This window comes from Aotus nancymaae, unplaced genomic scaffold (genome assembly GCF_030222135.1).
Source record: "Aotus nancymaae isolate 86718 unplaced genomic scaffold, 86718_ANA_hifiasm-v0.15.2.pri h1tg000051l, whole genome shotgun sequence".
Lineage (NCBI taxonomy): Eukaryota > Metazoa > Chordata > Mammalia > Primates > Aotidae > Aotus > Aotus nancymaae.
Genome location: NW_026988465.1, coordinates 13,967,026 through 14,039,114, shown reverse-complemented (window position 1 = coordinate 14,039,114; position 72,089 = coordinate 13,967,026). Strand labels below are relative to the sequence as shown.

Here is a 72,089-nt window from a genome sequence, read left to right as displayed (position 1 = left end):
TTGGCTTACTGCAACCTCTGCCTCCTAGGTTCAAGCAATTCTCCTGCCTCAGCCTCCTGAGTAGCTGGGATTACAGGTACATGCCACCATACCCAGCTAATTTTTGTATTTTTAGTAGTGACAGGGTTTCACCATATTGGTCAGGCTGGTCTCGAACCCCTAATCTCATGATCTGCCTGCCTCGGCCTCCCAAAGTGCTGAAATTACATGTGTGAGCCACCGCCCCTGGCCCACAATCCTTATCTTAACCTAAACATTCCCTTTCTAAGAATCCCAGGTCTTTAGACAAACTCAACCGTCAACCAGAAAAAAATGTTTAAATTCACCTAGAGCCTGGAAGCGCCCCCCCCTGCTGCCCCCCCCTGTTTTGGGTGGGTCCACCTTTCTAGACCAAACCAATGTATTTCTTTCTTTCTTTTTTTTTTTTTTGAGACGGAGTGAGTCACTGCACTGGCCAACCGATGTAATTCTTAAATGTATTTGATTGATGTCTCATGCCTCTCTAAAATATATTAAACCAAGCTGCGCCCCAACCACCTTGGGCACATGTCCTCAGGACCTCCTGGGCTGTGTCACAGGCCATGGTCACTCATATTTGGCTCAGAATAAATCTCTTCAAATATTTTACAGAGTTAGACTCTTTTCATCTGCAATTCTATTTTTTTATTTTTATTTTTAATTTAATTTTGTTTTATTTCGAGACAGAGTCTTGCTCTGTAACCCAGGCTGGAGTGCAGCAGTGTGATCTCAGCTCACTGCAACTTCCCCTCCCAGGCTCAAGCAATCCTCCTGCCTCAGCCTCCCAAGTAGCTGAGACTACAAGCATCTGCCACCACACCCAGCTAATTTCTTGTACTTTTTGGTAGAGATGGGGTTTCACCATGTTCCCCAGGCTGGTCTAGAACTTCTGAGCTCAAGAGATCCACCTACCTACATCTCCCAAAGTGCTAGGATTGCGGGCAGGAGCCATCGCCTCTGGCCTGAATCTAGTTAAAGTTTAAAAACTATCTTTCAGTCCATGAATTATTAAAATCTTTGTGACATAAATGTTTTTTTCCTTCTTTGGGTAATTTACTTATAAATGCTCAGAAACGAAATTACTGCATCAAAGGTGTAGAAACGTTTTTAATAAATCTGAAAGGCAGCATTGGCATAGGCAAGCATGGGGTGAGATGATAGGGAAATGAGGAATTAGAGGGTATAAATGAAGGAAGCAGCAGGACGAAATTAAGTTGGATGTGAATGCATCTGATTCTCCTGGAAAGAACAGGGTCCTTCTCTAGACAGGTCCTTTACCTCTGTTTTGGCTTGGCCTTCCTCAGACTTCTCAGATTTACATTCTGTACATTCTGAAGATGTGAAGAATAGTTAACATGACAACTATTCTAAGAGACTTTAAACACAATAATTTGATTATACATTTTAGTGGGCTATATCTTAAGGACAAATATAATGGGAAGAAATTTAAACTGGTTATATAGTATTCATATCATCGGTGAGTGCTGGCATTCCTTCTCTAAGATGGCTATGGGTGTGTTGTAGGATAAAGATGCTACTGTAATGTAATTGTCCAGTGAGTTCCTCCTGCCTGCTGCACAGACAAAAATCAATTCACTGAGACCATGGCATTGCAGCAAAGAGTTTAACTGACTTGAGGCCAGCCACGAGGGAGACAGAGTTATTACTCAAATCAATCTCCTTGAAGGCTGGGAGGTTAGAATTTGTCAAGGATAGTTTGGTGGGACTAGGGGACAAGTGCTGCTGATTGGTTGGGGACGCCATCACAGGGGTGTGGAAAATAGTCCTCTTGTGCTGAGTCTGCCTCTAGATGGGGGCCACAGGACCAGTTGAGTCATGAATCACGAGTCCAGGTGGGGTTGTTTGCCAGAATGCAAACGTCTTAAATACATCTCAAAAGACCAATCTTAGGCTCTCCAATAATGATGTTATCTATAGGGGGCAAGTAGGGAAGTCACAAATCTTGTGACCTCTGACCACATGACTCCTGAGTCCAAAGCACTAAGGGATTATAGAAACCATGCCTATATTTTAGCAGAATTCAGGCCCCTCCCATGATCCTAATCTTGTGACCTTTCATTAGTCTTACAAAAGTGGTTTTCAGTCCCTGAGCAAGATGGGGGTTAGTTTTAGGAAGGGACTACTATCTTCCTTGCTTTCTCATTTATTTATTTATTTATTTATTTATTTTTGAGATGGAGTCTCACTCTGTCACCTAGGCTGGGTACAGTGGCGCTATCTCGGCTCACTGCAACCTCTACCTCCTGGGTTCAGGTGATTCTCCTGCCTCAGCCTCCTGAGTAGCTGGGATTTACAGGTGCCCGTCACCATGCCCAGCTAATTTTTGTATTTTTAGTAGAGACAGGATTTCACTGCGTTGGCCAGGATGGTCTTGATCTCTTGACCTCATGATCCACCTGCTTTGGCCTCCCAAAGTGCTGGGAATACAGGTATGCCTAGCCTCTTCCTTGCTTTCAAACTTAAACTATAAACTAAATTTTTCCCAAAATTAACTTGGCCTATGCCCAGGAATGACCAAGGACAGCTTGGAGAGTAGAAGCAAGATGATGTCAACCATGTCAGATTTCTCTTACTGTCATAATTTTGCAAAGGTGTTTTCACTAATTGTATTATTCCGTGTCATTCACAGTCAGTTTTACTGGTATGGGAGAAAGAACATATTTAAGATAGAAAAGGTTAAATAAACCCTTCATTCCTGAATTTAAATTGGAAGTATCAATATGTTCTCATGACATTTTATTTTTTAAAAAACCAGTTTTCTAGTTCTGTCTGTGGAAATGCTGAGAAAATAATGATGAAGCTCATAGCAATGAATATCCCCAGCAGCTAGACTGTGAAAGTGCAATTTCATTTCTCACTGAAAACAAAGTTACTTGAAGAAATGACTGATTCCAGGTCTGGGTCAGGAACTGTAGCAGAAGAGCCTGAGTATCTTTCTGGATCAGAGAGAAAAGATGAAAAAAAGAGGTCAAAGATTACTAAGTCATGTCAAAAGGACCCCAGGAGCCAACCTGAAGAAGTTTCCGTTGGCTGAAGCTTGGACAATTTTAACATTATTAAGAGGTTGGGTGTGGTGGCTCACACATGTAATCCCAGCACTTTGGGAGGCCCAGGTGGGAAGATCACCTGAGATCAGGAGTTCAAGACCAGCCTGGCCAACATGGCAAAACCCCATCTCTACTAAAAATACAAAAATTAGTCAGGTATGGTGGTGTGCACCTGTGATCCCAGCTACTCAGGAGGCTGAGGTAGGAAAATCACTTGAACTCGGGAGGCCGAAGGTGCAGTGAGCCAAGATCATGCCACTGCATTCTACCCTGGGCAACAGAGCAAGACTCCATCACAAAAAAAAAAAAGAAATAAATTAACATTATTAAGGATAATAACTGCAATGGATTGAAACACATAAAATATGTCAAAATCTACAAGTTCATAATAATACAGAAAAAAGGCAACTTGAATTACTGTCAATTGGTCTCCCTTGGAGAAGGCTAGTGAACCAGCTCATTAATGTAAAAATCAATAAACAAAGGAAAATAATCAAGCATTTATCTGATGGTCCTATATGAGCTATATTAGCCAGGCATGGTGGCACATGCCTGTAATCCAGCTACTTGGGAGGCTGAGGCAGGAGAATTACTTGAACCCAAGAGAAGGAGGTTGCAGTGAGCAGAGATCACGTCACTGCACTCCAGCCTGGGCAACAAGAGTGAAACTCCATCTCAAAAAAAACAACAACAACAAAAAACCACCATGGGGATATAATGAGAACATCCAGACTATCCAACTGGGAAAGTCTATATGGTATATCACCCTGTTTCTTCTTTCTTCATCAACAACAAAAATTGAATGAAATAAAATGATGAAAGAGGATCCTGTAGATTATAAGAGACTCAGAGACATCACAACCAATTGCCATTGGTGAGCTTCATTTGGAACCCAATTCAAATAAACAATGTGTAAAAATGAAAATGCACACATTAATGCATTATGAAATAATTAGAAATATGAACACATACTAGACAGTTGATGATATTGTGAAATTACTTCAATTTTGAGAAATGTGATAATGGTTATTTTTAAGAGTATTGTTTAAAGATACATACTAAAAATTTTATGAATAGAATTTAAAAAGAATCATCCTAGAAATAAATCACCACAAATATGAAAGAGATATCATTCATTTCAGCAAAATTTTGTTCCTTCCTGAAACTGCCTTTGCAAAAATTATAACAGTGAGAAAAATCTAACCTAACTGACTCCATCTTGCATCTAGCCTCACAAGCTGGCTGCCTTCCCTCATTCCTGGGCGAGGCCAAGTTAACCATGAGTGGAATTTAGTTTATAGTTTAACTTTGAAAAAGCAAGAATGATAATAGTCCCTCCCTAAAACTGACTCCCTCCTTGTTTGGGGACTGAAATTGCTTTTGTAAGACTAATGAAAGGCCATGAGATTAGGATTATGATAGAAGCCTAATTTCTGCTAAAATCTGTACATAGTTGAGTGATAACTAGTCATTGTTTACTGTTCAGGAGTCATGTAGGGGTGGTCACAAGATTCATAACTTCCCTAATTGACCCTATAGATAACATTGCTCTTGTAGAACCTAAGATTGGTCTTTTCAGATGTTTTTCAGACTTTTGCTTTCTGGTGACTGACCGACTCTACCTGGACTCATGACTCATGATTCAAGGTCCTGTGGCCTCCACCAAGATGCTGACTCTGCATAAGGACTATTTTCCACACCCTATGATTGCATCTCCAACCAATCAGCACCCACCATGCCCTAGCCACCTGCTTACCAAGCTATCCTTGAAAAAGTCTAGCCTCTGAAATTTCAGGGAGGGTGATTTGACTAATTACTCCCATCTTCTGCTTGATTAGCCTTGTGATAATTAAACTCTTTCTCTACAGCAATGTCCATGTCTCAGTGAATTGGTTTTGTCTGTGCAGTGGGCAAGATTAACCTATGAGGTGACTATATGCTCCATCCCCACCACCACCCCTCCCAGAAACCAGAGTTTGTCTATTGATTCACAGATGAAAAAGCTGAGCCTATTTAGGTGGGTGAAACTTCAGCTACAAAAGCTGGGAGGAGGTTGGGTAGGGAATTACTCCATGTTGTTTTAGTCACTATATGCTCACATCATGCCCCCTGTATGAGCCTCCTTGGTCAGCCATAACAAAATACCATAAGCTGCATGGCTTAGTCAATAGAAATGAATTTCCTCTCTACGACAGAGGCTGAGAAGCCCAAGATCAAGGTGCCAGCAGATTCAGTTTCTTTTGAGGGCTCTTTTTCTGGCTTGCAGACGGCTACCTTCTTGTGTTGCTCTCACATCCAGAGAGAGAGCAAGAGAGAGACAGATATTTTTCTTCCTCTTTTTGTAAGGCCGCAGTACTACCAGATTACAGCCCCACCCTGATGACATAATTTAACCTTAATTATCTCCTAAAAACCCTATCTCCAAATATAGTCACATTGAGGATTAGGGCTTCAACGTATGGGTTTTGGAAGAATGCAATTCAGTCCACAGCAGCCCCCATGCAGGACACTCTGGCTCAGTGCTGGGTCCAAGCCAGATCTCTGTGTCGATAGCCAAGTACCTGAGAGGTTCCAGCTACATGAATATTTGCTGGGCTTCGTGACAGCCCATATGGCTTTGTGCTGTCTGCCAGAGCTTGGCTGAATTAATTAGATCAAATCAAAGAAGAGAGTCTGATAGGATATTGCTTTTTGCTAGTCCTTTCCATCACAAGACCAAATACTGAATGCAGTTCATCAGTCACATGACAGAAATGCAGAAAGTTGTTTTTGTGTGTGTGTGTCATTTAGTTTAATTTTCTAAAAGCTTTTTCTATGAGGGCAGTGCAGAAACATTTAATGCACCTGCTTTTAAAAGTAACAAAAATAAACATAGAAACAAATATAATGAAACAGCAGATTCTAGCAGGCATACTTCAATATTAGAAGTGGTTGAGAAGTGGGGTGGGGGAGGGGGAGGAGGAAGGGGCAAGAAAGACAAAAGAAATAAACAGAAAAGGAACAATAACAAAAGAGAAGGCACAGAGCCAGCCTGGAAGAAGAGGGAGGGAACTGCATGAGGAAGGAGATCCAGAGAGCTCCATGGAGAAAGAGCAGACACAAGATTCAAGAATAGAACCAACAATCCAGGGAGGCAAGCTGAGAGAGTATGGCTCCAGAGCCACTGAGATGGGTGTTTCTTAAAATAAGCAACTCTTATTTCTCTCTGAGAGCATAAAAGATAAAGTCATTTTTCTTATTGTTAGATGGGTTAAATATTGTTCCCACTTAGTTCTTCTATAGCCCCAAATAATCAGGTCGTCTATTTTAAGTAGAAAAGCTACACGTCCTAAGTGAAGGATTTAGTTTTGGACTTTTGGAACCATGTCAACCCAAAAGGAGAACAAAATCGAATCAAGGACCCAAATGCCTTTATCCCTGCAGAATGAGCTTTTTGATTTGTGGGGCAGACGTGCTAGTTGCCCACCCCCATGCCCTCACCCCAGCCATTCTTTCTGCTTGTTTGCTAATGGAACGGTGGTTTTGATTGAATGACAATGTGCCTCACTACAGAGGGAATAAATTACTATGGGGAACAAATCACCAGTTTGGGCAACCCTGCTCTCGATTGGCAGTGACTGGACTAGGGGTGGGCAGTGAGTTGTAGGGGGAAACCTGCTCAGAGGCTGATGGGAAAGCTTTTCTTACTAATAACAGAGTTCCTTTCTGCTCCGGATGCTGTTGTGTGGGAGTGTGCTGCTGCATCCAGACTGTGAACAGGAGTGGCAGTTCCGGAGAACCCCAGAGATGCTGTCCTTGTGTTCTGCTGCTGCTGAGCCATAGAATACATTCTGAAACTCCCTACCTCAAGACATCTTATAATGGGGAACAATGAAACATCTTACGGCTGAAATCTCCACTAGTGTGGTATTCTGTTAATTGCAGTTAAACACATTTAACTGAGTACATTAAGTACAAACAGAGCTAAAGGGTGTTAGTAGGATTAGGTTCAATCATGATGTACAGAAATCCCAAAACAGCAGTGTGTCAAAGGAGATAGAAGTTTGTTTCTCTCTCGTATGAGAGTCTGGAAGCAAATCCAGTTGGTATAGTCATCAGATGCTCATTCTAGCTTGTTAATCAGCAGCCTGTGGCCTCTTTTTCAGAGGTTGCCTATAGTCTGTGCTGGTTGCTCCTGTTCCAGCCTCCATCTCCTTTTTTCATTCAGCAAGAAGGAACAAAGGGAAGAAGGGGCAGAGGCATGTGACTTATGTCCACGTGTCCAAGAAGTAAAGGTCTTCAGGGATCAGACCCAGACATCAGGTATATCTACAGGTTTCTGCGTAAGGTATTGAAGGAGGTTCTCCCCACTTCAGAGGCAGCCATGGTGTGTCCTTTTGGGGGTACTGACCAGAGGCAGTGTCTGCCTGGCAGGGCCAGTGCCAGGTTGGCAGGTGGTGGCATCCACAGTAGGAAGCTCAGTCCCCTTATTTTTCATACAAGCAGGGTCAGTAGAGTGGGCATGTGAATAAGTGCTGGTGAAATACTCTGGGTGGAGGCTTGAGGTGGGAAAGGGGAGCAGGAGGCCCCAGAGGGAAGCAACTGGAGTCACTATTGTCAATCTGGTTCTTTCTGCCTCCAGGCCAGCATGAACTGGGAAATGGAGGCCACGCAACTACGTGGTCTGAGTTACAATTGATAAAGACCAGGCCAGGCATGGTTGCTCACGCCTGTCATCCCAGCACTTTGGGAGGCTGAGGTGGGTGGATCACTTAAGTCAGGAGTTCAAGACCAGCGTGACCAACATGGCAAAACCTCATCTCTACTAAAAATACAAAAATTAGCCCTGCATGGTGGTGGTTGCCCGTAGTCCCAGCTACTCAGGAGGCTGAGGAAGAGAATTGCTTGAACCCAGGAGGTAGAGGTTGCAGTGAGCCAAGATCATGCCACTGCAGTCCAGCCTGGGCAACAAAGTGAGGCTCTGTCTCAAAAAAAAAAAAAAAAAAAAAGAATTGGTTCAATCAAACAGATTTTCCTTAGCGCTTCAACTGACACTACTCCCATTTAGAAAATGGGTGCTTTGATATTGGGATGGGAAAGTGGAGGGCAACGATGAGAGGTGGTGGGGTGAGGGAAGCAGGTGTGTGTGGGGGGTTTGGAGGGCAGTGGGGTAAGTCGGTGTGCCAGGGGTACTTGGGTACTGGGTGAAGAGATGCCCACGGGGCCTCCAGCCTGTGTTAGTGCCTCGTGGCTATACAGTAGATGCATATCGTTTTATGTGGCCTTCGCATCCATTTAAAATGCAGGCTTAGCTTTCTCATGCCAGAGGCAGGGCTCAGTCACCCTTGACACCGTTTCTGGTTCTACACCACACCCAAATGGCTCAAGCCAGCGGCCAAAGATAAGAACTTAGAGACTTTCCTCTCGCTTAGCAGACAGGGCTCCCTGCTTGCCTTCTGTTTCTTTAAAGGACCATTTGGGCATTTGCTGGATAACTTAAAAGTGACCCACGTCATATTCCCCAATATGTAGTCAATTGCCACTCCTCTTCTCTCTCCCTGCCTGTGCCCCCTGACTTCTGGGTGTGTTTGTAACCTCCAGGTATGCTGTATACCCCCCAGGGTCTGTCAGTACTAAACACTCTTAAACTTTCAGGTTGTGATTGTATCACTGAAGTGGTACCTGAGAATAGTAGCTGCCGGCTAAGTTGATAGAGAAGCTGAAAATGTTTCATTCAAAACAAGCTACTGAAAAAAAATGATAAAGTACCACAAACTTGATGGCTTAAATCAACAGACATTCATCAGGCGCCGTGGCTCATCCCTGTAATCCTAGCACTTCGGGAAGCCAAGGTGGGCCGATCACCTGAGGTCAGGAGTTTGAGACCAGCCTGGCCAACATGGAGAAACTCCGTCTCTGCTAAAACTACCAAAAATTAGTGGGGTATAGTGGCAGGAGCCTGTGATCACAGCTACTCGGGAGGCTGACACAGAGAATTGCTTGAACCCAGGAGGTGGAGGTTGCAGTGAACCCAGATCGCACCACCACACTCTAGCCTGGGCAACAGAGTGAGACTCCGTCTCAAAAAAACAAAAACAAAACAGAAGTTTGTTCTCTCACAGTTCTGGAGGCTAGAACTCCAAAATTAAGGTGTCAGCAGACCTATGCTCCCCATGAAGGCTTTAGAGAAGAATGCTTCCTCGCCTCTTCCTAGCTTCTGGTGGCCCCTAGCACTCCATCGCCTCCCTCCGATCTCTGCCTTTCTCTTCACTGGACCTCCTTCCCTGTCCACGTCTCTCTGCCTCCTCTTCTCTTGTAATAAGCACATCAGTCATTAGATTTACGGCCTACCCTAAATCCAGGATAATTTAATCTCAAGTTTCTTGCAAATGCATCTGCAAAGACCCCATTTCCAAACAAGGGCACTTGTGAGGCTCTGGTTGGACATGAATGGGGGGTGGGACACCGTTCAACCCACGATCAGGAGGACCCGGGAGGTGGTGCTGAATAGCGGATGGAACATGCAGTCAAGTGACAGGTTTTCTCTAGAATTGGTCTTTCTCCTCTTCTTTTGCCAGGTGGGGTGTGGCTCCTCCTTTCTGAATATCAGGCTTCAGGGGGCAGGACTGGCACCTGCAGATGTTGACCTAGGGAGCCAAACCTCCTTCCGTTGTGTGGAGCTGGAACCAGCAAGCAGGCTCCCCTCCTGGCCCCTCCCTTACCCCTTCTCCTTCTCCCCTGCCTCTTCCTCTTCTCCACTGCCTCTTCCCCTTCTCCCCTGCCTCTTCCCCTTCTCCCCTGCCGGCTTGCTCCCCCTGCAGAGGCAGCTGATTCTAAGGAGTTCGTGAAGGCTTCACAGGAATTGGGCCATAGAATGTTTTGAATGCGACAGCCTGGTGTTTGAAGCTTCTGACTAGGAAAAGAAATTGCTAGTGGCATTCACTCATGTACCTGGCATCCTTGAATTGTCTAAGAGTTACTGTGAATCACTGACATGACTTGTATGTGAGTGGCTCATATAAAACCTCTCTACTGAGTACTATCTTGAAGATTCCATCTCAACATTCAAAGGCTGAGCGGGCACATTAGTGCGTCTCCTTTATGGGTAGCTCAGCAAGCCCAGGGGCAGGGTCTGAAATTCTTATTAGCATCTCCCCCCAGCCAGGCAGCGAGCTCCTATGCAGATGTGCTGGGTGCTTTCCTTTTATGTAAATGTCTGATCCACAACAGGGCTATCCTCCGACTGCTTTCATCTCCCTCAGACCTTGCAGAGCCCTTTTAAGGTAGGGATAATTTGGCAGCTCTATCAAAGAACCTCCTTATATCACGAACGAAAAATCTTGACACAGCCCTGAAATTCCTTGAGACAAATAGTTCATGCATTTTCAGTTCGATGGTGCATTAATCATAAGTTGCTTTTTTTTTTTTTTTTTGAATGTGATAAAAGATCAACTCAAATTAGCTTAAGCACATGAAGGGATTTAATAGGATACTGGATTTTCTTATATAATCAAAGGAGGGGTTGAACAAATAACCAAACAGCAAGAAGGGTGAGGATGAGGCTCTATCAAGGAAAGACTTTAATGAGAGAAGAACTCATAAGGAAAAGCTTTGTTTCACTCTTCTCCACCTGAGGACCCCATTATCATTAGAGACGGGCCCAATTTTTCCATCTTGCTGTTCCCACAACCGAAACAGGACTGACTCACTCTCTCTCTGTTCCCAAGGCAAAATAAAATGCCAGGAAGGGCTGTGATCGGTTCAACCCAGTCAAGGAATTACACTTCTTGATCCAAACACCCTCACATATCTGGAGAAGTTGTTTCTTTTGAACATTTATTAAATTATGCTGGGATCTTTGAGTCTAAGTCATCACCTCTTTTGTCCAATGCAAATCTTGATGATTTTGCTATGTATATGTCTTTTTTTTTGGAGATGGAATCTCACTCTTGATCCAGGCTGGAGTGGAGTGATGTGATCTGGGATCACTGCAACCTCCGCCTCTCATGTTGAAGGTATTCTCCCATCTCAGCCTCCCGAGTAACTGGGACTACAGGTGCTTACCACCATGCCCAGCTAATTTTTGTATTTTTTGGTACATATAGGATTTCACCATACTGGTGAAACTCCTGACCTCAAGTGATCCACTGGCCTCAGCCTCCCAAAGTGCTGAGATTACAGGAGTGAACCATGGTGCACAGCCTATGTCTCTTTTTGAGAAAATCGATGCTTTGAATGTGGTGTGGGCTTCCTTTGACAGAACCATCTCAGCAAAAAAAAAAAAAAAAAAAAAAAAAAAAACCTCTTCTATTCCAAGTTTGTTAAAATGGGTTGCATACTCTGCTTAGAATCCTGTGATAAGGGTTACTATGTAAAGGATATTTGGTGTTAGAGATAATCTACAGATTTAGTAAACACTATATTGTGATACTGTGTCTAGCATGAAGAACTATTCTATTGTAAATATGCCTTTCATTTGTTGAGGAGCTACAGCTAAGGTTTTAGGGAGGAAAGTTGATAAAAGTAGCTCTGGGCTATCTCCTCATATTGTAAAAAGTGAGAGTGAGCTGATAGAGTTTGGCTGTTGTCCTTGCATTGAATTGTCATCTCCAGTGTTGGAGGAGGGGCCTGGTAGGAGGTGTTTAGGTCATGGGGAAGCTTCCCTCATGGTCCGTGCTGCTGTCCTTGTGATAGTGAGCAGTTCATGTCTGCTCCCTCTTCTTCACCTTCTACCATGAGTAAAAGCTCCCTGAGGTCTCCCCAGAAGCTGAGCAGAGGCCATTGCCATGTTTGTATGGCCCACAAAACCATGACCCAATTAAACCTCTTTTCTTCTCCTTCTCCTTCTCCTTCTTTTTTTGAGACAGTCTTACTCTGTTACCCAGGATGGAGTGCAGTGGCATGATCTTGGCTCACCACAACCTCTGCCTCCTGGGTTCAAGTGATTCTCCTGCCTCAGCCTCCCAACTAGCTGGGATTACAGGCGCCCGCCACCATGTCCAGCTAATTTTTGTACTTTTAGTAGAGATGGCTTTTTGGCCAGGCTGGTCTCAAATTACTGACCTCAGGTGATCCACCTGCCTTGGTCTCCCAAAGTGCTGGGATTAGAGGCGTGAGCCACGGCGCCCAGCTGAAACATCTTTTCCTTATAAATTACCCAGTCTCGTGTGTTTCTTTACAGAATGAAAGAACGGCATAACACATGAGCATCACAGCCTGTGTCCTCTTCCTTTAAGAACACAAATGTTGGCTGCAACAGAAAATCGGATCAGATTCTACCATCAAGTTTAACTTTGTTGCACTTAAACATTACTTAATAGAACAAAATTACTTCCTTATCCTTCTCATTTTTCATTCCTGGTTCCCCAGGGGAGCTAACACTTCATTCAGGAATACTTACTTGGCTCATATGAAGGACAAAGACAAAAGTAGGTAAATGAAGCAGGAAACCTACATCTCTTGCTGGGCTACAGGGCAGTCAGTGTGTGAGGTTTGGGGGCAGACAGGCCTGGATTCAAATGAGACTTGGCTACTTAATGTGAGATGCTGAATACAACACTCAACAATGTAAAGTTTTAATTTTTTCATTTGCAAAATTGGGATGATAATATCACATAGAGTTGGCTGAGTATTAAAAGAGATCAGCCACGTAACGTGTTTGGCAGGGCATGACTTACCGAGGATCCTCTTGGGGTCCAACTATAGTCTGACCTCATTCCCTTTTCTCGGTCATGCAAGTTTCTCTTCTTGGTCCCCTTCCCTCCCTCAGCACAAGAACACTCCACACCCATGTTAGCCACTAGAAGTAAGGCTAATGCCACTCAGCCTGCAGCTTCCCTTCTCTATTGTTCTTACTCTTTGGAATGAGGGGCTGGCTAACCCCATCCATGGCTGGCTTGGCCCCTCGAGGGTGGCAGGAAAGAGAATCAGCTGGAATCATGTAAGCACTCAGGCGCCAATCGCCTCATCCAAGAAACTGCTATGAATGTCAAGTGCATCATATTTGCTGAGGCAGGATCAGAGACTAGCCAAAGTCTAGACCATGCCAGCGGAAGGATGAAATATGACTGCTGTTTCCCCTGCTCATTAACATCCGGTTTTTCAGAGGTGACATTTCTCCTAGTGATCGGGGGAAATAAATGTGTCTTTGGCCTTCTCTGGCTCTTCATTTCAAGCTTGGTTTTACAACGGAAGAGCCCAGAGTTATTCTAATAGACTCTCTATATCAACATAGATGCCAGAAACAAAAATTCATGAGGCAGGGCCTGCAGTTAGGTGAGCATGAACACTGGGTTCTGTTCGGCCTCTGGGCCTCCAGCATGGTCAAGAATCCTACCCGTTCCGGGATAGCTGAAGGAATGGCCAGGACCAGCTGCTTCTGAAAATTCTGATCTAGCTTCCTGAGAATTTGCACAACCGCTGTGGGCAGCAATTTTACCCTGGGACATGCTTCTGAGCTCAACTATCTTTTGCTGAACACAGTATATGATTCTAGCTGAGGACTCAACCACCAGGCCCAGGGCCAGCGATGATGCTATTTCTGTTAGGAGGAGTCAGGAACACTTTCCATTTAATCCTGTCTCAATAACATTCAGATGCTTTAACCCATAAAAATAAATTCAATTCTTTGAGGTCTAATGTGTGTCTGTGTGTTTATATATAGACAATTGGAGCTGTATTTCATTCGGCTTTAATAGGAAAAGCAAAGACTAAATGTTTGTAAGATGAAGCCTATAAAGCCATTTTATTCATTTATTTATTTTCACTTTTTTTTTTTTTTTTAGAGCAGGATCTTGCTCTGTGGCCCAGACTCGAGTACAGTGGCGTGATCATAGCTCACTGCAGCCTCGAACTCCTGGGCTCAAGCCAGCTTCCCATTTTAGCTTCCCTAGTAGCTAAGACTACAGGGGTGCACCACCATGCCTGGCTAATTTTCATTTTTATTTTCAGTAGAGACAGGGTCCACTTGTGTTGCCCAGGCTGGTCTCAAACTCCTGGCCTCAAGCAATCCTCCGGCCTCCACCTCCCAAAGCGCTGGGATTTACAGGCCTGAACCACTATGCGAAGCTTCATTTTAAAACCCATAATTATCTTGATAATTCATGGGGAAAATGTGTTAGGATTCAACAAAATAATGTGATTGATGTGTAGAATTCTAAAGACAATATTTGGATTTATAGTTATACATACCATTCAAGCAGGCCTAACTTTATTTCTCAATTAACAAAACGCAAGAAAACATTTTCTGATGCTTTTGATCCAGATCTTGAATGAAGAGACTTGTCTGCCACAGAACAGGGCTTGCGTGTGTCAGAAGAGACGTTGTAGGGACATTTGCTGTGGCAAAGCCCATGATTTATGAATTTGTCCAATGCACCACCTGGTGATCAGGTAAATACTGCTGCAGTACCCCAGGGAGAAATGGTGCAATGATTTAAATTTCTTAAGAGAAGTCAAGTGAAAACCCTTTTTATCTCTAGTTTTTAAATGGTTTTTCTAATCTGCATGCACATATATATTTTTTGCCTTAGTAAATATAGCATAGTGAACATAAGCAACCATTTCTTAGGCAAGCCAGAATCTTAAAGTGTTTTAAGGTCACCCTTTAAAAAACTTCAGTGCCTGTATGCGGAAAATCAATCTCGTAGGTTAGTAGTGGCTGAAAGTCTAGAGATCTTCACAAACTCAGCCTTTGTTACCTGTGTTTTTTTTTTTTTCTTTTGAGATGGAGTCTCGCTCTGTTGCCCAGACTGGAGTACAATGGCGCCATCTCGGCTCCCTGCAACCTCTGCCTCCCAGGTTCAAGTGATTCTTCTGCCTCAGTCTTCCGAGTAGCTGGGACTACAGGCACGCAGCACCATGCCCAGCTAACTTTCATATTTTTTTAGTAGAGATGGGGTTTCACCATGTTGGCCAGGATGGTCTTGATCTCCTGACCTCATGATTCACCGGCCTCAGCCTCCCAAAGTGCTGAGATTACAGGCGCCCGGCCACCTGTCTGTTTTTAACAAGTCTCTGTTTTTATACAGCTTGCCCCTTAATGATAAAAACTGAGTGCAGAAAAATTTCCTTAAGTTGACGGTACTGGTTGATCAAGTTATAGTTAATAAAAGTAAATGCATACATATATTTATTTAAATAACTATATTTTACTTTCTATAAATATATATATACTATTTAACTATAAATATATATATTTATTTACTTATAATTACTCCCTTTTATAACATTCAGAGTGTGCTTTGCTTGTCAAACTTTTTTCTGTCCCTGCTATGGGGCTATGAGTTGCCCGAGGGCAGGGGGTGACATTGCACAGGGCATTGTGTCCTGAGTGCCTAGGCGGGTGCTCCTTATGACTGTGGATTTAGTGGTTCTCAACCTTGGCTGTACATTGGAATCTTCAATTGAGTTTTCACAAACATTGATGCCCAGGTCCTACCTAGAGACTCTGGTTTAATTGGTGTATAGAATGTTCTGGGTATTGGGAATTTTAAAAGTTCTCCAGACGAGTCTAATGTGCAGTCAATGTTGGGAACCACGGATTTCATGAATCAAGTCTCCAAGTGCAGAAGTGGCAGCATCACCTCTCTGAGACACCAGAGGGCAGGCAGCCAGAAGAAGGCAGTGGGTAACGCAAAGGCACTTACGGATTGGCCTGAAACCACATGGGACGTGCTCACTCCCAGGAGAGTGGCCTCGTGTGATAGTGTTATGGGAATTTTTCTGGACTGCTAGTCACAGGTAGTTGAGATGTGTGAAAGGAAGTGTTTGAAGGCATTAGAAAGTTCCAGAACTTAACTTCATCTCTGCCATTGGTTTCCAAACTATCACATAAATAATTCACAAAAAGAGAAATAAATGAGTAAGGAATATATGGAAAATGTTAGGCTTTGGTAGTAATCATATCAGTGCAAATTAGCATTAAAATTATCTTAATGGTATTGAAGGTTCACAGGGATAGAGTGAAACTGGTCTTCAATTGATGGAATCCATTGGGCAGCGTGGATCAAGAACTACAAAAATATTCGTATCCTTTGACTCCATAATTTCTTTCTGAGAGTCTATTATGAGGAAACAATTCACAGTATAGGAAAATCTACTTAGAAAAAGATGTTCATCATGGTTATCTCTAACAGTGCAATATCAGAAGCAGTCAAAGTATTAAACAACATGAGAAAGTTAAAAATATAACTTCTTTTTTGAGACAGAGTCTTGCTCTATCACACTGACTGGAGTGCAGTGGTGCAATCTTGGCTCATTGCAACCTCTGCTTCCCAGACTCGAGCAATCCTCCTGCTTCAGCCTCCCAAGTAGCTGGGACTACAGGTGTGTGCCATCATACCTGGCTAATTTTTGTGTTTTTTTTGTAGAGATGGGGTTTCACCATGCTGCTCAGGCTGATCTTGAATTCCTGGGCTCAAGTGATTCACCTGCCTCAGCCTCCCAAAGTGTTGGGATTACAGGCATGAGTCATCATGCCCAGCCTAAAAGTATAAATTATATCCATTGGGTAGAATATTATGCAGCAATTATGAAAATAGATAGAAATGAAAATTGCATTATCCATAGAAATGTTAGTGCTCTATTATGATACAATGCTGTTTGTAAACTATTACATCAGTTGGGTTTTTAAAAGGCCACCTGGGATATCTTTAATCCCAAAACACTCCTCTCCTGGAAGGAATGCTGCTTTGGTGCACCACACATTTGCTTTATATGTTGGCTGGCCTACCATAGCTTCAGGTCTTTCATCTAAATCATCTATCCTTGGGAATAGCTACTGGTCCTTTTCATCAGAGGTTGCTATGGGTACAAGGATTTTTTTCTTTTTTAACTAACTATCTTGCATTCCATTAAAGAGCCAGATACCAATGAAAGGGAAAGGCAATTAAATACAGTGAAAATTTTTTCTGTATATTGCACATGGGAGAAATGAGAAATTCATTCCATTCATCTTTTAGGTGATCTATTCCTGAGGTCTCCTCCCCTCAATTTGAGACTTCTGGATGTTCTTAAAGAGCCTTGCCGACCACCTGAAAGAGCAATTTGAGGGTCTGGCTTGTTACCGACAGACTAGAATCTCCAGCTTGAGTAATGCTAAAAATAATCAAAGAGGAAATGGGTGTACAGAGAGGGCATTGCTACAAAATGAATAAGGATTATATTGAAAATTCACCTGTAAGAATTCCAGGACTTGTATGGATACTGGAGCTTTGGGGTTTAATTGAAACAGTTGTGCATGAGAAAGCAAAGCTGTTGCTCAACACAGAGGCTGCAGTTCATTTTCCTGATAATGAACACAGGCAACACTTTTAGATTCTACAGCGAGCTGTGCCACAACCAGGTAATTAACACTCAGTGAGATACATACAGATTAAGTTGTAGTATAGTACTTTCCATCCACTATTAACTTATGATGAAAAGTTATTAAACTATTATTATTATTTTTTGAGATGGAGTTTCACTCTTCTTGTCCAGGCTGGAGTGCAATGGCACAATCTCAGTCCACTGCAACCTCAGCCTCCCAGGTTCAAGGGATTTTTCTGCCTTAGCCTCCTGAGTAGCTGGGATCACAGGTGCCCACTACCACACCTGGCTAATTTTTGTAGTTTTAGTAGAGACAGGGTTTCTCTATGTCTGCCGGGCTGGTCTCAAACTCCCGACCCCAGGCGATCTGCCCTCCTCAGCCTCCCAAAGTGCCGGGATTACAGGCCACAGTGCCCAGCCTAAACTGTTATTTTTAAATGATGTAGTCCAGGTTATTTTCTACAGGGTGGCTTGAGCATATGGTCAAAATCAGGCTGGATCCAATAGGATTCCTTGCCATCAGAGAGGACAGACCCTGAACAGATGAGTCATCGCCATGCGTGTGAGGTGACAAAAAGTTGCTATTTGAACCTTCAGAATCTCTATTGTATTTATATATTTATTTTTAATTATGGTAAAAAGCACATAACATAAAATTTACCATCTTAGCCATTTTAATTGTACAGTCGTGTTCAGTATGTTCACATTGCTGTGCAAAGGATCTCCAGAACCCTTTTTATCTTGTAAAAATGAAACTTTGTGCCATTAACCAAATCCCCATTTCCTCCTCCCCAGCCCCTGGCAATCCTCGTTCTACTTTCTGTCTCTATTAATTTCACTACTCAGGGAACTTTAGATCAGTGGAATCAAACAACGTTTGTCTTTTTGTGACTGGCTTGTTTCACTTAGCACGATGTCTTCAAGGTTCATCCAGGGAGTAGTATGTGTCAGAATTTCCTACTTTTTTTTTTTTTTTTTTTAAGAATAGAGATAAGACTGTTTCTGACACTTATTTTCTCTCTCTTACAAATATGCTCAATGATTTCATCTCATGATTTAAAAAACAAAAATGATAATAATCTCCTCTTTTCTGAGATAAGCAGCTCTCAAACTTCTGTTTTCCCTTTTTACTCATCCTGAATAAGCCCTATCTTTACTCTTTGGGATCTGTTTTCTTTCTTTCTCTTTCTCTCTTTCTTTCTTCCTTCTGTAAGGCCCGTCGCCTCGCAGGGAGCTCGGACATGCCCACCCCCCTCCCCGCCTACATCACCACTCCATGCCCACTTCTGCACTCAGCACGCAAATCTGCACTCAGCACTGGCCTCTGCACTCAGCACCTAGCTGACCACTGAAGAACCCTGCCAAAATTTAAAACAAGCCCCACCAGAACCTGCCCAATGGCATTTTGCCCCGTCCAGGTCCCACGCCCCCTGGGCGGCCCCTCACTGGAAATCCCACCTACCTGCCAATGGCAGCTTGCTCCTGCCCACGTCTTGCTTCCCCACAACCAATCAAAACGCCTCTACTCCCTATGAAACCCCATGTCCAAGAGGAGTCAAGCTGACTTCTCCAGTCCCTCCTGTCAGACCGCAGAACCTCGCCCAGGAGCTGATTAAATTTCTTCATTTCAATAACTGGCCTCCGTTGCCTCTCATTTAAACCTTACACCTTCCTACCTTCCTACCTTCCTTCCTTCCTTCCTTCCTCCCTCCCTCCCTTCTTTCTTTCCTTCTCTCTCTCTTTCTCTCTCTGTGTTTCAATTGAGGCACAGTCTTGCTCTGTTACCCAGGCTGGAGTACAGTGGCATCATCTTGGCTCACTGCAGTCTCCACTTTCTGGGCTTAAGAGATTCTCTCACTTCAGCCTCCCAAGTAGCTGGGACCACAGATGTGCATCACCACACCCAGCTAATTTTTTGTATTTCTGGTGGAGATTGGGTTTCACCATGGCCAGGCTGGTCTTGAACTCCTGGCCTCATGTGATCTGCCCACCTTGGCCTCTCAAAGTGCTGGGATTACCGATGTGAGTTACCGTACCCAGCCTGGGATCTGGTTTCTGTTTCACCACTCTAAATCTCTTTCCTCCAAGAGTGTTAGACTCTTCTGGAATAAAACAATTATTTTTTTAAATAAAGTGCCCTTATTGCATGATGCACACGTAGGAAATCTATTTCTTGATTATGCTTTCTTCCAGACGTGGTTCTTTGTCCACCTTTTGTATGCTCTCTTCTTTTAACCTTCAATTTTCTTTTAGCTTAGTTTTGGTTTTGGCCTTAGAATCCCTATAGAGCAGACAGAAATTACTCATAAATAGACAGCTCTGCTCAGATGTCTAATTGCTGTCATGTAGCATAATGCAGTCTTCTTGACATATTCCCTACTGTATTTTGAGACTGGTTAGTTTATTGCATGTTTCCAGTTTTAAGACTAGGTGTTGCTTTTAGTTTATTTTTATGTAGAGCCAAGCCGGGGCTAAAGTCTGAGCCTGGAGGATGTCAGTTCTGGAAGATCTTTGAGGCCAAGCACAGTGGCTCATGCCTATAACCCCAGTACTTTGGGAGGACAAGGCAGAGGAGGAACACTTGAGGCCAGGAGTTTGAGATTAGCCTGGGCAAACAGTGAGACTCCCATCTCTACAAAAAAATACATATATAAATAAGGAAAAGAAAGTTCTTGGATATTTGTGTCATATCCAAAGGGCCCACTTGATTCAGCAACTCGCTTGAGGCTAGGCCCATTACCCCAGCCTAGCATGGTGTTTTGGAGGGTAGAAAATCTTTCCAGCATTTTTCAAAGTTCCCTAGGAAGAGAAAACTTCTAATCTGGAAGTCTTATCTGTATTTTTTTCCCAGGGATGCTATGTTAGTCCATTTGTGTTGCTATAAAGGAACCCGAGACTGGGTAATTTATTTATTTATTTTTTAAAAAAGAGGTTTATTTGGCTCATGGTTCTGAAGACTATACAAACATGGCACTCGAGTCTCCCAGATTCTGGTGAGGCCTCAGCAAGCTTTTACTCATGGCAGAAGGAAAGGAGAGCCAGTGTGTCACATGGCGAGAGAGGGGGCAAGAGAGACACCAGGCTTATTTATTTATTTATTTTCTTTTGTTGAGAGAGTCTCGCTGTGTGACCCAGGCTGGAATGTAGTGGCTGTTCTTGGCTCACTGCAATCTCTGCCCCTGGGTTCAAGCAGAAGGACAAAACATCACAAACCATATGAGATGCCAATCCACGCCCTTGGTCTACTTCTCTGGAAATTAGCAGACTTTATGAGTAAAATGGCTCAAGATTTTATTGACTAAACTTTCTTCCACCGTGGTGTTTCTGGGGAGGAGAAAGCAGGCAGAAGCCATACCATATTGTACCACTCCAGAATCTTTCAGGTTTTTTTTCCTTCCTTCCTTCCTTCCCTCCTTCCTTCCTTCCTTTTCTTCCTTCCCTCCCTCCCTCCCTCCCTCCCTCTCCCCTGCCACCTTCCTCTCTTTCTCTCAATGGAGTCTCACTCTGTCACCCAGACTGGAGTGCAGTGGCACGATCGCTGCTCACTGCAAACCTCTGCCTCCTGGATTCAAGTGTTTCCCCTGCCTCAGCCTCCTGTGTAGCTGGGATTACAGGCACGTGCCACTACGCCCAGCTAATTTTTGTATTTTTAGTAGAGATGGGGTTTTGCCGTGTTGGCCAAGCTGGTCACGAACTCCTGACCTCAGGTGATCTGCCCACCTCAGCCTCTCAAAGTGCTGGGATTACAGGCATGAGCCACCACGCCCAGCCGATGTTTCTTTTTCAAAGTGTATAAGAAGAAGTTGTTCCTTTTTCCTTGTCAAATTGCAACTGGGAATTTTTTATTGTTTCCTTTTGGCTTTTTGTTTGTTCACGGTGTTTTGTTCATTGTCTTAGCTAGTGGTGGCAGAGTCTATGAGCTGGCTTTGCTCTGTCCTCTGTGCCTGGAAGTCCAACAGTGTCATCTTTGTTACTAAATTTAATGACCTTTTCTCGGTACTCATCCTTCTCCACCTCTTAAGCACTTTAATACAGTTGACTGTGCCCTTATTTGACCCAAGTCACATGATACACTCTTCCTCCTTGCCCCTGGCATCTCTCTTTTTCTGACTTCTTTGTCTCACTAAACTGAAGATGTCGGACTAGTTTATAGTTCTCAGTGCTAGTTGCACATTAGAATCATCTAGAGAATGTTTTAGAAATACTTCACTCCCAGGAATTCTAATTTCTACAGTTTGAGGTTGAGCCTGAGCATCAGTTTTTTTTTTTTTTTTTTTTTTTTTTAAACTCTCCATGGGATTTAGTGAGTGTCCAGAATGGAGAGCCACAGGCCGCTGTGTAGTGACAGCTGCTCCCTGATCTGAGGCTCTCAGGCTGTATTCCTCTACAAAGAAGGCAGGTGGGAGGCACTAGCAATCCCTGGAAAGAGCAAAGGGGTGAATAACTTCAGCAAGAAGAAAGATTCCATGCACCAAAGCCACAAATTCAAAGAAGACTTAAGAACAGCTAAGGAAGAGGGGGTCCAAAACAGATGTGCTGATTCTGCTCAGTAAGCTTGGCAACTTCTTGGTGGGACCCAGAAGTTATATTTTTTAAATAATCACTTGGATAATTTTGGTACTCAATGAGATTTCAGAACTGGTGCTCTAGATATTTTTTGCTTGTCTCCGCCAAATATGAGCTTTCAGAATCTACCCTGTCTTGCCCAAACTCATGTCCCTGGCTCCCGCTGCCCTCTAGGGCTGAGCTATTTGGAACAATCTACAGACTTTCAATCTGCCTTTAACCCACCTCATCTTCCACTCTGTTACTGGAGCAGTGGTTCTCAAGCCTGAGTGTGCATTAGAATCATCCAGATGCTTTGTTACAAACAGATTTCCAGACTCATTGCCTAGAATTTTAAACTCTAAAGACTGGGGTTGGGGCCAAGAATTTAAATTTCTATCAAGCTGCTGCTGGCCCACAACCACACTTCCAGAGGAAATGGACTAGAGGGATCATCCCAAAACGGATCAGCGCATTTGTCCAATGCTGAAAACCCTTGAACGTTTCGGATCATCCCAAAACGGATCAGCGCATTCGTCCATTGCCGAAAACCCTTGAACGTTTTAGATCATCCCAAAGTGGACCAGCGCATTCGTCCATTGCCGAAAACCCTTGAACGTTTTAGATCATCCCAAAGCGGACCAGCGCATTAGTCCATTGCCGAAAACCCTTGAATGTTTCTGATTAATTCCCGCTCACTGAGCCAGGCACACAGGCGCTTGAGCTCAGGCAGCCACATCTCCTTCTACTCCGCACCTCTGGTTCAGGCACGCAGGCATTTCCCTGTCCTATCACCATACCATGTTTGTTCACACCTCCAGCCTTTACATATACAATTCTCCCCTGGAGTCTTTTTCTCCTATTTCTGATGAGTAGACACCCATTCATCAGTCAAGATTCTACTGAGACGTCACTCTCCACAAAACCTTCACAGAACATTTCAGCAATATAGTTTCTTTCTCCTCTCCTCTGTGTACTAATTTACAATGCATTTCAATGCATTTTGATTACTTGTTTGCACATCTCTCTCCGCCCCTAATAAATTTGATCCCTATAAATAAAGCTAAGTTTTATCCATTTTTTCCCCTGTCTCTGCATCTTTAAGACCTAACATGGTGTCCAGTACAGAATACATGTGAAAGAAACATTTATTGCATGAAAGATAGGATGGTCAAGAATAAACTCTATAAGCAAGAGTTGGTCGACTTTTTCCTTAAAGCATAAAATACTTAGAGTAAAAAGGTAGAATAACTCTTTTTTTTTTTTTTTTTTTGAGAGGGAGTCACGCTCTGTCGCCCAGGCTAGAGTGCAGTAGCACAATCTTGGCTCACTGCAACCTCTGCCTCCTGGGTTCAAGCGATTTTCCTGCCTCAGCCTCCTGAGTAGCTGGGATTATAGGTGTGCACCACCACGCCCAGCTAATTTTTTTGTACTTTTAGTAGAGACAGGGTTTCACCATGTTGGCCAGGCTGGTCTTGAATGCCTGACCTTGTGATCCACCCGCCTCGGCATCCCAAAGTGCTGGGATTACAGGCGTAAGCCACCACGCCCGGCCAGAATAACTCTTTAGATGGGGGTTGAACATATTCATTTAGCTGGACCTGGAAACTGATTTCAAAGCTGGACACTGTGGAAAAGATGAAGATTTCCAAAAGGAATTTCCCTAGACCACTATGCTCTCTACACAGGAATGAATGCCATTTTCCCCATTCCGTACAAAACCCCACAAACAAAATTTAGCATTTTAAATCTTATCGGTACAAAAAAGTTTGGCTGTGGTCTCATTATTCTGAACAAATAATCTGCAAATTATCTCACCTGATGTATTAGTCCATTCTTACACTGCTATGACAAATTGCCTGAGACTGGGTAATTTATAGACAAAGGAGGTTTAATTGACTCATAGCTCTGCATGGCTGGAGAGGCCTCAGGAAACTTACAATTATGGTGGAAGGCACCTTCTTTGCGAGGCAGCAGGAGAGAGAAGAGCACATAGGAGAGAGCAGGAAAACTGCCTTATGAATCTATCAAATCTCGTGAGAACTCACTATCACAAAAAGCCTCCCATGATCCAATCACCTCCCCCCCACGTCTCTCCCTCAACACCTGGCCCTTGCAATTCAAGATGAGATTTGGGTGGGAGCACAAAGCATAGCCATATCAGCTGACCAAAAGCAGAAAATGACTTAAACTCTTCATATTTAAAAGGTAGGACATGCTGTCCTCTGGAGGATGGTAGACCCAAGGTCCTTCCTTTCTATTAAGGTGAATGCAAATATCTTAGGGCTTAAAGACATTTAAGTGGTCAAAAAGAAATTTAGCATGGTTCCAAAAAATAAATTACAGCCGTCCATTCTCAGGTATCTAAAACATTGGCTGCGGAAAACCTACATTTATAGATAATTCTGGAGGTAACGGTGTTTTTTTGTCCTGGCTGGGTATTTTTATAAAACATGCCATTGTGTTCAGCCCTGTAGAATTTATGCCATTAAGTGTTGTACATTCAGATAAAAGCTGGCTCAAGGGAAGGAAATTGTTGGCAGAGCATATTTTGGTAAATGATTTACAAAAGCATGAGAGATGGTTTGTTCTTAGTTTTAAACTTCCCTTTCAATAAAACATTGACCAAGGACTTGGAGCTCTGCCTGTGCTTGTACTTCAGAAGGGCAATACACTGTACGTCAGGAGTGAAAGGTTATGTTTGTGCACAAGACATATTGTGGGAGTCAACTGCAGATTCAATGCAGAGGAATAATTCATTTATTCATTCACTCAACAAATCTGTACTGAGGATCAACCATGCTGCCAGACACTCTCTTTGGCCCTGAGGACACAGCAGGGAACACAACAACACAGGTTGCTGCCCACATGGATCTTACACTCTAGCTGAGAGAGATAGGCATCACTATGGAGAAAAATAAAGCTCGAAGCCAGTTGCAGAATGATGGGTGGGGTGAGAATGTGGTTTTAAACAGGTGGTCTAGGACCAGGAATGGTGGCTAACACCTGTAATCCCAGCACTTTGGGAAGCTGAGGCAAAAGGATTCCTTGAGGCCAGGAGTTTGAGAACAACCTGGGCAACATGATGAGACTCCATCTCTATGAAAAATTTAAAAATCATGGCATGGTGGCATGCACCAGTAGTCCCAGCTGCTTGGGAAACTGAAGCAGGAGGATCACCTGAGCCCAGGAGTTCAAGGTTGCAGTGAACTATGACGGCATTGCTGCACTCCAACCTGAGTGACAGAAGGAGGACCCTGTCTAAAATAAAATGAAATGGTTGGGCACGATGGCTCATGCCTGTAATCCCAGCACTTTGGGAGGCCAAGGCAGGTGGATCACGAGGTCAGGAGTTCGAGACCAGCCTGACCAACATGGTAAAACCCTGTCTCTACTAAAAATACAAAAAAATAGCCAGAAGTGGGGGCACACACTGGTAATCCCAGCTACTCTGGAGGGTGAGGCAGGAGAATAGCTTGAACCTGGGAGGCGGAGGTTGCAGTGAGCTGAGATCACGCCACTGCACTCCAGTCTGGGTGACAGAGCAAGAGTCTGTCTCGGAAAAAAAATTAAAATGAAATGAAATGAGATAATACTTGAATAAGCCAGGTGATCAGAGAAGGGCTCAGTGGGCTGAAAGAGGTGGAAGAGTGACCCATGTAGCCATCAGGGCAGAGCAAATAAGAGGGACTGAGGTTTTTGAGTAGCTGAGATGGGATGGACTTTAGTTGGGGGCATGGAGAGGTTGTCCACATCCAACAAGGCAGGTAGGGATTCCCAGCCTCATTAAGAGTTCCCTGGATACTAGTAACCATGAATTTACTGTGATATCAGGGAGGAACTTTAGAGATCACAACAGAAGTCAAGGAACTCAGATAGAAGGACTTGGGAAGCATTACCCACATGGCTATCAACATCACCAAGAATTAGGACAAGAGATGTGTTGGAAAATATAATAGTGATCCAGCAGCTAAAATATTCAGGGGATAGATTAAGCAAAGTTTTGATCATTATGCAATCAAGTAGAAAGACTCAGAGTGCCATAAAGCCCCACAAATTTTGAGTCTATTTACCGTCAAGATGCTTACTGATTTCTATTCACTATCCTTTGGTGCCACCTGCTGGATACAGACCAAAGCAATACTATAAGATGGATGAAGCCTCTTAAGGAAAAATCTTCCTCCTGGTCTTAATAAATTTCATGGCAGGTAGGGAAAAACAGTTCCTAGTGAACTGTGATTAGTTAGAAAACTCACCTTGGAATTTCATCAGTGGTAATCAATTTTACAAAGAAAAAAAGAATCAAAGGGGACGATAGAAAAGGAAGCAGAAATGAGATGGCAGAATTGTCTAATTATTCTGCCATTCATCTTTTGGGAAATATACTGTCAATTTTGTTATTTTTTTACATGTACGTATGTTTTTCTCCTCCCACCTTAAACATTACTTGTGTTGTGCCCACCCTATCACTGTATCTTGTATACAGGGCAAGATGGAGAGTAAATGCTGTGAATTTACCAAAGATTGGAGCAATTAAGAGTAAAGACAGTTTCACAACAACGTGAATATACTTAACACTATTGAACCGAACACTTAAAAATGTGTTTTTATGTGTTTTTAAAGCCCAATAAAAATAAAAAATAAATTTTAAAAGGGCAACACAAGTGATCCTTGTGGTGATGGAAATGTTCTATATCTTGACTGTGTCAAGGTCAATATCTTCGTCGTGATTTTTGTTAATACAGTTTTGCAAATGTGGGAAATTGGGTAAAGGGAATGTGAGCTCTCTCTTTTTTATTTCTTATGATTGCAAAAGCAAGTTTAAGGAAAAGAATAAGGATATAATAAAATATCATTTAATATTAAAAGTAATCAAAGACTGGACACATGACTAAATAATACTGGTAGAATTGAAAGGATGATCTACAGCTCATCAATGTAGCTTTCTCAAATTCAGCAAAGTTGTAAACAAATTATTTGAATCCCTTGGAAATTAAGAGTTGGCAGGAGCAATATCAAGCCCAAATCTAGCAGCCTGGGAGAAGGATGGGCTGTATACTTTTCAGTCTCTGATAGAAATTTCCTGAGATATCTTTTTTATGAGAAATCACCAGCATGAAGAAAACTATATACCAGTGATGCAAAATTCAAAATAAGAGGTTAGCAGCCCGGCACAGTGGCTCATACCTGTAATCACAGCACTTTGGAATGCCGAGGTGGGTGGTCAGGAGTTCAAGACCAGCCTGGCCAACATGGTGAAACCCTATCTCTACTGAAAATACAAAAATTAGCTGGGCGTGGTGGCAGGCACCTGTAATCCCAGCCACTCAGGAGGCTGAGGCAGGAGAATCACTTGAACCCAGGAGGCAGTGGTTGCAGTGAGCCAAGACTGCACCATTGCACTCCAGCCTGAGTGACAATGATGAAACTTTGTCTCAAAAAAAAAAAAAAAAAGAAAAAAAAAGATGTTAGCAAAGTGAATCCAGCATTGTGATTATGGTTTACATTGGTACTTGCCTATTCAATATCCCTTTGCCTTTCTCCTCTCTGAGTGGAAATCAGTTTGATTCTGGAATCCACCCCTTCCCCACTTGTCTTGCGGAAAGCCATCTGATCCCTCACTCCAAAGGGAGATTTGATTGGCCTAAGGATAACTTTCACTCCCTAGACAGTGACTAGCTTAGGAATTGGCATAGACACAATCTGGGCATAAGGAACACAAGGAGGCACTTTCATAGTCCCTTAGGAAATGTCCTTTTTGCTTTGGTGGGAAAGCTTCCTGAAATGACCCTCTTCTGCTAGAAGTAAGTGAGGAACCATGTAGCTCCAGCTGCTACTGAAAGCCTTCCTATGACCACAAGGAACTGGCACCTTAGGATGAAGCTGATATTGAGGTCAGAGGAGCCTGTTAAGCCCTGGATCAACCAATCATGAACCTACCTTAATTTTGTGTCTAGTTAAATACATCAATGTATTTCTTTATTGTTTCAATTGATGTGAGTTGGGCTTTTTATTATTTTTAGGTGAAAGCATCCTGACTGATTAAATGACTTGGTTGGGGTTTATTCCAAGAGTGGCAGTATTGTTCTGTATTGGCAAAAATGCCGATATAATTCATTCCATCGATAGATTGGAGTAAAAAGCAATATGATCATTCAGATATGGAAAAACTCAAGATAATTTGTAGGTTACAGGTTCTTTTTTATTAAACGATGAATAAAAGAGTATTTTTAAGTCCTCTCAGAGAAAACAGAAGCATTTGGGGGATGTAGCCATCTGAATGTGGCCCTCTCCCCTCTTTTATTCTCAAGTTTAATCCATATGAATCTCCTGAGCCAAACAGCTACTGAGGTCTACAGAAAGCTGGAGGAAAGCAACATCCTAGGTTTAATTGAACCAGCATAAGGCTTTCTCTTCCAGGGACTATATGATTGCCTGGAGACCAGTTTCAGGGAGCTCAGGACTGACAATGGTGGATATTGGGAAAATGTAGTATTCCGAAATAAAAGGAGCCCCCTGGGGAAAATCACTACCTGCCCTAACAAATGGGCCTGGTTACTGCGCTTCCAGGAAGGCAAGAAGCAGCTAAATGGGTCAGCTAAGACCTCTCTGCCCATGAGATGGGTAAAGCACATGGAGACAGGGATCAGGGAGCCTTCCTCCATGTACATCAGCTAGGATTGGCAGCCTTAATTCTTCCACGTGTTAACTCTCTGGAACAGAAACTAATTTAGCACCCTCTTCCTGTGGTGTTTAAACAATCTTATCTCGATCTTCCACCCAAAGATGCAACAGCAACAACAAAGGCCACCTAATGACATTCAGCAGTCAAAGGCAGAATGATGAGCTGTCACAAACAATATATAATCAATAGAATGAAGCTGCTGGAGGAGACAGGCAACAATTCAGTGAGGAAGAAAAGATCAAATAAGGAGGGTTATTGGCAGCACAGTAAAGAATTTCTGAAGTTAAAAAGCATAATTTTCCAATTAAGCAGTGTTAAAAATAAATAGAAGAGAAATATACTGTCAAGACACAACTTAGTTTCCAGGAAGAGCAAGTCCAAAAAATATCCCCATGACCTGAGGGGGAAAAAGCATATCAAGAGAGCTGATGAAACTTGGAGAAGAGGCCCTAAAGTCTAATTCTATAATAAAGCTTCAAAAAGAGGCAGTCCTTTAAAAAAATAATAAAAGTTGAATTGATATTGGTGGCCTGTAGGAAGAAAGAGTATACTGATTTCCAGGCCACATTGATGAGAAAAGACTCATACCCAGGCAAATCCCAATAAAATTCCTCAATTCAAAAAATAAAGAGAAAATCATAAAATCTTTAGGCCAAAAGAACAAATCACTTTTCAAAAAAAAAAAAAAAAAAGATTCAGACTGGTGTTGTTACATTCCATCACATGTAAAGAGAGAAGCTAGTGGAATTGAATCTGTAGGTTTCTGAGAGATAAGAACTGCAAGCCATGATTCTATATCCAGCCAAGATATCCCATTTCATGTGGTAATGAAAAATTTGAGAGTATATAAGAATTCTAAGATTATAAACCTAAATGTTCCCAAATGAGGGATTTTCTTGAGCAAATACTCTAACCAAACTACAAGCAAATCCAAACAGGCATTACGATGGGATAAGAAGATGAGAAGAAATGGGGATGAGCAATGAAACTTGAGATACTTATATCTATCATCAATTCATATCTATCCTTCTATCTAAATGACTAAGGGTAGACTGTCAACGAATCTGTAATGTAAGTGCAAATATAGATTCTTGAAATAAAATGGTATACTTTATGGGTAATTTAACAATATAAAAACAAAAGTACTAAATTACCTCAGAAAAACTAGGAACTGGAGTGAAGAAGTGGTAACTAAAATCATTCTCAAACTTTGACTTCAGACCAAAGGGAAGAAGACAAAAATATATTGAAAATATTCACCGATCTTGTTGAGATGATGTGGGGATAGGGGAAAACAGTTCACTGGCAGCCAACTCTGGGAGGGCTCAAGTTGGTTGATCGTTAGATTTCAGAGGGCACCTCAGGGTCCTGGTGTCCCTCATTGACAGCCCAAGCTTTTCTTCCCTCTCTCTGCTGTCCTCACCCTTGTCTGAGGGGACAGGGGGTGCTGGCCATGCAAACCCCACAATGCTCCTTGATCATATGAAACTGCAGGTTTTTATGAGACTGAATGACATGAAATTGCCAACAATTGTGTAATGTAATATTTAACCAAGCCAATAGTCCAAGGCCATTTTCCAAGAACATTACTTTTTTTCTTTGCTGTACATTGTGTTGTGCTGGAGATGTTAGTTTTTCTAGCAACTGTTTGCAGATCAGCAGTTGTTCACCTTGGATTGAGGACTCAAGTCAAAATGAATTTCTCTGTTTCAGCTGCAACTGGGATTACTTGTTTGTTTCTTTTTTTGTTGGTTTGTAAATTTCCAGCATTCAAGCTGTACAGATTTTCTCAAGCTTGGAGGAACAAAGGAATAAACAGACCCTCATTGGAACATTAAGACAAATGGTTCCAAGTTGTCTGGGCTAATCAAGCAGTCACTCATTGTCACAATATTTTTGTGGAAATGGCAATTCCTTAGCATTTGCCAACTTTCTTGTAACGTTAGATCTTATATAGATCCAAACTGGAATTTTTAAATTTTATTTAGCTTATGAGATTAAATTTAAGATTAATTTAATAAACCAGCCTTTTTATGTGGAAAGTAGAATTATTTACAATAACTCCTAATACTAGTAAATTAAACAAGCTTCCAACAACAGGAACCGGCTAAATAAATAACAATATCTTCTAACTTCTTTAGAATTGCAAACCCCTGAAGTGGTTTTAAAAATATTATCACGAATTTTGAATGCCACATTAAAAAGAATGGATCTTTTTTTTTTCTTGAGACAGAGTCTTACTCTGTTGCCCAGGCTGGAGTGCAATAGTGTGATCTTGGCTCACTGCAACTTCCTCCTCCTGGGTCACGAGGTTTTTATGTATCAGCCTCCCTAGTAGCTGGGACTAGAGGTGTACGCCATCACACCAGGCTAATTTTTGTATTTTTTGTAGACATGGGGTTTCATCATGTTAGCCAGGCTGGTCTCGAACTCCTGAGCTCAAGTGATCCACCCGCCTCAGCCTCTCAGATTACTAGGATTACAGGTGTGAGCCACTGTGCTCGGCCAAAAATGAATTTTCAATAAAAATATTTTTAAAATTTTGATCAATGTATTAAGGATTGTAATATAAAGTTTTCTTAAAATATAATAGATGCAATAGGGTTTGAGAAATTATTAATTAACAAAAATACATGTCGGTCTCTGTCCCCAGTCCTGGGCACAAAGCTCCTACAACCCTTGTAATTTCCTGAGTGATGGGGTGGTAGGAAAATCTTTTGTTCTAATGTTTGGTCTCTGCCCCAGTTTCTGACACAGTGCTCTTCAATCTCTTGGGATTTCCTGAGTGATAGCAGTGTCTGTTGTCCTAATGAGATGACTCTTGATGGGCTCCTGGCTGGGGGCTGGTCACCAGATAGACCAAGCCAGGATTAGAAGCTTGGAGCTTTCAACACTGTCTCTCTCTGGAGAGGGGAAAGGGGCTGGAAATGGAATTAATAATTCGTCATGCCTGTGTGAGGACAGTGCCATAAAAATCCCTCAACTAGGGGTTCAGAGAGCTTCTGGCTTGGCAAACACATCCCCATGCTGGGAGCATGGCCGTCCCCCAACTCCACGGGGACAGACTCTCCTGCACTCAGGACCTTTCTTTCACACTTCACCCTACGCATCTCTTCCATCTGGCTATTCATCTGTAGTCTTTGTAATATCCTTTATAATAAATGGGTAAATGTAAGGAAAGCATTTCCCTGAATTTTGTGAGCTACTCTGGCAAATTAATTGAACCTGAGAAGGGGGCTGTGGGATCCCTGATTTATATCCAGAAGGTTGGAAATACTGCTTGTGATTGGCAGCTGAAGTGGGAGGCAGTCTTGTGGGACTGAGCCCCTAGCCTGTGAGATCTGATGCTTCCTCCAGACAGACAGTGTCATAATTGAACTGAATTAGAGAACACTCAGCTGGTATCTGCTAGAGAATTGCTTGATTTTGGTGGAGAGAAATCGCCACCCATTTTGGTGACGAAGGGTGGAGTGTTCTGTGTTGTACTGAGTGTATGAGAGTAGGAAAAGCACTTTGGTCTTTCCTAATAAGAGTCGATGAAGGAGTCCTACGAAACAATGCACATACATCTTAAATATTTTAACTGAAAACATTTATATATGCTTTCATTTGAAAACACTTTTATGTGACATCAATGCATGATTAGAATTGCTATATAATATAAACCATATTTACAATGTATTATCTGTAGTTACAATTTTAGTCCCCTTAAATTAGAGGATGAGGTTTGGACATTTACAGACTCACAGATGTGAGTGCAGACTCATCCTTTGAAGATTTTTTGGCAAATTTGCCTATTCCTTTTCTAACTCCATTTTAAAAGAAGCTATTCAAAATTAAATACAATAGCTGATAAAAATAGCATGAATAGGTCTTAGAATAATCATAAGTGGCTTTTGGTAAGTATTCAACTTGACCCTTGGGGACAGGGGTACTCAGCCATGCTGGAAAGTTGTCTGCCACTCTGGAATGTGCATCTTATTGTGGGCATTGCTCAGTGTGTTTACAGAGTAAATGGCAAGCATAGAGCAAACTCGAGCGTGCCTCAAAATCACTGGGACGGGCCGGGTGCGGTGGCTCATGCCTGTAATCCCACTAATTTGGGAGGCTGAGGCGGGTGGATCAATTGAGCTCAGGAGTTTAAGACTCCCCTGGGCAACATAGTGAAACCCCATCTCTACCAAAAATACAAAAAATTTGTCAGGTGTGGTGACATGCACCTGTGGTCCCAGCTACTTGGGAGGCTTAGGTGGGAGAATTGCTTGAGCCCAGAAGGCAGAGGTTGCAGTGAACCAAGATCTTGTCACTGCACTCCAGCCTGGGCAAAAGAGTAAGATCCCATCTCAAAAAATAAAATTCATCTGGAGGGCTGGTTAAAATCCAGATCGCTGGGTCCCATGATCTGGTACAGATGGTCTGGGGTGGGGCCTGAGAACTTGCATTTATAACAGTTCCCAGGTGATGCTGATGCAGTTGGTTAGGAATAATATTTTGAGATCAACTGGCATAGCCACATAGGCAAAAGATTAAAACTGGATCCCTTCCTTACACCATATACAAAAATTAACTCAACATGGATTAAAGACTTAAATGTAAAACCCAAAACTATGAAAACTCTGCAAGACAATCTAGGCAATACTATTCTGGATGCAGGCATGGGCAAAGATTTCATGATACAAATGCCAAAAGCAATTGCAGCAAAAGCAAAAATTGACAAATGAGACCTAATTAAACCAAGTAGCTTCTGGAAAACAAGAGAAACTATCAACAGAATAACGAACCTACAGAATGGAAGAAAATTTTTCCAAACTATGCATCTGACAAAGGTCTAATATCCAGCATCTATAAGGAACTTAAACAGCTTTATAAGAAGAACACAACTCCATTAAAAAGTGGGCAAAAGACATGAACAATTTTCAAAAGAAGACATACAAGCAGCCAACAATCATATAAAAAAAAGTTCATCACCAATCACTAGAGAAATGCAAATCCAAACCAACATGAGATACCATCTCACACCAGTCAGTATGACGATTATTAAAAAGTAAACAAAAAACAAAAACAAACAAAAAACCAGATGCTGGTGAGGTTTTGGAGAAAAAGGAACACTTTTACACTGTTGGTGGGAGTATAATTAGTTCCACCATTGTGGAAGATGGTGTGGTGATTCCTTAAAGACCTACTGACTATTTGACACAGCAATCTCATTACTGGGTGTATATACCCAAAGGAATACAAATTATTCTATTACAAAGACATATGCACGCATAAGTTCACTGCATCACTATTCACAATAGCAAAGACATGGAATCAACCCAAATGCCCATCAATGATAGACTGGATAAAGAAATGTAGTACATATATACCATGGAATACTGTGCAGCCATAAAAAGGAATGAGATAATGTCCTTTGCAGGAACACGGATGGAGCTGGAGGCCATTATCCTTAGAAAACTAATGCATGGACAGAAAACGAAATACTGCATGTTCTCACTTATAAGTGGGAGCTAAACGATGAGAACACAGGGACACATAAAAGGGAACAATACACACTGAGGCCTACAGGAGGATGCAGAGTGGGAGGAGGTAGAGGATCCAGAAAAATAACTAATAGGTACTAGGCTTAATATCTGGGTGATGATATAATCAGTACAGCAAACCCCCATGACACAAACTTACCTATATAACAAACCCATGCATGTACCTACCCCTGAACTTAAACAATTTTTTTTGAGATGGAGTTTCGCTCTTGTTGCCCAGGTTGGAGTGCAATGGTACAATCTCCCCTTACCACAACCTCCGCCTTCCAGGTTCAAGTGATTCTCCTGCCTCAGCCTCCTGAGTAGCTGGGATTATAGGTGTGCACCACCACACCCAGCTATTTTTTGTTGTTGTATTTTTAATAGAGATGGGGTTTCTCCATATTGGTCAGGCTGGTCTTGAACTCCTAGCCTCAGATGATCCACCTGCCTTGGCCTCCCAAAGTGCTGGGATTACAGGCATGAGCCACTGAACCTGGCCTAAAAATTAAGGAAAAAAAAAAAAAAAGAGATCCACTGGCACAGGCCAATTGAGTAAATTGGTAAGTGGAGGTCAGTTAAATGATAACCCTCTGTACAGTCTTTCTCTCATTTAACAAGTGAACATTGCTGTTTATTTTAAATTAAGCAAGAAAAAGCATAAATTGTTGTCATGTACATTTTTCCATGATTGGCTTAGGGACTGAACTGCATCAATATAGAGAGAAAGTTTATGTATTAATTACTGGAAATTACTGGGACTTGTATTACTACTTTCATGACCTGGATGTTTACAATGGTTTCATTTTGGCCAGGCGCAGTGGCTCACGCCTCTAATCCCAGCACTTTGGGAGGCCAAGGCAGGCGGATCACCTGAGGTTAGGAGTTTGAGACCAGCCTGGCTAACATGGTGAAACTCTGTTTCTACTAAAAATACAAAAAATTAGCTGGGCATTGTGGTGCATGCCTGTAATCCCAGCTACTCAGGAGGCTGAGGCGGGAGACTCACTTGAACCCAAGAGGCAGAGGTGGCAGTGAGCCGAAATTGCCCCATTGTACTCCAGCTTGGGCAACAAGAGTGAAACTCTGTTTCAAAAATAAAAAAAGATTTCATTTTGTGTTTAAAAATAGTTAATCACTTGATTTTTATGACTCATGTCCGTTTCCAAATTACAAGAGAAAAAGTTTCAGACCCTTATCTGCAAACACTTCTCTGCCAATAACACTTTGAAAATGTGGCTAGTCTTTATTCCTATCAATGAGAAGCCAACTTGGATATACGTAAATAACAGTCACTCATTTTTTTTTTCTCTTTATGACACGGACTTTTAAACAATCAAACATACGTGAAGTCTCAGTGTGCTGAATTAAAATTGTCATGAGATGAATTCAACTTCCTGAACAGGAGAAGAGGCTGGAGGTGAATTTGCAAAACTGGTTGCATCAAGCTTCAGTGTTCATTTGCATTCACAGTCTTTCAGCTAAGAGCCCCGATCAAGAACAGAAACAATGGAAAGGGGTAATTGGGCAAAGGGAGAATAGCTGCTTCTACTCTGTTCTACTATGATGGGGGAAATGTTCAAATTATTTTACTTTTCACCCATTTTCAAAACAGAAATGGAAACATATGTTTTTGACTGTCTTTAACTATGGGAACCCTTAGAAACACAATGAGGGGACTAATCAATATTAAGAGAGACCTTAATAGGAGAGACCATATTATTATGAATGGTACTGTGGAAGCAGATTCATTTATATGAGAAGATATTGAATTCTTTAGTGAAAAAAGCAAGATGCCAAGCACCTTATGTAGGATAAGTCTATTTTTGCAAGGAAAAAGTTCTGAAGTACATATTATACAATGTGGCAAGATCAAGAAAAATGGTGGATAGGAGGCAAGATTAACTTGAAGCTTTCACTCTGACAGACAGAGCAGTGTGTGGAGACTCACAGTGTGAACTTTTGCTCCACGAACTACCACAGGAACATACCAGGAAAGCCGAGAGAATCCACAGACCCTTTGAAGGAAGCAGCCTGTCACTGCATGCTCCGTAAGGCAGCTGAAAAACAGTGAGTGTCCAAAGTGTGAAAGGGGAAACATCCACCCTGGAATCCTCACTGGGGATCCTGAAGGACCATATCACGGGAGAAGGATTTGACCTTACCTGGAGATGAGACAAATTTAGAGAGCTGAATCAACTATACGGGTAGAGGAAGCAGTGGGAAGAGCCTTGTGGGCATGCTTGGTGCCCAGGGAAGTCATTTCTGACTTGTCTCACAGGGGTCCTTGGGAAAGGCTGCCAGTGGAATTGGGGAAAGACCACAGGGAGAAGGAAACTTCCAGCTGAACTTTGTAACAATTTTGACCAAACAGTTTACTGGACAGAATCTGGGGAAGGAGGCAATCTGGGAGTGCAGATAGGAGCACAGAAACCATGGCAGGTGTGGAGGTGCAAAACCTGAAAGTCCTGCTTGCTTTCTCAGTGGGGAGGCTTGCAGTCTGGGGCAAGATCTCAGTCCTGCTCATTGGCTGCCTGGGAATAAACTTGAAGCTGTTGAGGGGACACAGTGGAAGTGAGAATTGTCTTGCTGGCTGCATGGAAGCTGGGTGAGGCCTGTCACTACCAGATTTTCCCTACTCCCCTGGAGACCTGCATGACACAGCAGCCATAACCCCCCTGGAAACATAACTCCATCAGCCTGAGAACCACAAGGCCAAGCCCTACAGCAGCCCAAGGAGAGTCTGACTCAGACGTGCCTAGCCCTGCCCCAACTTGATGGTCTGTCTCTACTCACCCTGGTAGCCAAAGATGAAGGTCATAATCTCTTGGGAGCTCTGTGGCCCTGCCCATCACCTAGGAAACCCCAATACTTATCCAGGCAACTTTAGGGCAAGCTTGTATCCTCCCTACACTATTGCAGCTGATGCTCTCTTGAAAGCGCCACCTCCTGGCTGAAGGTCAACCAACGCTAAGCCAGCACACTAAACAAAACTATAACCAAGGACCCTCACAGAGTCCATTTCACTCCCCTGCTACCTCCACTGGAGCAGCTGAGAGACCTAAAGACAGATCACAGCTGAGAGACCTAAAGACAGATCACAATACAGGACTCTTTCCAGACACTCCCCAATACCAGCCAGAAGCCTGGTAGCTCAGCTGGGTAGCTAGACCCAAAAGAGAAACAACAATCACTACAGTTTGGCTCTGAGGAAGCCCCATCCCTAGAGGCAGGAGAAAGAACACCACATCAAGTGAGCACCCTGTGGGACAAAATAATCTGAACAACAGCCTTGCACCCTAGATCTTCCCTCTGACAGAGTCTACCTAAATGAGAAGGAACCAGCAAAACAATTCTGGTAATATGACAAAACAAGGTTCTTTAACACACCCACAGATCACACTAGCTCACCAGCAATGGATCCACACCAAGACGAAATCTCTTAATTGCCAGAAAAAGAATTCAGAAGATTGATTATTAAGCTATTCAAGAAGGCACCAGAGAAAGGTAAATCCTGACTTAAAAAAAAATAAAAAAAGTTATAGGATATGGATGAAAAAGTTTCCAAAGAAATAAATAGCATAAATAATAAACAATCACAACTTCTGGAAATGAAGGACACACAAAGAAATGCAAAATACACTAGAAAGTCTCAACAACAGAATCAAACAAGAAGACAGAACTTCAGAGCTTGAAGACAAGGTTTCCAACAAAGACAAATAAAAGAGAATTTAAAAGAAGAAGAAAGCCTCCAAGAAGCTTGGGATTATGCTAAATGACCAAATCTAAGAATATCTGGTGTTCTTGAAGAAGAGAAATATAAAAATTCTGAAAATAAGCCCCCAATTTCTCCTGGCTTGTAATATTTCACTGAGAAGTGTGCTATTAGCTTCATGGGGTTCCCTTTGTATATGATCTGATATTTTTCTCTAACTGACTTTAAGATTCTTTTTTTAATGTTGACCTGGACAATCTGGTAACTGTATGCTTTGGTGATCATTTTGTATAGTATCAGGCAGGTGTTCTCTGGATTTTTTGTATTTGGGTATTTAACTATCTAGCAAGATTAGAGAAATTTTCTTGAATTATTCCCTCAAATATGTTTTCCAGGTTTTTTGCTTTTCTCTTTTTCTCTCAGGAATGCCAATAATTCATAGGTTCTGTCATTTTACATAATTCCATATTTCTCAAAGACTTTGCTCATTTAAAAAAATTATTTTGTCTTTATTTTAGTCTGACTGGGTTGATTTGAAAGACCAACCTTTGAGCTCTGAAATTCTTTCATTTGCTTTGTCCAGTCTATAGATAAAGCTTTCAGTTGTATTTGAAATTCCTTGAGTTTTCCAATTCCAGAAGCTCTGATTGATTTCTTTTTAAGATGTTTATCACTTCCTTTATTTTCTGGATTGCTTTAGAAGTTTCTTTGTACTGCTTTCCAATCTTGTCCTGTATCTCATTAAGCTTTTTTGCAATCTATGCTTTGAATTATTTATCTGTCCTTTCTGAGTTTCCATTTTGGTTAGACACCATTGCTGGAGAGCTAGTGCAATCTTTTGGTGTGTCACTACATTCAGATTTTTCATGGTGCAGATTCTTTGTGCTTGTTCCTTCTCATCTGGAGATGCTGACACTTCCAATTTTTATTATTATTTTCAAGCAGATAGGATTTTTTTCTTTTTCTTTCTTTTCATTAACAGTTCCTGTTACTATAGAGGAACTGTACTGTACCCCAACAGGGAAGGGTTAGGGAAGGGTTGAGTCTTTGGGCTTTGCTTCTATAGCTGTATGCATTTCTTTCAGCAGGTTTTATATTGGGCTGTGTGGTGTGACCTACAAGCCCGTAGATGGCACTTACAGGTAGGAGCCAGCTGTGGCCAATATGGCTGTGTGTATACTTGATCATTGTTTATTGTAGAAACTCTCTGTTGCCTTAGGCAATGGGCTGATTTGTGGAATTCACAGTGATCTGAGCACCCCTATGCAACCCTGGAGTGTGGGACAGGGGCCATGACAGGTGGGGCCAGACCAGGCATGTTTGCCTGCATATCCCCCAATGGCAGGCACAAGCACAAGCTCTGAGGGATAATCTAGTGGGTGGCTACCAAGTATCCAGAGCTGTGCCTAGGTGTGGAGTTCGGAAACCTCCTCAGTCCCAAGTTATCTGCACAGGGATGAGAGTGGGCCTAAATTCCTAATTCAGGAGACTAGGTGCTCCAGATGCCTGGAGATCTGCCTGGGAGTACAGCAGAGAGGGCCCTTCTGCAACAAGATCTCTGCACAAGAAGGGTGGGGTGATTCAGGCTGTTGTTCCAGGTGAATGGGTCCTCCAAATGCCTGGAGATCCATCCGGGCATGGAGTGGAGAGGGCACCCCTGAATCAAGTTATCTGTATAGAAGGGGTGGGATGACTCAGTCTGCTGAACCAGGCAAGCAGGTACACAGTATCTTTAAACACATTATTTCATTTGATTCAACTCTATGACTGGGGCTATCCCAAATTAACATGTAAGGTAATTGAGACACAGAGAGCCTGCATGCCTCAGGGTCACATTGTAAGAAGTAGACTGGAGGTCTAAAAGTTTTGGCTCTGAAATTAGTTTTGAAGAAGCCCCTTCATCCTCTCTACCAGCACTGTCATACTTCACTGGCTGTAGGTGTCTGAAGTCCTACAGGCTATAGGAACATATACAACAGAGGTATCCGTATACAACATAGGTCCCCAACCTTTTTGGCACCAGAGACTGGTTTCGTGGAAGACAATTTCCCCATGGACGTTGTGGGGGGGGGGGGCGTGGATAATTTCAAGGTGATTCAAGCACATTACATTTATTGTGTACTTCATTACTATTATTACATTGTTATATATAATGAAATAATTATACAACTCACCATCACCTTCCTGTGCAGAATGTAGAATCAGTGGGAGCCCTGAGCTTGTTTTCTTGCAACTAGATGGTCCTATCTGGGGTGATGGGAGACACTGACATCTGAAATGTGTTGCTTATGTCCAGTCTACTCAATAATCTCATTTTGGTTGTTGTCACTGCAGAAAACCCTGCTGCAAAAGGATAGGATGTCTGAAATGGAAGCAGGCATTTCAGCGCTTTTGTGGCAATGTGAGGATATTCTGCCTGGACTTTAATTCAGAACATATGGAGAGTTGAAGTTGCCTCAAACATACTGTTAAGGCCACCAGATACAGCTGTACAATTGAAGTACATCAACTCACTTGCCACTCTAAAGCCTGCCACCAGATGCAGCTTCACTGTCACTTGCTACTCAAGGATACTGTTTTGATATGTGTTTGCAAGCAACTGATTTATTATGGTCTCTATGCAGTAAAAGCTCTTTGCCAAGTTTAATCTGTATTTGCAGCCGCTCCCCAGTGCTAGCATCACCACCTCAGCTCCACTTCAGATCATCAGGCATTACATTCTCATAAGGAGTGTGCATCCTAGATCCTTCGCATGCACAGTTCACTCCTATGAGAATCTAATGTCGCCACTGATCTGACAGGAGGCAGATCTCAGGCTGTAATACGAGTGATGGGGAATGGCTGTAAGTACAGATGAAGCTTAGCTTTCTCACCCGCCGCTCACCTCCTGCTTTGAGGCCCAGTTCCTAACAGGCCATGGACAGATACTGGTCCATGGCCTAGGGGTTGGGGACCCCTGATACACAAAAGGCCAAAGGGAATGTATGAACAGGAGATGCTGAGTAAGCCTCAAGTCGAATGGTTCCCAACAAGCCATGCACCTGCTTCTGGAGGAGGTACAAGCATACTGAGTCATCTACTGAAGCAATATTTATGTAGCACTTATAATGTGCATTCACTTTCCAAGGTACCAAAAACTGCAACCATGATTACAACAGACCCACTCCTTTGTCCCGCAGGAACTGAAAATATCTAATGGTAAAGATGGAAATGTATCAGGTGCCTTCTACACAGGGTGATAGACGCAAAGATGAAACAGTTCAGGGTGCCAAAAGGTGAGAGGGTCATTGACCTGGACCAGAGGGCTTAGAGGAAGTGATGTCTGAGTTGAGACATGAAAGACAAGAAGGCATTTTTCAAATCAAGGAGCAGGAAGAATAGAAGGGAGGCGGGAAACAGCATGTGCAAAGGTCTAGCGCCTGGGGTGAGTGTGCTGAATTTGAGGAACTGGAAGAGGTTCTGTTTGGCTGAATTGTGAAAGCTGAGATCCTTACCAGGGAGTCTGGGCTTTATCTCAATAATAAAAGGGGGGCCAACCAGGGGTTTTAAACAGATACTATTGTATAAGGATCAAGACTATTGTAGCAACCCAGTTGAATGATGATGGGTGGCCGAAACTAGGTATTGACAAGGGAGAAGTATGAAGATGGATGCAAGAGATCCTTAGAATCTAGAATCATAGCCTGGCATGGTGGCTCACACCTATAATCCTAGCACTTTGGGAGGCCAAGGTGGGTGGATCGTTTGAGCTCAGGAGTTTGAGACCAACATGACAAAACCCCATCTCTGCAAAAAATTATCCTGGGGTGGCGATGTGTGCCTGTAGTCCCAGCTACTTGGGGGCCTGAGGCAGGAGGATCACTTGAGCCTCAGGAAGTCAAGGCTGCAGTGAGCCAACATCATATCACTGTACTCCATCCTGTGTACAAAGTGAGACCCTGTCCCCCCACCCCAAGAAAAAGTATCTATAATCATAAGACCTGATAATTGATTGGATGTGAGTGGTAAGGGAGGGAAGAACCAAGGTATAATTCCAGTAAGATGAGGGTCATCAGCTTCTCAGCTCAGTGTGCCTGCAGGGAAGACAGACACTGGTAGCAGTGTGTACCTCCACCCCTACAACTTCCTTCCACCCCTAGCCTCAACTGAAGTTCTTCTGTTTTCACAAGAAGAAAACTCCATTCTTTATATAATTCTGAGAATTAGATATTGCTAACTTAACTACATGGATGAAACTGTAATTCAACCAGCTTTAAGACATTGCTTCATTCCTTCATAACACAAAGAAAAAAATTTCTGAAACTGTAGACATACAGCATAAAAAACATACAAATCATTCAAATACTTAATACAAATCCATGTAATTAGTCTTAAAGGACCAGCAGATGGACACCGCCACCAGGCAGGAGAACAGGAATGATTTCATTTGGCATGAACATATTCACGTAAGCTGAAGGCACTTACTTACATATTAAAGACATCTCCACAGTGTTTGAAGCCACACAAATGAGAGTGCCAAATATCCAAGCTGATCAAGTCTCCCCCTCGCTCCTTTATTAAATCTAGCATAGCTATTTAATTTACTCAACTAACCTTCAGCCCATGCAACCCACACAATCATCCTTAAGCCCAAGGCAGAAATCCCAGGGGAATGAGGTCAGGCAGTCAAAGAATCTGAGATATACTACAAATGTCACAAATGGGGAGAATGAATGCCGGCTTATGAAATTCACAAAAAAATGGCTTAGTAGACTATGTCATCTGCTTGGTTGTAAGACATGTCTGACTCCACGACCCCAAAACTTTCATCACTGTCATTTCTGTCAATCAAGGTGGCATCATTTTTACTCTTCTTCCTCTTCAATGGTTTTCCTCCCTGCAGGTCAGATGGTTCAAACCCAGCCGACCTCACCCTTTGAAGTCCTTTGGCAAATGCAACCTCAGCCCCACCTAGTTTAGCTGAATCTGAATGATTGGCTGAAGGCAAAAGTTGGTCACTCTGTAGCCTTTTCCTTATTTCTTCTTCTTTAGACTGAAATGCGGTATTAAAGAATGAAAAAGAGTCTGAGTAACTTTCTACAAGTTGCAATTAATGTTGCTTGTATTGAACATTTATGGCTTCTCTATGTCATTATTCAGTTGTATAACAAACATTTTTTGAGAAACTCTTGTTGAAGAAGGCAGACACAGGGCCTGTCCTCATGGAGCTTGCAGTCTGGTCCTTGTGCTCTGAGAGGCCAATTGGAGAGCTGGGAAATGAAGGCTGTTGGACCAAAGCTGTGAAGGCGGCATCTGGCCAAGGGCACATGGAGGATTATGGGGGCCCTTGGTGAAAATGCAAAAGGGGTGATGCTGCCTGATGCTCTGCAGCAGCTCCTCTCAGTTTAACACCACACCCCAACCCTGCCTCCCCTCCTGCCCCCAGACTTAATTGAAGTTTCTCTCTTTTCATATGAAGAACACTCCATGCTTCACTTAATTCCAAGAACTGGATGTTGCTTGCTTAGGCTATATGGATGAAACTGTAATTTCTACCCAACCTACTTTATTCCTTTACAACAGGAAGGAAATTGTTAAGAAAAGCCACTAAACATGAAACATACAATAAAAAGCATATAGGTCATTAAAATATTGTCTGTAGGCCAGGCACAGTGGCTCATGCCTGTAATCCCAATACTTTGGGACGCCAAGGCAGGAGGATCATTTAAGGTCAGGAGTTGAAGACCAGCCTTGGCTACATAGTGAGACACCATCTCTAAAAAATTTTTATTTAAATTAGCCACAAGTAGTGGTTTGGGTTTGTAGTCCTAGCTACTCAGGAGGCTGAGACAGGGGGACCTCTTGAGCCTAAGAGTTCAAGGTTGCAGTGAGCTCTGAGCATGCCACTGTACTCCAGCCTGGGCAACATAGTGAGATTTTGTCTCTTAAAAGAACTAGTAAAATAAAATAAAATACTGACTATTGATTCATACAATTTGTCTTAAAACTGCTGATAGGAAAGGTCTGGCATGAGATCGCTTTAGCAGACAGCTAAGCCCTCAAGTCTAGAGCATATGAGAACTCAGTACCTTCCTGCACTCTTCGGCAGCCTCCATCTTCTCCTCGATGTCCTTCATTGTGAAATCCTTCTCTTGCTTTTTGATCTCAAGTTTTTTTAGTCTGGCAGGTGGCTTTCTCAATGGCTTCTCAGTCATGTTCACCTGGAATAAAATATTTTTTTTTACATGGAGAAACAACTATATTCACTGGCAAGAGGAGAAGGGCAAAAGAGTTAGAATAAACAGTTTAAAATGCAAATTCTAGGCTGGGCGCAGTGGCTCATGCCTGTAATCCCAGCACTTTGGGAGGCTGAGGTGGGCAAACTGCTTGAGTCCAGGAGGTCCAGGCCAGCCTGGGCAACATAGTAAAACCTTGTCTCTACAAAAATACAAAAACTTAGCCAGGCATGTTGGCATGCACCTGTAGTCCCAGCTACTTGGGAGGCTGAGGGTGGAGGATTGCTTGAACCCAGTTAAAACACATGCTCTGAATGAAGAGAGCCCCCAAACAGGCTTTGTGTGAGCAACATGGCTGTTTAGTCACCTGGGTGTGGGCGGGTTGAGTTCAAAAAGAGAGTCAGAGCAGGGCAGTGGGATAGGAGTTTGTTTTATAGGTCTTATAGGAAAGTTACAGAAGTGATAGTTCAGGGCGGCTTTTGCAAGCTGGGAGGGGGTCATAGGGTCTGGAGTCATGAGGATGACCAAGGTCAGTCACAAAGTCCAGTTGCCTTATCAGTTGAGGCAGGAATAAGGAACAATAGAAGAATGTCTCAAAGTTAATTAGGTACTGCAGGGGTTGATCATTCTCCTTTTCATGATTTTCCAGTCACTTCAGACTTTCTAGTTCCAGGAACTCATCTGGAGTGTACGTGCAAGTCACAGAGGTTACCACAGCATGGTCCATGGTGCAGTCAGCCTAAAAGACCTTACACCCAGGAGGTGGAGGTTGCAGTGAGTCAAGATCGTGCCACTGCACTCTAGCCCTGGTGACAGAGTGAGATCCTGTCTCAAAATAAATAAATAAAAAGTAAATTCTAAAAATCAAACTTCCAGGGTCAGATTACAAAAACAACACTGTGAAATTTGGTAACAGCAGAATTATAAAGATAATATCTATTAGATGCCTTAAAAACACCAGTCTATTACAAAAAAGGCTCTACAAGAGCTGGTGCTCTCAGACTGCATAGAAGAGGACCCCTAAGAAGGAAAAAGTCTTGAGAATGAATATAGGATGAAAAGCAGTGGAGAATGGGGGTGAATTTATAGTTCAAGGTGCAAAGTTCAACCTGATGATTTTATAATATTCCACAAGCTACAGGTTACTTTCATCTGGGATAGAGATTAGTTTTCATTGCTTCTGGTTTTGTGGTAGAAAGAGATAATCAACAATTACTGAACAGCAACTCTGTGCTGAGCTTTGCTGGAGGAACTTGACAAATATTTTCATGACAGCAGGGGAAAAATTCCAATTCATACAATCAACTACCCTTTTAACAGTTCAAAGCAGTAATAATGATTTTCTAATTATAATTTCTAGTTCCAAAATAAGTGAAATTGTCATAAAGAATTTATGAAGAAAGTTTTAATGTATATGTTTTTGTTTTAAAAATTAGTTTTAAGATAATATAGATTGATTATAAAAATTTTAACTGATACACAAATCATCTCCAAATCCTCTATTTAACCACCTAGCCCCCAATCCCAGTCCTCAACATGAAGCTTTGTAAAGAGTTTAGTGTGTGTTTTTCCAGATATCTATTCTGCACATGTATGTATATACATACATATGTGTTAAGGATATCTGTAGTGTTAAACAAAATCTAAATGGAGGTATACTATACACACTGCTCTGCAATTTACTTTCTTCAATTAACTTAATATGGGTGTCTTTCTAGGTTAGTATATACAGATTTATTACAACTGGGTAGGGGGTGGTTAACTCCAAGGCTGCATTATAAAATGAACTGAATATTGTTCTAGATAATTTCTCTAAAGACTTTTTATTAAAGACAAAAGAGCTATTAATATTCACTGTAATTTCTAAAAGACTATATCTCTAGACTATAATGCTGTAGGTACTGAGAAAATAAATCAAAGAGAGGAAGTTTAGCAGATTAAAACAAATTACCAGTCAACCCTGGGCTTGAATTCTGGCTGACCTATGGAATGGACTCGGTCTGTCGGCTAGACTGGAGTGCAAGTGGTGTGATCTCAGCTCATTGCAACCTCCGCTTCCCGGGTTCAAGTGATTCTCCTGCCTCAGCCTCCTGAATAGCTGGAATTACAAGTGTACACCACCATGCCCAGCACTTGAATTGACTTTCTATGATTCCTTAAACTCTGCCATGGTTTTAGCCATGGTTTTCTCATTTGTAAAAATAAGTTTAATAATACATATTTTACAGGATTGGTTTTAAAAAAGAAAAAAAAAGGATAAAGTAGCCACTCAGCAAATGGTAGCTGCTTTTCATTCAGTCAAAGCAGTGACTTTTTCCAAAGACAGAATACAAAATCATAACTAAGACAAAGCTGAAAGGGGCGGAAGCACAGAGGGGAGGAAAGAGAGCCTGCTGCCAGGGACTCTTAGGCACCAGGCGTGAGCTTCAACCCTGGGGCAACAGGAATGCTCAGGGCATAGTGGGAGACCCAGGCAGCTCTTCTCTCTGGACTCAATTTTCTCAACTGTGAAGCAGCAAGGGGGCAGAGGCCCACTAAGCTTCTTTTCAGCTTTCAAATCTATGATTCTCAGAAAGTCTTCTAAAGAAAAAACATTTATTGATGTTTTGGTTCCTTTAAAACCATCAGATGGTTTATGCGGTGCAAAGTTTTTTACTACTTGAAAACCATGGCATAGTTTTGTCAAAGCAAGTTCCCCCTCCCCTCATCATTTTGTATTATTTTATGACAATTGACTCTTAGGTTTCCTGCTGGCAAAAACTACCAGCTAAAGAGAGGGCAATACTTGCTATGGTGGTTCAACTAGAGATACTGTGAAATTAACAAGAAAATGATTTTTTTAGGGATGCTCATGCATAGAGGGCTAAAAGAAAATCAAATAGTAGGCCGGGCGTGGTGGCTAACGCCTGTAATCCCAGCACTTTGGGAGGCTGAGGTGGGCAGATCACGAAGGCAGGAGATCGAGACCATCCTGGCTAACGTGGTGAAACCCTGTCTTTACTAAAAATACAAAAAATTAGATGGCATGGTGGCATGTGCCTGTAGTCCCAGCTACTTAGGAGGCTGAGGCAGGAGAATCGCTTGAACCCAGGAAGGTGGAGGTTGCAGTGAGTGGAGATCACCCCACCACACTCCAGCCTGGGCAACAGAGCAAGACTCTGTCTCAAAAAAAAAAAAATTAAAAATTAAAGATCCAATAACGAAATGCCAGATTAGGCTATACATGGGAGCCTGAACCTTGACTGAAATTCTGGGATCAGTAGTTCTGAGAGAAGTTGGATTTTCTGTTTTGGTCACCTCCTCCATGTTGCTTAATCCTAAAATGATCCTCCCCATAGGGGAAGGTAATCCTATTTGTACAACCCATGTTCTTTTTGAGTTCCGCATTTTAAGTAAAAAAATAAAAAACCTGTAGAAAGATACCTGTATTCTTTAGAACTGAATGTTATGAAGTCAGAATTTATCAAATGTTGGCACTTGAAAATGTTAACAATGTGCCAGGCACAGTGGCTCACACTGTAATCCCAGTACTTTGGGAGGTCGAGGCAAGTGGATTGCTTGAGTTCACGAATTCAAGATCAGCCTGGGCAATGTAATCAGACCTTGTTTCTTTTTAAAATTAAAAATAAAAAAAGATAACAATGACCACCTTATGCTTAGAGAGGTGCTACCAGTAGAAACAACAACAAATCATCAACAACAAAATCAACCTACAGAAGTTACCAGTTCAATTATTTTCTTAAAGAATACTTTAGAGGACTGCCACGTTCAAAATGCTGCAATTAGATTTGAGTCCCATTTCTAGCTACTAACTTATATATTTTACTTCTTACACACACTGTGTATTCCTCAGAGCTTTCTTAATTAACTATTGACCGAGGGATGAACCTGTCTTCATTTTGTTCCCTTAAGGGAGTCCTGTGCATAGGCCAAAGCTTCCTGTAAAAGATCCCTTCATTCTTGTTTTGTCACCGTTAGACCTCCTGGGGAAGGTCACTCTCATCATTAACTGGCGTTATTGAGTCCTAACTCAGTCAACTTCCTCCTCCTTAAAAAACTCTCCATGAGGTTCAATAAATAATGTTAGAACTCTTATGCAATGTGAACAAACTCTCCAACTACACTACAGGTTACCAAATACAGAAGTCACACAGAGACGGGAATAAACTTTGACCAGACACAGAAGCCAATTGTGAATTCACAGAGTCTCAGGTAGGGAGACCCAGGACGTGCTAAGTGGCAGGGAGAAATGAATTTAGGATAAAAGATGAACTCAATAATACCTATGTGGATAAATGAGAGCCAATCATATCTCTCTAAAGAGGTCTACACAAGTCCATACACATACTGACATATGTACATAAAACCAATGTTTGTTTATAATATAGTCACTTAAGTCTCATTAGAATGTTTAAAAATACACTGAAAGATTCACTCAACAATCTGATACTTAGCTTCTTAATCTTATATTTCTTACATATCGTTAATTTTTTTTTTTTTTTTTTGTAGAAATGGAATCTCACCATGTTGCCCAGGCTGGTCTTGAACACCCGGACTCAAGGGAATGCTCCCAGCTTAGCCTCCTAAAGCACTAGGATTACAAATGTGAGCCACCATGCCCGGCACATTTTAACTCTTTTTTTTTCATTGTTTGGGTTTTTTGTTTGACAGAGTCTCGCTCTTTCACCCAGGCTGGAGTGCAGTGGTGCAATCATGGCTCATTGCAGTCTTGACCTTCCAGGCTCAAGTGATCCTCCTGCCTCAGCCTCTTAAGGAGCTGGAACTACAGGCGCACACCACCATGCCCAGCTAACTTTTTGTAGTTTTATTTTTGTAGAGATGGGGTTTTACCATGTTGCCCAGGGTGATCTCGAACTCCTGGGCTCAAGCCATCTGCTTATCTTGGTCTCCCAAAGTGCTGGGATTACAGGCATGTACCACCGAAACTGGCCTGATTTTAACTTTTAAGTAAGCACAAAATATTCTAGCATAAACATTCTTGAAAGCTGGTTATCCAGAGAGCACTATGGAATTATTGCAGTATTTACCAGCAAGCTTATGATAAAAATTAAGAAAAAAGACAAAGGGGTTCTGTGGTGGACACAGATCCTCCCCTGGACCTCTAGGGAGAGACTGGCTTTTGGGGAATGCCCCTGATTTAGAAGGGGGAACTTCATGAAGGTGAACCCTCAGTTTTCAACATCCTTTATTCAGTTTCACTCTAAATAACTCAATGAAAGATAATGACCTGGCTAAGAAGCTGCCAGATCTACGTCTCAAATGCCCTGGTATTTAAATACACGACTGGCCCACATAAGAAGTCTTATTTTTAAACTATTCTCCTTGGCTGCATGGCTAGTTCAGTTGGTAGAGCATGAGACTCAAAGCATTTTCACATGTATTCTATTTTTCCCATAATATTTTATTTAGAAGAATGTTTTTCTCTAGAGCAATGAAGAAATCATATTTACATGTCTGTTAAGATTCACCACATTTTAGTAACTGCTGACATCATAATACCTTTTTTTTTGACCATCCCTTTTTTGCTTCCCTTGACTTCTTATTTTGTTTTTAGCCAATTTTATCAGGTGTAGGTTTCAAAAAACTTATTAAATATTAGATAGTTCAAAGTATTAATATTATTAATAATTAATATTATCTAATATTTCCATTCTTAATATGGTTCCCCTCTCAGTCCTTCAATATTCATTCTCATCCTTTTACATTGGCCTCATAACTCTTCCCAAAATATGCAAGACACCTGGTGTCTGACACACATATGTTCTCAGCTACCCCTGAATTGCAAGGTTTTATCTGTGACACAGAAATTGCATCTCTTTTTTATTTCCTTAGGCTTCCTGAGTATAATCTTAGTTCCTATTCCTGAAATGGTATATTTTCAGGAATATTTCAGAATTCTCTTTCACAATGAATAGGGAATCAGGAATGATTTCAAAAGTTTTAACCCTTCCCAGCTTTGGTAATGAATTTGAGAGCTTTGTGGACAGTTTTGGTGAACCTTCAGGGCAGTAGTTCTCAATGGGGCTGCCGAAAGGAATTGCCTGGGAGCTTTCAGAAGGGTGAAAGCAGGGTCACATGCCCAGGCTGTGTGGTCAGAAGTGGGATCTAGACACTGGGATGTCTGAAATATGCCCAGGTGACTCCAATGTACAGGTGGGTTAAGGACCACTGTTCTAGGTGTGTGTTGCTGCCAGGTCTGTTGCGAGACTGGCTTATGTTAGGATATCTTGGTCTAATACCAAAGCCAAAAAAAAAAAAAAAAAAAAAAAAAAAGAATTGTGCTATTCTGACAGCCTGCCACATTTAAATCCTTTTGAGAACGTTCTCAACAACCATTCTATGCCCCTATAATATGAAAAGTAGTCTTCATCTTTGGTTCACTTAATGATGTTATTAAAAGTCCAGGCCATAGTTAGTTTTTAAAATGTGCATCTCTTTCACAAGGTAGTTTATATTAATTAAACTTGCAGGCTCCCTTGCAAGGTCTAGGTCAGAGCTCATTCATCGCTGGCAACTGAATCACAGAGAATGTTTTAATGTGATTTCTACTGGCGTATGTATGTATACATCAAGGTGTCTATAGCATTTCCCTTAAGAAGACATTGTTTAGCTACTGGATGTTTCCATAATCTCTCTGTCTCCCCTCGGACTTGCTTTATTTTTTCCTTTTGACATGCCTTCTTTTTTTCTGACCCCTAGAGACTCACCTACAGCTAGAAAAAAAAATTTCCTCTTCCCTTTGATATTAAAAACCTATCCCTCTTTTAGGACTTTCAAATAAGATAAGGCACTCCAAAATGCCTTGTATCATGATGGCATTGTGCAAATGTAAATTGTCATTATGCTGGCATTATCTTTTCATTATATGATTCATTTTTACCTTCCTTTCCCCCCCCCGCCCCTCACATCCTCTTATTATTGGCAGCCTGATAATGTTATTCACAAGGTTTGGCAATCTCCTTTCCTTTCCCCCAAATACTTTCTGCAGGATTTATTTTCCTTTTTCAAAAGAAAATTCCACTTTGGCTTTTATTCATGAGTTCTCAACATTCCCTATACACAAAGAAGGAAATTAACTTTATTCAAACACTAAATGACTCAGTTGAGGTGGAAAATTTGATTTAAATAATGAGTTTCTAATTCCTAATGGACTGTTTTCCCTACAACACAGGGATAAATAACCATTAAGGAGCCTTTGGGGTAATTTCTGGTCTCTATTCCCGCCATTTCCTTTTCTTTCTTTTCTTTTTCATTCATTTTTTCTCTGGCTTCTTTTCACTGTTGATTCTTTTTTACACCTTCTCTCTTCTGCTTGTACTTCAAGGACTACTGGTCATATCTAGGAGCATTGGCTTTAAAAAACAAAAAACAAAAAAACCCTAACAAGAAAACAAAAAAACCCAAACAAGAAAACAAAATAACAGCCACAACTAAAACTGCTATCTTCTTCACAGGTTTATGCAGAACTTATTTTAAAATTCACAACTCGGCCAGTGGAGTGGCTCACGCCTGTAATCCCAGTACTTCAGGAGGCCGAGGTGGGCAAATCACCTGAGGTCAGGAGATTGAGACCAGGCTGGGCAACATGGTGAAACCCTGTCTCTACTAAAAATACAAAAATTAGCTGGGCGTGGTGACGCGTGTCGGTAATCCCAACTACTCGGGAGGCTGAGGCAGGAGAACTACTTGAACCTGGGAGGCAGAGGTTGAAGTAAGCTGAGATTGTGCCACTGCACTCTAGCCTGGGCAACAGAGCAAGAATCTGTCTCAAAAAAAAAAAAAAAAATTTTAGAACTCTCGATTTATCCAAGCTAGTTAAAATCAGAGTAAAAACATTATTCATGCTGAGGAAAAACTGTGACAGATCAATCAAGATAAATCAACAAACAAAAATAATAGTACAGCAATTTCTAGAATTCTATTTAATTCCTCATGTTTGATTTTGGGGTGTGCATGGGGATAAATGTATAGCCATATGTGTTTTAGCTTTGGCATTTAGGCCTATTTATTTTCTTTTTTAAAGTTTTACCTTATTTTTAATTGACATGTTATGGTACATATTTATAGGGTACAGTATGATGTTCTGATACATGTATAATGATCAAGTCAGGGTATTTAGCATATCCATTACCTAAAACACTTGTCAGGCCTATTTTCTTACTGAATAAATCAGAATTCAGTTTTTCATTTCTAATGGCCTGCACAATGCCTATTACATAGGCAGTGTTCAAGAAAAATCATTGAAAGAATTAAAGAATGTTATTCAGTAGAGCCTATTATTTCTCAAATTTAGGAAAACCCAATATATGTTTTACTGGATTAATTAATCATTAATAATTAGAGCAGTTCCTGAGTCCACAGAGAAGGATGATATATTAGTTGGTTCTCATGTTGCTATAAGGAAATACCCGAGACTGGGTAATTTATAAAGAAAAGAGGTTTAATTGTTCTGCATGGCTGGGAAGGCCTTAGGAAACTTACAGTCATGGTAGAAGGCACCTCTTCACAAGGCGGCAGGAGAGAGAATAAGTACAAGCAGGGAAATGCCAGACACTTATAAAACCATCAGATTTTTGAGACTCACTCACTATCAAGAGAACAGCATAGGGGAAACCACTTCCATGATTCAATAACCTTTACCTGGTCCCGCCCTCGACACCTGAGGATTACAATTCAAGGTGAGGTTTGGGTGGGAGAACAGAACCAACCCACAGGAGATGGCGTGCAGAGGTGTGGGGGGATTTTAAGAAACAAAACTCTGACTTAAATAAATGCTGTCATTCGTATTGTAACTTGCATATGCTGGGAATAATGAGTCATGATCAATCATACTCTATTGCTACTTTTAACTATAAGCTAATGTTAATTAAAAAATTACTTGCCATGATATCATATGATTCTCCATTTCTAAATACTTTGCTGTGGCTTTGTATTATTCCTTGAACAATTAGTTCCTCCAGGATATCTGATGACTTCTGTCGCTCTTGAATCTCTAGGGGTTGGGGTTTATTGATTAATCCATTGGTCACTAGGTCTACCAAAAAAGAAGAAAAGAAAAAAGAAAGCAAAATTTAAAGAATGAAGATTTTTTCAATCAAATGTTAAATGGATGCCTTATAAACCATGCTACTTAATTAGAGCTTAGTTTCAACACTTAATACATTTCTATTATGTCTTTGTAATCCTTTGAAGTTTAAATTCTTCGTGTCCTTACAGAGTATACACATCAACATAATATACTATTTACTTAGCAGATCACATATTAAGATAACAAAAAGTTCTATTGTAACAACACTTACACACTTAGGTAGGACAACATTGGTTTGCTAGACTAATTCTGAAGCTAAACCACAGCTAAGAATCAGATATTCTTTTGGTGATTCTTTGAGTTGTGGTTTGGTTTCCATGCTTTGTATACAAAGGATAAACAGTGTAATGTTGCCAAGAGACTTCTAGTTCTGCAACCCTAAGTTTATAATTACGCCATCTGCTAAGTCTACATAAGTAAAAGAATGCCTTTTTGAAAAGAGTCTTTGAACCAAATCAGAATTGGAGTTAGAGTGATACCAGCTAAATATTCATTCGTGATTCTAAAAAGGAGCACTGAAACAGTTTAGAGGGGAGTCTTTATAAGCTGCACTAATGAGAGAGGCTCTCCCATTACAAATCATTCAATTATATAAATAAGCAAATAGGCAGTCATGTTTATGCCATCACGTTATAAAATAAAGGGCACTGGCCTGTTGGGCCAAAGACAGTTTTGCTTTTCCTGTTGGTAACAGTACAATGCGAAGTCCTGAGAAATGAGCTATTGTCTATGCAGTCATCACCAGGAAGTCCTGAGAGTAACCAAGTCCATTCCACTTAGTGCATGGCATCTTCCTATGAAAATTTCTTCCTTCCTTCCTTCCTCCCTCCCTCCTTCCTTCCTCCCTCCCTTTCTTTCTTTGTTTCTTCTCTTTCTTTTCTTTCTCTCTTTCCTTCTTTCCTTTTTCTCCCTTTCTTTCTCTCTCCTTCCTTGCTTCCTTTCCTTCCTTTCTTCCTTCTTTGTTTCACTCTTGTCACCCAGGCTGGAGTGCAATGGTGACATCTTAGCTCACTGCAACCTCTGCCTCCCAGGTTCAAGCCATTCTCCTGCCTTGGCCTCCCAAGTAGCTGGGACTACAAGCTCCCACCACCATGCCCAGCTGATTTTTGTATTTTTAGTAAAGAGGGGGTTTTATCATGTTGGCCAGGCTGGTCTCGAACTCCTGACCTCAGGTGATCCACCTGCCTTGGCCACCTGAAGCGCTGGGATTATAGGCATAAGCCACTGCACCCAGAAAAAATTTCTAATCTCAATGGTTAGCAATGACAGCTTTTATGAATTTGTGCTGGGAAGATAACTAACACACACACACACACACACACACACACACACACACACACCCCACCCCCCGCCAGATGTCTCTCACTTCAGCATATTAACCTCTTTCGTATAAGAGATTTCTAGGATTGGCCACTGCAAGTAACTCCAACAGTTTTCCTCTTATCCCAGTAACCATCCAGTGCTATTTTCTACCCTTGCGAGTGTTTGAAATAGAGCTGCTACTCATTTTGCTCTGTACAGTTTTGGCACAGGGTAGTAAAACATGTCATGTGGGGAGGTCAACCAGAAACTTGAAACAATGGAGAAAATTTCAATGAAAAGGTCAGCAGTGAATCCCCTTCAAGGAATTAGAACGATTTTTTTGGTTAGAAGGTGGCCTTGTCTGGAAAGGTCAAAAGAATAATTATTTAATAAGCACTTAGGCACCTACATTTATTAAGTGCCTGATACACTGTATGATATCAAATGCAAACATCAACTCTGAGCGTGATATTAACCCTATTTTATTGATTGATTGATTGATTGATTGAGACAGAGTCTTGCTCTGTTGCCAGGCTGGAGTGCAGTGGTGCGATCTCCACCTCACTGCAACCTCTGCCTGCTGGGTTCAAGCGATTCTCCTGCCTCAGCCTCCTCAGTAGCTGAGATTACAGCCACGCACCACCATGCCCGGCTAATTTTTGTATTTTTAGTAGAGACGGAGTTTCACCATGTTGGCCAGGATGGTTTCGATCTCTTGACCTTGTGATCCGCCCACCTTGGCCTCCCAAAGTGCTGGGATTACAGGCATGAGCCACTGCACCCAGCCCTATCCCATGTGAGAGAAACTAATTAACTTGCTTAAGGTGACACAGGTGGCATCTGTGTTACCAAGGACTACATCCTCATCTGCTTGGCTCCGACACTCCTGCTCTCAACTGTCCCACTGTTCTCCTCCCAAATATATCATGTAAGTGGATCCACTGTCAGAGTTTTGTTTCTCTCCAAGGATGTTCCTAAAAGGAATGCTATGTTTGACATCTGTCACTAACATAATAAAATTATTGTAATCATTCTAATTCATTCTTTTTAGAGTTCTCTAAAGTATTTGGCTTGGCATTTAGAGCAGCCAACTTTATACAGAGATTCCTGGAATATGTCAGTCATTTCAACTAATTTTCATGCTTTCTTGGGACATTGGAGAATATTAGGAAATGTTTAAAAACCACATTGTGCTTCTTTTTGATTAGAAAAGTAATAATGCATAGTTACTGAGTAAATTTTAAAAATATGGAAACTAGTAAAAGATTTTAAAAATGCTGATACTTTCACCACCCAGAGATAACCACTGTTAATATACAAAATTTTATTTTCCTAAGTTTGACATCATGTTTATTATCATAAGTCTGACATCATACTGAACATACAGCATGTTTGTTTCCTATCTAGCTACATTTACATTAGCGTTTTCTGATGCCCTTGGAAATTCTTCATAAGCGTAAGTGTAAAAAGTGAAATTATGCAAGAAAACACGGGTGAATTCATCTTTAACCTTCATGTAGGGAAAGGTTTTCTAGCTGTGACTCAAAATCCAAATTGAATTTTAAGCATTTATAAATGTTACTAGATTAAAAAAAAAGTTTGTAAAGCAAAAATTCCCACAAACATAAAGAGTTGAATATAATGTACCTCCTAATTTGATGTATTAAGAGAGATACAATATCATTTTTGGTATTGCTAAAAATGTCTAACCCTGGCTCATGCCTGTATTCCCAGCACTTTGGGGGACTGAGGAGGGCAGATCACCAGAGGTCAGGAGTTCAAGACCAGCCTGGCCAACATGGTGAAACTCCATCTCTACTTAAAAAAAAAAAAAATTAGCTGAGTGTGGTGGTGGACACCTGTAATCTCAGCTAGTCAGGAGGCTGAGGCAGAGAGAATTGCTTGAACTGGAGAGGTGGAGGTTGCAGTGAGCCGAGATTGCCACTGCATTCCAGCCTGGGTGACAGAACAAGACTCCGTCTCCAAAAAAAAAAAAATGAGTAACCCAAATCCAATCATGAGGAAAGCTCAAACAAATCCAAATTGATAAACATTCTGCAAAATAAATGCTTTATACTTTTCAAAAATATCAAGGTCATAAAAGACTAAGAAAAGCTGAGGAGTTGTTCAGATTAAAGAAGACTAAAGACCGTATGATAACTAAGTTAAACATGTGATCCTGGGTTAGACAGATCCTGAATCAGAAATTCATTTATAAAGGATAGTTGTGAGACAAAATTTGAATATGCAGTCTATAGGTGAGATAATAGTACTACATGAAAAGTAATTTCCGGATTTTGATCCTTGTACAGAGATTATGCAAAGAGTGCCCTTGTGTGTAGGAAATACACACTGAGGTTTGTGAAAGCAAAGTGGCATTATGTCTGTAACTTATTCTCAGAAAAATATACTTGCATAAGGGGGGATATGAGAATTCAGTGTCGCAGAATGTTAGCATTTTGGGAATCCGAGTGACAGAATATAGGTGTTCTTTGTTTTTTGCACCTTTTCTTGAATCTGAATATACAAAATAAAAAGGTTTTTTAAAAAAGGAAACACTGGGAAATGTTAGTGTGAAACTTGATAGTCTTAAGAAATATGCTCCACATGGCCAGGCACAGTGGCTCATGCCTGTAATCCCAAGACTTTGGGAGGCTGAGGCAGGTAGATGACCTGAGGTCAGGAGTTTGAGACCAGCCTGGCCAACATGGTGAAATCCCGTCTCTACTAAAAATACAAAAATTAGCCAGGTGTGGTGGCACATGCCTGTAATTCCAGCTACTCAGGAGGCTGAGGCAGGAGAATTGCTTGAACCTGGGAGGTGGAGGTTGCAGTGAGCTGAGATCACGCCACTGCACTGCAGCCTAGGTGACAGAGCAAGATTCTGTCTCAAAAAAAAAAAAAAGAAAAGAAATATACTCTGCAGATTCGAAGAGCAGAGACGCAAAAAAGAGGATGCCAAGGGCTGAGATGTAGAGAGGAAACTGGGCAGAGGACAAATAGAAAGTTCGGGATACTAGGTCCTACTCACTCTATGGTAAGATGCTTCCTGAGGACCCTTTGATGCTGCATTTTAGAAACATTTGCTTTGGTGGCTGACTTCCTCCCTAGCTGTTCTCTCTCAACACCCTTCTGCTTACCTATCACCCTCTTCATGCCACCTTTAACACTACACACCCAGCTGGCAGCACTGACTGTCCTGGGTCACCAGGTCCCTGTCTGCCTGACAGTCTACACTCTGTAACCAACATTGATATCTAGCGCTCATGTTGCTCTCTAGAGGGAAGTTGTCTCAACAGAATTATTGGAAAAAAAATGTATGTGTCAATTTAACACATAGAAGGGAGGGAGAGGCTGTTCCTGTGCTGCATTCCTCAGCCTCCTAGACATTCTCAGAGATCATGCTGACCACATCAGAACAGCAAGGAGAGGGCGAATATAAAATCTGTGATAACCTGAGTGTGCCAGGAAAAGTTCAAGAAATAGAATTGCATGTATGAACCCATCAATTTTCCAATCCCAAGTACCTAGAGAAGAAACAATAGTGATAGGGAGTGAAAATGTGCCCCCCCGCCCCGCCGAAATAAAACAGAGTACTTTTCCTTGAGGGCTGTGAAGTTCAATATGCTTCAAAGGCTGACCGAATATAAATAAGATGACTTAAATTGACACCGGGGGTAACTCAAGTCAAGGGAAAACATACCTCAGGAAAACTCACAGATAGTTTCTAGATAGCACAATAAGTCATAACTACCTCTTCCACATTTCTGAAAGATTGTTTTATTGTATATTTGCTGATGATTTGGATGAAGAAAGACAGGAAAAAGAGTTTATTGTAGATTTTATTTATTTTTGCAAATGTAGAACTTTCCCTTTGTAGGATATAATAAATTCCTCTTCAAAGGTTTTAACCTGTAAATTGTTAAGTACAATGAGTTCTGAGATCCTCTCCAAAGAACCAATGTAACAGTATGTTTAGCTCCCCTGTTCTTTACTCTCCATTTTAAAGTTTAACTTCCTGGTTCTCTTTGCCCCCTTACCCCTAGTTTTAGTAAACAACTTTCCTGCCAGTTCTAATCAGTAGTTCATATCTGTTCCCCTGGTCACCTGCTTTGACCTGACTCACCTTTAGTCACCTGTTCTGTGACCTTCCTTCCCACCAAACTGCTCATCCTGCCACTCTGGCTCAAGTCCCTGCTCCCTTTAAAATAGCCAATTGGAATTAGCTTAGACTTTGCCATCCAACCCTAGCCAGTTGGGGAATGATACAGCATTAGGGGCTATCTGCATCAGGGATAAGAACCCCTTACCCTCCCCTGTTCGGGTGTGTGCTCACCATTGCTCCATCTGGGAGACACATCCTTCTATAGAAGTAAATTGCCTTGCTGAGAAAACTTACATTTGAGTACTATTTGCAGCACTGAAAATTTAGATATAACACCTTGGAAAGATGTTATCACAGTTCACAGTTAAATTCCTTTGAACTGTGCAAGTCCTATTCCTAAAGTCTGGCCCTAAGTCCCAATAAAGCCTTAAGTTTTTTTTTTTTTTTTTTTTTTTTTAGATGGTCTTAATTACTTCATTGACAAGAAGATTAATGGTTAGCATTATTTACTCACATAATGAAGGCCTAAGGCTAAATTCTAATGTTTCAGAGATAAAAACATTGCCATTGAAAGTATTTCATGGCCCAGAAAGCAGTGATAAAAGGACCACCAAATATACATTGTAAATGTATTTAGAGGAACAGTATTTTGTGAAGATCTACATGAACCAGGGCCAGGGAGGTTACCTGAATTTCCTTGTCTGTTTCTTCCACTAGGAGATGGAGAATTTTCTAAAATGGTTCCAGGTAAGCTTCCCATCTGGACTTGTTCCAGGCCTTCTGCAATGTCCACAGTATTCTTGGTCAGAGTAGCTTCCATCTGGGGGCTGCAATTCTCCCCGGAATGAGACACACTGATATCAGCCTGTGAAAAGGGAACAGCTTTGTTAGAGCCAAGATTTCTTGGTAAATAAAAACTGTTGCAGGGTCTGCTTTGTGAATATTTAGCCAGCTAGTATCTGTGGTAGGCTGTATAGTACACAGAAAGCCATAGATTGGGGTCCCCAATTCCCCAGGCCACGGACCAGGACTGGTCCATGGCCTGTTAGAAAGCAGGCTGCAGAGCAGGAGGCAAGCTGCAGGCTAGTCAGAGAAGCTTCCTCTGTATTTACAGCTGCTCCCCATCACTCGCATTACCACCTGAGCTCTGCCTCCTGTCAGATCAGCAGTGCTGTTAGTTTCTCATAGGAGCACAAAGCCTATTGTGAGCTGCACTTGCAAGGGATCTAGGTTGTATGCTCCTTACAAGAATCGAAAGCCTGATGATCTGTCACTGTCTCTCATCATCCCCAAATGGGACTGTCTAGTTGCAGGAAGACAAGCTCAGGCAGGGCTCCCACTGATTCTACATTACGGTGAGTTGTATAATTATTTCATTATATATTACAATGTATTCATAATAGAAATAAAGTGCACAATAAAGGTAATGCTCTTGAACCATCCTGAAGCCATCCCCCCAGCCCCAGTCCATGGAAAACCTGTCTTCCACAAAATTGGTCTCTGGTGCCAAAAAGGTTGGAGACCACTGTTTTAAGGCACTAAATTTGTGTGAATTGGCTATAGCAGTAATAGAAAACTAATATAGTATCTAATAGGCATCTACCAGGTACAAGCTACTATGCTGAGCATTCTGGAGGATACCAGGAAAAACAAGCATTCATCACTGAGTGTGAGAGTAGAGGTATGATGGTATTAAAACAATTTTTAATAATGAAGCTATATTATTTTTGCTGATTAAAAAAGTAATACAGGCCAGATGTGGTGGCTCATGCCTGTAACTCCAGTACTTTGGGAGGCTGGGGCAGGAGGGTCACTTTAGGCCAGGAGTTTGAGACCAGCCTGGGAAAGACAGCAAAACCACATCTCAAAAAAAAAAAAAAAAAAAAAAGTGATGCAGACTTCATCGTAAAAACAATTAAATAATACAAAAGAGAATTGCAATGGTCAGTTTTATGTGTCACCTGGGCTAGGCTATAGTAACTAGTTATCCTGTCAAACACAAATCTAGGTGTTACTGTAGTTTGTAGATGTGGTTAATATTTATAATCAATTGACTTTAAGTTAAGGAGATTATCTTTGATGATCTGGATAGATCTCATCCAATCAATTGAAAGGCATTAAGAGTAGAACTGAGGTCTTCCTGAGGAAGAGGAAATCTGACTGTGAACTGCAGCTTCAACTCCAGCCTGTTCTTTTTGACCGCCTGCCCTATCCTATGGATTTTGATTTTCCTAGCCAGTCTTCATGACTGTATCAGCCAATTCCTTACAATTTACCTATCTACTTATCTATCCATCCATCTATCCTAGTGATTCTTTCCCTCTGGCAGAACCTTGATTGATAGAGAAACACAATAGAAAATAAGAAAGAATATCCTCTAGACAGAAGCACTATTACCATTTTAGAATATCATTGCCCAGATGTATTTGCTCACATAATCTTTAAAAATAAATTGGAACTGGCCAATGAGCACATGAGAAGATGTTCAATATTATTAATCAGTAGGGGAATGCAAACCACAGTGAGATACCACTTCATATCCCCTAGGATTGCTATAATGAAAACAACACACAATAAGAAGCGTTGGTGAGGATGTGGAGAAACTGGAACCCTCATACATTGCTGTGCAAATGTGAAATGGTGCAGCGCTTTCCAAAACACTTTGAGAGCTCTTCAAAAATTAGAGTTACCACGTGATGCAGACATTTCACCCCTAAGTATGTACCCAAGCAAAATAAAAACATCTGTTCTTGCAAAAACTTACACACAACTGTTCACAATTATTATTTATAATACCCCAAAAGTGGAAACAACCCAAGTGTCCATCAGCTGATGAATGTATCAATAAAATGTGGTAAGTCACCAAAGGAATATTATTTGGCAAGAAAAAGAAATTTTAATGTCACTGACCTATGTTGCAACATAGATGATACTTGGAAATATTATGCTAAGTGAAAAAAGCCAATCGCAAAGGCCACTCATATTCAGAATAGGCAAATTTACAGAAACAGAAGATAGATTTAGCAGTTGCTTAGGGTGGGGAAGCAAGGATTGACTGTTAATGGGTAGTCATTTCTTTGCAGAGGGCAAAAATGTTCTAAAATTAGATTGTGGTAATGGCTGTCAACTGTACATTTTAAATGGATGCTATGGTTTGAATGTGTTCCTTTCAAATTCGAGTGTTACCAATGTGATAATATTAACAGGAAAGATCTTTAAAAGTTGATCAGGACATGCCAGATCCTCCCTCATTAATGGGATTAAGGTGTTTATAAACAGAGGCTTCACTAAACTTATTCTGCTTTTCTGCTATGTGAGGACAGAAGAGTAGCCCTCACCAATCAAACTTCCCATTGCCTTGATCTTGGACTTCTTATGAGAAAGAAATTTCTGTTCTTTATCACTTATCAAGTCCATGGTATTCTGTTGTAGTAGCACAAACAGACTTAAGACAGTAGGTGAATCATGTGAATTATATTTCAATAAAGCTGTTTTAAAAATAAGACAAATACATATAAAATGATATATTTCTGTAACTTGCTTAGCAATATATAAAAAACATTTACCTATGTCAACATACATAGGTCTACCTCTTTCTATTAGTGATAAGTAACCACTTATCTGATGATGGCATTGTAGCTCATTATGTAACTATGCCACAATGTATTTAACGAAGTCCTACCGAAGGATATCGAGGTGTTTCTAACTTTTCAGTACTAAAAACTGTGTTGGAATAATATCTGTGAGTATACATCACTGTGAACCTGTGAACCCATCCAATCATTCCATGAGAATAAACTTCTAGATGTGGATATGCTGGATCTAAGGAAATGCACATTTTATATTAGTATGTGTTTCCAGAAGGCTCTCCATAAATACTGCACTAATTTATAATCCCACCTTCTCCTTTCTAGGGTGTCTGTTTCTTCAAGCCACAATTTCATTCCTTGTAAATAGGTCAAAACTCTGTGATTTAGTAAACCATTGATGACAAAATGCTGGTCTGTGTTAAATTTCTCACAGTTCCACAGCAAAATAAGAACAACGTAATGAGTTTTTCACAAAGCTGAATTAATTCAGTTTAAAGAACTGTCATTTATTTTTAGAGTAAGTACATTTTAAATGTTAATGTGCTCAGAAGAAACTTTTATCATGTCTCCCCTGAACCACCATGTCTTTTCTCTCCAGGTGCTGACCCTCCTTCCTTGCCAGTTTCCCACTTCTCATTTCAATGGATGTTAACAACATCTTCTCCATCTAAGACACATATACCAGAGGAAGTCTCCTCAGTGTCTCCAGAAGAGATAAGAACACAAGCATCTTCCACTCAGTAATGTCTTCCCAGGATTCTCTTAATGTCAATTTTTTTTTTTTTCAGACAGAGTCTTGCTGTTACCCAGGCTGGAGTGCAGTGGCATGATCTCGGCTCACTGCAACCTCCGCCTCCCACATTCAAGCGATTCTCCTGCCTCAGCCTCCCAAGTAGCTGGGATTACAGGGGCGCACCACCATGTCCAGCTAATTTTTGTATTTTTAGTAGAGGCAGAGTTTCACCATGTTGGCCAGGCAGATCGCGAACTCCTGACCTCAAATGATCTGCCCTCCTTGGCCTCCCAAAGTGCTAAGATTACAGGAACGAGTCACCGAGCCCAGCCTCTTTTAATGTCTATTGATTTTAGTTTTTGGCCCAAGGGATACTTTTCTTTCCCATTGAGTCTTTGAAGGGCCTCAGGACTCTGCCCTCCACTTCCTACTTTTTTTTTTTAGAGACAGGGTATCCATCTGTTGCCCAGACTGGGATGCACTGGCTATTCACAGGCACAAAGTGCACTTGCCCTTAAACTGGATTCAAGAATCTTCCTGTCTTGGTCTCTCCAGTAGCCAGGACTACAGGCACATGATGCTATGCCCAATCTCCCGCTCTCTGTAGCAAAGTCCTGCTGTACTGTGATAAAAGTTTGTATCTTGGAGGCAGCAAAAGGTATGAAAGAAGAAAAAAAATGCCTGAATTGGTTCTTAATAAATGAGCTTCCAGTGGACAAGGAGAAAAGGACATTCTAGGCAGAGGAAAAGCATACACAAGACAGGAAAATGAAACCATGGGGTGTGTCTAGGAACATGAATTCCTCCAGTGTACCAGAAACAGATTGGGGTAGATCGTGGAAGGTGCTGAGGTGAAAAAGGGAAGTATTTTGTGACAAGGAAAGGAGATTGATTCTATTTTGAATGCAATAGGAATCCTGTGTAGAATTTTTACCCTGGAAATAAATGAAAATCATCAGGAAGGTTTTCTAGAAAAACTACTCTTGGGTTAGTGCAACAGGAGTGGATGGAAGGAACAGAACAGGGAGATCAGTTGCAATTATTGCCATTGTTGAGGTGAGAAGTGATTAAACCTAAAAAATGATGGTGGCAGTGAAAATGGGGGGAAGAAGTGGGTCCAGAAATATTAGAGAGTGCACTGTGAGAAGCAAGCTCTCAGAGCTTCAGTTTGAAGATGGGAGGTCCTTCTGGCTCTAAAATTATCACTCTAGGCAAGAAACATTTTCTTGAAGAAAAATGAATTAAAAATAAGACCTTGTCATGAAACTCCTGGTATTTTCACAGTAAAAGCCAAACAGAATTTTAAAAAGTATACAAACATGTCTAACCACTTTCTGGAATTACTCTAACCTTTGAAGTTCCTCAGAGGCTAAGTAGAAATCGCAACGGCTTTACCATGTACTTTACCATGTACATGGTGGTGTCTGTCACGATCAGGTTTTCCTAATTCAACTGGGGATTCCTGCATGCTTGTAGTGGGACTTACATAGCTTCTTATCACTGTGTTTACACAAAATGGTAACTCCAGCTAAACCAGTATCAGTTCATTGTGTTGAGGGTTAATTAGTTCTGTGTCTCAGGGCTACATGGGAAATCATGAAAACCAACCAACCAAACAAGAAAGTAATAAAAACTCAGTGGATCTGAAATAAGAATTGGCACAAGGAGGAAGCCTAAAACTAACGACGTGCTTTTCTCTGTCTCCTTCCATTTGTCTTTCTTCATGGACACAGTTACTGCCCATGCAGACAGTGCAGAGTAAGCAGACCCATGAAAGGAGTCTTTACATACAACGCATTACATGTAACACATGTTGCATATGTTATATATATGTGTGTGTCGGTTTTTTTCTTTTTTTCGAGGTAGAGTTTTGCTCTTGTTGCCCAGGCTGGAGTGCAATGGTGTGATCTCGGCTCACTGCAACCTCTGTCTCCCGGGTTCAAGTGATTCTCTTGCCTCAGCCTTCCAAGCGGCTGGGATTAAAGGCACAAGCCACCACACCCAGCTAATTTTATAGTTTTAGTAGAGATGGGGTTTCTCCATGTTGGTCAGGCTGGTCTTGAACTCCTGACCTCAGGTGATCTGCCTACCTCAGCATCCCAAAGTGCTGAGATTGCAGGCAGCCTTCCAAAGTGCTGAGATTGCAGGCCTGAGCCACCGTGCCCAGCCATGTGTGTGTGTGTGTTTTATATGTATATAAAACATGTAACAAAAGAAAAGAAGATTGGGAGGTCAAGGCAGGCAGATCACCTGAGGTCAGGAGTTCGAGACTAGCCTGGTCAACATGAAGAAACCCCGTCTCCAACAAAAATTAGCCGGGTGCCTGTAATCCCAGCTACTCAGGAGGCTGAGGCAGGAGAATCACTTGAACCCGAGAGGCGGAGGTTGCAGTGAGCTGAGATCATGCCACTGTACTCTAGCCTGGATGACAGTGAGACTCCATCTCCATCTCAAAAAAAAAAAAAAAAGAAAGAAAGAAAGAAAAGGAAGGAGATCCTATCTGATGCTAACAGTACATGCTAAAGGTAAAAATGCACATTATGTAAGTCATGTTGAACACTCTTTTCCTTCTTTCCAATAAACTACTAGAAGCCAATATCTGCAGTGACAGTAAAACAAGTATTTTCACAAGTTGATTTTGGTTTGCAGATCCATCATTTTTTGAACCTAGAGAAGTACTGAGTTACAAACAAGGTCAGGTTTCGTCATTTCCAAGTGGAGACTCTTGGACTTTTTCCAAATGGAAAAATTTAATGACTTAATAATAGTAACAACAATAACAACAACAGCAAAAGTGCCCACATTGGAATTGAGAGCAAATTTGAATATTTTCAGTCTAAATGAGGGCTTTTCACAAAGACTTTCTGTACATTACAACTTGGAATATATTTAAATACCACAACCTCAGTGACCTCACAACTGTTATCGAAGTTACTATAACTACTTGGATTTGGAATCCAGGCCTTAGCAAGGATCTCTACCCATCTGTTCTTATTTAGAGACAGTCTGCCTTTGAGCTCCGCTAGTGACCAAAACCTAAATTGTAGCAGACAAAACACACTCTTTTAGCATGTAACAACATAAACCAGCCTTCAGTTTCCAGAGCAGAAATGGAAGGTTCTTCTCTTTTGAAAACTCGGAATGTCTTTCAAACATCTTACCCATGTGCAACACATTCTGGAAATTTTATCCCAATTTCATAATGAGTGTAGACTTGAGAACAGACATAGTTTAAAGACCAGATGTATTTATAAGTTAATTAGATCTATGCCTCTGAGGGATATGGTAGTGTTCTTGTTCTATACATACATACAGAATTTATTTTTCACACCAATAAGAAGTATACCTGCATTAAGCCTGGGCAACATGGTGAAACTTCTCCACAAACTATCAAAAGTTAGCCAGGTGTGGTGGCTCATGCCTGTACTCCCAGCTACTCAGCAGGCTGAGGTGAGAGGCTCTCTTGAGCCAGGGGAGGTTGAGCCATCGTCGCACCGCTGCACTTCAACTTGGGTGACAGAGTGAGACCCTGTCTGAAGAAGAAGAAGAAAGAAGAAGAAGAGGAGGAAGAAGAAGAAAGAAGAAGAAGAGGAGGAGGAGGAGGAAGAGGAGAAGAAGTATACTTGCATTATTATATGGGTAATGGTACTTGGGTACTTGAGGAGGAGAAGGGATGGTGAGTGGACGATTCTGTCTTTTCCTTGGGAAGAAGTTGTAGATAAGTATAGATTCAATGTGTTTCTACATTTCAATCAACTTTATTTTATACCTCAGTGTCTTGGAGATAAAATTTTTTATCAATTTTAGGTAGAATTTAAAAGTTGTAAATTATAAGCTAACAGCTATGCAAAGAAATCATCAGCATTCCAAAAGAGGTATTGCTTTTAACTACAGATGTGTGGTTTTTTTGTTTGTTTGTTTGTTGTGGGTTTTTATTTGTTTTTTGGTCTGGATATACTACATTTGTTCTATAGCTTTTGGGAAACATATTTACCAAACAGCTTGAAGGGAATAATTTGTCAAGGCACCCTGGAGCTAAAACCTTCTTAAGTCAGATTATTAGCAGATGTATTTTATGAATAGACTTGTCTGTAGACATATAGGAAGTGTTTCTTCAAAATTTGATTTTTTTTCTAGTTTACTTCTAATAAGTATAATTATAAATAGCAACTATCCAAACATTCAGAAATACAATGGCTTAAAAAGCTGGATTTTAAGAAGTAATATACCCCTCTTTAACTGACAACCAACTAGAATGTTCTTATCAGGTATTAGGAAAAAACTGTGCAGGGTCCTTGGAGACCACAGATTCCAATGAAGCCTTTTTTCTTTTGTAACATGCAATGAATTTTGAGTTATTCATATAGAAGAAAAATATTTCTCCAACTAAGAAAAGTTTCCTATGCTTTTCTTATTATTATGCATTATTTTATTTCTGTAGCTTCTCACCCGTTTAGACTAAAGAAAAAGCAAAGGGGAAGTCTGTATATAGATCTCAAGAAATTTAATTTAGAATATTTTAAAGTCATGTTACTAAGAAATATAAATATTTCATTCAAGCAAACACGTTTATTTCATTTTAAAGATCCTGCTGAACTGCTGAACTCTAAGCCTTATGCATTCATGAAAGTTGTAAAAGAAACTATTACTATTCCAATATCTATAGTGTTTAATTAATAATAATCATACCTTTCCCAGATCAGATTTCCAAAGTCAAGTGCTTGGGGCTAGGAAAGAAGGTATATGCAGGAGTTGACTCTCAGTCTATTTTCAGGTTATTTTAAAAATTGAATTTCCTCCTTGCAGACTGTCATTAGTCTAGTTATGCCACTAGGAGACAAGAAGACACTAAGGAATCTTGAAACCAGGAGGGACATGCAGTCGCTCAAGAAACATTCATCAGTGCCTGATCTGCATCACGCAATGTAGTGAGAACTGGAGATATAAAGATGAAAAAACAGTTCCTGTCCTCAAGGAGGTAACTGCACAGAATGAAATGTCAAACATAGAAACAAATAAATACAATAAAATGCTTTGAAATATGATAGGAGAAGGTAGAAGATCAACCCTGCCAGCATGGCGGCACAGGTTGGGGGTGGGAGGTCATGAAGAGCTTCAGGAGGAGTGACCTTGAGTGTCTTGAAAAATGGGTACACATTTGTCATGTGGCCCAGGAGAGGAAGAAGGGAAAATCTGGAAGGGAAGGAAAGTAAACAGCAGGTGCAAAGGCATGGAGCTAGGGACAGAATGGGCTTGGGGAACAAGTCCTGAGGTTTGTCTACAGTGTGGGGAGAGACAAGACTAGAGGAGTTAGCAGAAGTCAGCTCCACGATGGGCTAGGACAGCAGGCTAAGTAAGGATTGAGGATTTTATCTTATATAATCATTGAAATAACATATCATGCATTTATTCTGCATCAGGCATTGGTATGAGCACTTTACATGTATTGAGACATTTAATCTTCACAATAACTCTACAAAGTAAGTATAGTCATCCCTAGCTTTAGTGGGCGATTGGTTCCAGGACCTCCCTTGGATACCAAAACCCATGGATGTTCAAGTCCTTTATAGAAAATGGTGTAATATTTGCATATAATCCATGCACATGCTTCTGTATACTTAAAATCATCTACAGATTACTCATAAATGCCTAAAACAATGTTAATGTTATGTAAATAGTTGTTGTACTGTATGTTTAAGGCACAATAGCAATAAAAAGTCTGTACATGTTCAGTACAGTTTTTAAAATAATATTTTTCATCTATGCTTCTTGTATCCCTGAATGTGGATCTCACAGATACAGAAGCCCCACTATGTGTATTATTACTACCCTCATTTTACAAATATGAAAACTGGGGCAGAGAGAGGTTAAATAACCAAGGTCACACGACAAATAAATAATAAATCTAGAAATTAAATCTAGGATGTCATACTCTTGACCATTGGTTTATGTGTCCTACCTAATGGGTTGGGGACTCCTTTTTAAGAGAGGACTGAGATAATCAGATTTTATTTTAGAAAGATCCTTCTGGAAGTCATGTGGATGATGAGAGGAGGAGGTCAGGTGGGGAAGGAAGTAGAGAAGGGATCTAGGGAGAGCAGTTAGGAGACTTGTACAAAAATCCAACCAAGAGGTGATAATTATCCTACCCAGGAAATTTAGGTTGAAACTCAGGAACCCTCCTGGGCCTTGGAGTGGCTTGTCCCAGAAGACATAGAGTATTTGGCACTTGGAGAGGATTGGTGTTTAGCATCCCCTGCTATGCTAGGCAACACAATTGGTTTCAGCAGTAACCATGAGATGGAACAAATGACAATGGCCAGAAAAGAAACACAAAGAGTGAACATTCTCTTCTGTTGAAGTCTTATATGTAACCAGGCTAGCAAAAGAAATAAAAAATAAAAGAAAGATTTTATATGAAAAGGGGGACAAGAACAATGGATTAGCACTTTTAAATGACATTCAAGTATTTTTGAAAAATGGGAGAATGTATTTCTACATATTAGTCCAAAGCGATCATGAGTTCACCAGGCCGATAGGAGAGGGTCTGAGGAGAGCATCTGAGGAGAGCATCCCAGGAAGAGGGAATGGCACAGGTAAAGGCATGAAGGTGTGAGAAGCCTGGGTGAACTGAGTCCTGAGAGGCATTTGGTTTAGCAGACCCAAGAGCCCACAAGTGACAGGCACCAGTGAAGAGAAGAGGATGACATTAGCAGGACAGAATGGGATCAAACTAAAGGGTTTTGCGAACGAAGGGAAATTTTTCCCTTGGAAAGACAGGTGGCAGTGTGGAGGAGAAACTTGTTAGGATCCTGACAGGAGAGGCAGAAAGACCCCATAAAAGGTAATTGTCCCTATACATAGGCAATGGCAGTTTCAGGATTGAAAGCAGAAAACAGTGTTAAGATGGATGGTCATTTGGGCACAGCTGTCCCCCAGGGCACCTGGTACTAAGTCTGGAGTCAGCCTTCACTAGATTCTGGTTTGCTTGTTTTGAAATGTACTCCAAGAGCCCAGCAGATGTGCCCCACATGTAGTAGGTGCTGTAACTGGCACTTAATTGTGTTTTGCACAGTGCCTGCTGAGACCAAGTGTGTGCACTTTAAACAGTAGCTCCAAAAATGACTCTTTGGACAGGTGGCCGTAAGTCCCAGTTTGCTAGGCTTCAGCCAGGCTCTTTGGGAAAATGTATTAATAGGGTTCCCTTTCACTCTTAAAAGCATGATTTTGATGATAAATTATATGGTAGCCTCATCTTTGGATGTGGCCTCTCTGAAATGGACCCTTGAGGGTTGCCAGCGCTCTCTGTAGAATCTGGAGGGTGGTAAGGATACAAAGAAATCCCGGACCTTGGGCCGGGCGTGGCGGCTCACACCAGCCTGGCCAACATAATGCAACCCCTGTCTCTACTAAAAATACAACAAATTAGCCAGGCGTGGTGGCAGGAGCCTGTAATCCCAGCGATTCAGGAAGCTGAGACGAGAATCGCTTGAATCCCAGGAGGCGGAGGTTGCGGTGAGCGGAGATCCTGCCATTGCGCTTGCACTCCAGCCTGGGCAACAAGAGTGAAACTCCATCAAAGAAAGAAAAGAAAAAAAGGAAAGGAAAGGGGAAAGGAAAAGGGAAAGGAAAGGAAGAAAGAGAAACAGAGAAAGAAAGAAAGAAAGAAAGATCATGGACTTTATTTCTGCCTCAACCAACTCATCCCTCTAGGTTTTGCTCTGGAAAAAATTCCCCATAATGTCTCCAGAAGAATTATAGGGCATGCAACTTTGAAGAATTATGGGAAAGAGTACTGGAACAAAACTTTCGAAAACTAAATTCTACCCTCGCCATGCCCTCATGCTAGCTGTGCAGCCTCAGGCAAGTCATCTACCTCTCTGGGCCTCATGATTCTCATCTATGAATAGAGAGGACGCAGCTAGATGGGTTCTGAGATCTCTCCCGGCTGTAAGTAACTACCAAAGGGCCTATTTTCCAGAAGCCTATAATATATGGCAGTTCCTAGGGACTCCAACCTTCCCTGGAGAATCACGGTCAACCCTAGCCCTGTGCAGAGCACACTGCTCATCCCGTTATTCCTTGCCTCTGCCCTGGGGTGTGACCACCTTCACAATCTCTTTAAACACTAAAGGCTCTCAAAAATGATCCTAAAGCCATATATCTGTGTCTATACTCCCTATCGATATAGATAGATTTTGATATTTATCCATCTATCTATCTAGTCCTGGTTAAGACAGCAGTTAAACACGGGCAGAATAAAGTTGCTCTCACCTGCTCACTAGGCTGGCTGTGGACCTTGACCGACCCTGCTCCAGCCAACTCCTATTGCCCCCAAGCGTGGGAATCTCGAGGACTCCCAGGCAAAAGGCTTTATGTCTGTCAGTTTGTTTATTTACTTTTCTTTCTTTTTTTTTTTTTTTTTTTTTTTTTTTTTTTTTTTTTACCTTGAATCCCTCTTCCCAGCCCTTCCTGGGCGTGGGGCCACGTCTCCGGTCTTCAGCAGGTTGGGAAGGTCCGCAGCCCATGCTGCGCCCGTGCGCTCCTCCTCCGCGGGCTTGGCTGTGGTGTGCCCCCCGCAAGCGCTCCTGGCCGAGCTCCGCGCCGGTAGTCCCACGCTCCCGCGCTCCTGCGCCCCTGCTCCTGCCCCTGCCCCTGCTCCTGCGCTCGGCCACCACTCGCCTCTGCCACTTCTGGCGCTTAAACGCTGGGCGGATGCACTGGGTTTGTGGGCAGTCGCCAGGCATGGTTGCCACAATAAACGGTGTCATGGGGACCTGGGATGATCTGGGCGGCGATAGGACTCTGGTAACTGAAAACTAGAAGATTGGAGGCGTCTAAATCACAGCTAGGATGCCAATGGCAGTCCTATCCAGAGCGAGGGACCGGAGGAAGGCCCGCTGCCTGGCTGCGGTACTTTTAAAAGTACCAGAGTCACAAGCATCTCGCGGGAACCTCTAATTTTTCCCCTTTGTAAGGCACGGTGTGTGTGACACGCCCCTATCCCTGCTGCCTGGGCCACACCCTCGTTTTCAGACAGGGTCGGTACTACGTGGAAGGCGACCGTGTGGGAGGCGAGGCAGGTGTCCAGTTGCAGAGACAGTTCTCGAGGGCCGGAGGACAGCACCAGAAGGCAGTGGCACACACAGGGTGACCTCAGAAAGACGGTCGCATAAACAGAAACCCACACGACGAAGAA

General features: G+C 41.7%; 1 protein-coding gene across 1 annotated transcript; it reads right to left on the bottom strand.

Moving 5' to 3' along the window:
* Positions 1–42,087: 42,087 nt before the first annotated feature.
* On the bottom strand, positions 42,088–71,637 carry STMND1 (stathmin domain containing 1). Its single transcript, XM_012476597.2, has 5 exons — positions 71,338–71,637; positions 59,255–59,432; positions 52,955–53,106; positions 43,905–44,036; positions 42,088–42,868 (listed from the first exon to the last, which is right to left on the bottom strand). Exons 1-5 carry the CDS (start codon positions 71,635–71,637, stop codon positions 42,581–42,583), a joined length of 1,050 nt encoding a protein of 349 aa, XP_012332020.2. The 3' UTR covers positions 42,088–42,580.
* Between the last annotated feature and the right edge of the window lie 452 nt (positions 71,638–72,089).

Bases quoted from the DNA above. Each gene is read 5' to 3' on its own strand.
- STMND1 (XM_012476597.2), bottom strand. From the start codon at position 71,637: ATGCCTGGCGACTGCCCACAAACCCAGTGCATCCGCCCAGCGTTTAAG. The intron at 59,433-71,337 runs GTAAAAAAAAAA...CCCTTTTCACAG, and splicing joins GCTGGGAAGAGGGATTCAAG to GCTGATATCAGTGTGTCTCA. The intron at 53,107-59,254 runs GTAACCTCCCTG...CTTTTTTGGTAG, and splicing joins AAACAGACAAGGAAATTCAG to ACCTAGTGACCAATGGATTA.